The following is a 72,089-nucleotide window of genomic DNA, read 5'->3' as shown; positions in this document are numbered from 1 at the left end:
AGGAGGCACAATAAGTAAAAGGTATAGCATAAGATTAAAAAAAAAAGACAATGAATGGCATGAAGGAGCTTCACATTAGAGGCACCTGAGCTTAAAATAAATTAATTTGAATTGATTTCCTTAAAAGGTATGCGTTAAGTGTTGAGTAGGTCTCTAGGGGTTCATTATTTTAAATTACTTATTTTAATTTATTAGTTACAAAGATTTACTAAATAAAATGTATTGTAATTCTATTCCCCCTTTTATATATTATATACCATATTTAATACCCCTGAATTAGTGTTATCGTATTTTCGATACTGTTCGATTATCATTATATCTACCTATTTCTTACGCACTGATTTTTATTCAATTAAACGTAGACTAAACGAGGGGACAACTTATATGAAAATAAAGTTGTCACGTCATGTAGCCTAATTTAAGCGATTTAATTTGTTTTGTTTTTTTTCTTTATATTACGATTCTTAGTTCCATTTGAACTACCAGACACACCCTTCGTAACTTTTTAAAGTTTCCAAAGTTCACAAAGGTGTCTCTCGCATTTCAGCTGGTATTAATTCTCGTTGCAGATGTTCGTCTACTTAAAATACAAATATACAATCTACCTCTGAACTGATACATTACGAGCGGTGGGCTGTATTTTTATAATCAAGTTGACTATATCGTTTTGGTCGCCCTGTCTACTTCGCGTGCGATTTCTTTTTTTTTTCTGATGACCTAGACTTTATATGTATATGCAAAAATAATAATATTAAATTAGTTCACATGCCGCGAAAATCTATTTTTGTTTTAGAAATGTTTTATTAACGTGCCATACCCCTGTTTTCTTACGGCATAGTCGGAGATACATTTGGTTAATTTGACATCTGCTTTTGGGTCGTGATCGTATGCGTTTTGGAACAAATGAATCTATGCGTTTCTTCTAAATTTAATAACCGTCTTATCTTTTGCACATGCCCTATATCTATTTCAAAAATTATTTCCTTCGAATGTAATTTCTCTGAAATTAATGTAAAATTTTGGTTAAAATATTTGTCATAGCATGTGATATTAATTATTGGGTAGCTATCGATTCTTAATCTTTTCAAAATTGTTCTGTCTGAGTGCCTGTTCCATAAAACAAGTACGCTCGTATTATTAGTAGAAATATTTTCTTCTTTTTTTTTTTATACTATCTTTGTCTACTTATTCTGTACTTCGTCTAATGAGTGAGCAATTTGGTGTACATCGTCCAATTTATGTGAGTCATGTTTTATTTTTCTGTTCGGGAAGCTTATATCTCCTATCGTGCTTGGAATGTGTATGGACAGTTTACCTACCTCTATTTTCGGTATGAAATTAATGTAATACTTTGATTTCATATCCCTCGTAGGGTTCAATATTATGTTTTCCGCGTATGCTCTGCAATCCTGATTTAACCTGATCAACCCTTGTCTTTTTAATTTTACTATATATGGTTCTTTAACTTTTTGGCATGCTATTGTTAGTGTTTCGTTGTTTGTTGTGATAATCCATGTGTTAGCGTATTTTAATTTATGAAATATATTTTTCGTTAATACTATTATTCCTGTTTGTGGTAATTAATCCGGATTTTTAAATAATGAAATTTCGCAAGGCTGATTTTTTAATTTGTATTGTATAGGTTGAAATTCTGGACGAATTGTAAATATTTCTGTTTCTGTGCAGTGAAGTAATTGTGAACGTTGTGTATTGTCTACGGTTTTTAGTAATGCCTACGTATTGGTATTCTGGTTTTAAGATAATACTATGTTTGTTATCTATAGATCCATTTTTTCTTGTTGTGACATGATGTGGTATAGGTAAAATTTTATATAAAGTTAATTCTAATTCTGTAATTAATGGAATTCTTATTAAAAATACGATTTGGTTTCCACTATAAAATACGGCCATTTTTATAATTTTTGTTAATTCATATATTTCGCTTGGGTTGGTTTCCATAGGTAAATTTAAATTTATTAGTCATTTTAGTTTAATTTGTGTTAAATGTTTTGCGAGTTCGCGCGGCGTGAGTAGGATCGAGTGGATTACCCCCCCCCCCCCCCCCTTGCGGCTGTGATAATCACGCTTAATGAACTGGTTTCGAAAGAGGAGCGTTTAAATACAGGAATGCACCGCTCATAGTGCGCATGCGCAATATGGTATCGTCTGCATAACATAGATATTAGATAACATGTTGATTATTGATTATCAGTGATTTAAGCGGCAAACTAAAATTTTGAATAAATACGATATTATGGTGTGGTATTCAAAACTTACCAATTCTTACCCAAACAGGTTTTAGCTATCTTTATGATGCTATTTTATTTAAGGTCACTGGTAAAACACATTTTACCTGACACAGTAACACGCTTATGACATAGGAATTTAGAGTATTTAGACATGTTCTATTTCCAACACATTGATTGAAGTAAGATAATAAAAACGTAATAGGTGGGAATTTCTGAATATGATATACTAAAATTCCATTTATATTAGTTAGTGTAAAACTTTTTTGTACTTTACGATATATTATATCTTTTTACAAATATTACTATTGACTAAAACTATTATATTTCTATATTATTAAAAAATGTTGTACCTACCATAGACTAAATGTACCAAATTGTATCAGTATAACTCAGTTAAAACTTAAAATATACTAAATTCGCAAATTGCAATATTAATAATTTTATTTAAGTTCAATAGGTATAATATCACATTATCAGTTATCACTGAGTTATCAGTTACTATAGTTATGCGGACGATACCATATTGCGCATGCGCACTATGAGCGGTGCATTCCTGTATTTAAACGCTCCTTTCGAAAGCGAACTGACTTAACAGTGCTGTAAAAATGTTATGTACTCTGTTTGATAAGTTTAAGGTTTCTATTGTGTGTGTGTTATTGGCTAGCTCTTTAATTTTGTTCTTGAGTAATTCCTGCGTGTCTCTTAGTTCCGTATAATATTTCTTTATCTCGGTGGCGGCACAGTCTATACTTTTTATTGACGTTTTTACTACTGTAGTTTGTGAACCGAGTATATGCATCATTCTTTCGTTAGTTTTTTCTGTTTCGTCAATTTGGTTAGTTGGCTCTTTAGTACAGTCGTCGTCACATACCTCGGGTTCTATCATCTGGCCGTTGGCGGATGCTGAATATGTTGCTAACAATTATAATATTGCTCTCCCAGGGTCTTGTGCACTACGCTGACATCATCCATTTGTGTGTTATCCTAGTACATTAGATATTCGTATATTCTAACTATGTGTAGGAGCGGAGTAGAGGCGTCCCGTACGTAGCAATGTATTGATTTTACAATGACGTGTTTACAATGAAGAAGAAGAATTAAAAATAAAAAGTCGAACAAGGAATGTTTGGGTACATCCAGCTTGGCAGAAACGCACTTTTGAAGGCGAATTCGTCACATTGTTATACAAAGAGCTTGTCGAATTTTATCAATACTTTAGAATGACTATTTATACAGCTTTAACAATCTAACATCGATTAGGTGTTACACTGAGGTAAGAACCGTGATTAATTAAAAATATTTATTAAAATGATAATAATATATAATATTAGTTAGGTAACTACTAAACAACGAATATTTGTTAAATATTTCATTAGAATGAAAGCGCATTTAATATTATACTTTAATAACAATAAATTGTTTAAACGTATAGTAACAGTGCGTATAATATATCAATAATAATAATTGTATATTGGCCGTATATTGGCCGTATATTGGCCGTAGCGTATTCATCGAATAATAATAATAGCAGTACTGTAGTAGTAGTCGCGATTCGTCGTATTCGTCGAAATAATAGTAATAGCAGAGCATGGCCCTGAGCGTCCAGTGGCCGTACCGATGGGGAGGCACGACGGACAGGTGCCACGGGTCTAGAGGGATGGATGGCCCTTCAAAAAATGTGGCGAAGCAAAAAAACAGATCACCATTATTATAGAATACAATTTTAGCTTTTGATAAAACAAAGTTCTAGTAAAATTAAATCACTTTAAAATAAAATTAATTTAATAACTAGAAAAATGACCGACACGCTTATATAGGTAGATTATAGATTAATTATATTTTTACGTGCAGCGTTTGCCCGTATACGCGCGGCGTCTGCGATATTAGTATTATAGATATAAAAATATAATAATTATTCTGGAACAGAAATATCATGGAAACGGACTCTATATTTAGAGCTGTATAACATCGAGTGACTTGAGTCAAGTCTAGGAAATCGTATTGAAGTCTGTCGATTACTCGATTCGTTATCCGTTATCCAGCTAATACCTAAACAATTTATTATACAGCCCGGCCGAAACAGCCGTCGTTTTTCGATATTATTTTGTCATTTACAGTTATTCTGTTGTCAGTCGTCAGTCGTCACCCGTGGATCGAAATAAATATTGTAAATTGTCAAAGCAATTTTCATAAAATCAAATATTTTGTTATTGCTTTATTTATATTATTTAAAAAAAATGAGATACTTACATTAAATTATAATGTGTAATAAAAAGTGAACATATTATTATTCATAGTAAATATGTTTTTAATTATTTATTACCTATTATAGCAGGGGTGGATCTAGATATAAATTGTGTAAGTAAGTGCATGCTCTTCATATAACAAATTATAATATTTATTTTATAATTAAAATATTCCTGGCATTATTTTGAGAGTAAAAACATTTTTTATATGAGTTTTAAAATGTTGTTGTATGCGGATCATCAGCGACCCAAAAGCTTGAATTATTTAAACCATTAAGTTGAAGTCAATTTCAACAGTGAATTAAATAATAGTGTATTTTCAGTAGTTATAAAATGTACAAAAGTCGTATATATGTGTGTATTATGGCTGAGTGATGTGAAAATGCTCTTTTATTTAATACCTACTTAGATTATATTTTGTATATTGTAAAAGGTCACTATTCACAACTATTAAGAGTGATTTATGTCTATACATTGTGAATATAATATGCAATTATATTATAGATTTGTTAAACAACTCATAAATTATATGTAAATATGTTGCATATTTTTTTTGTTACATACACTAAACCAACTTTTAAAAATGTTCACTTGGAAGTTGACGACTATAAACTTTTAGATATAATAAACAATTTATTTTTATTTTGCATGGAAACGAAATATTTCATGAAATATTAAAACCCTATGACTATACACCAAAAAATTTGAAAAATGTTTGATTTATTTTGAGCTATTTACGGACAATTTCAAATTTTAATTATATCAATATATAATATTAATAAAATTGTATTTGTTGGGCTAAAAAGGCTAATTAATAGGTAATGATTATTATATTATAAATTATAATAATATAAAATATAATATAATATACGTGGATGTACCAAGTACTAATTAATCGTAATATTGGTCATAGTTTTCGTGGAAGAAATGTGCGTGTTGTGTATAGCTTATCTGCTTATTGCATATTAGCTTCAAGCTTATATAACGCCCCTATGGGCTATGGCCCATCATTATAATATTATATTTAAATAGGTACCCTTATTGGCGTACCTACCTATTCTTATAATATAGTTATAATGGTTGCATGCAGTGGCGCCGACTTGTATTTCATTTGGTGGGGCAAAGTTTAAAATTACTTACCACCATCACCTACATGATTCAACTATCACAAAGCCGCTCGCTATTTAACCTGTTACGTTCTGATCAATTATTAATACTTACATAGAACAACTAGTTAGTAGTTACTAATAGACACATTATACCTATTGGTATACTAATTACCTCTAAGATTTACAAACTAAAGTGTCAATACTTTCAATGTATACACCCTGACACCCATCCACACAAGACCCATTCACCTGACACCCACCACTCACCTAATAAAATACTGGGGCGAATCGCTCCATAAAAGTACGCGTTCGGCGCCACTGGTTGCATGTACTGTGTGATCAAAAGTAAAAATTCTCAGTAGTTTTCAAAAGCACTGGAAAAAACTAAAATAAATTAAGGAAAAACGGTAATTTTTACGCAAAATCGATAATAGCCGTAGAATGAAGTACATGACATTTTCACTGAATGTTTTACCTTAGCATTGTATTTGCATTTTCCTTACACGATACAATTTTCAAAATGTTCAATTTTTTCTATAAATATCAATAAAATGTTGTTAGTTAAAAACATAATACAAGGCTCCTATTATAATGTTACAATAGCAGTTGAAAAATATTAAAAATACATAAGTCACTTTTTTATAAGCATTTAAAGTTCGTATTTTGACGCAATACGTAAAAATGACGAAAACGTGGGAATTATTTTAAATTATAAATTCGTAAAAATTGTTTTTTTTAAATCTAAGATTTGAAAACTTAATACAAGATTGCTCATCACTCATAAGTTTGTCTTCCTTTATCAACAAAAATGTCTACAAGAAAGTCGAATTAAATTGTTGTGAGTGTTTGAAGTATAGATACTTGATTTTAGCAAAGTTTTTGTGACTATTAAATTTCAGTTACACTGATTAGGGGGTTGTGGGGGGGGGGGGGGCTTTGCCCTCCACGGTGTATTTCAACACTTTGGTTTTCTAGGACTCTAGCCCCTGTAACTATTCAATCCTAGTTACGCCAAAGACAACAGCGTTATACAATATACAATACGTGATAATAGATACCGTATGACGGTACACAGGACCACAGTAAGTTGCTTACAATTGAACGTATATATTATTATTGGCGGCGTCATCTTGATAAGGGTCATCATAAGGTGTATATCACCATTAAAAAAAATCAAGTCGTAGGTCACAATTTTTTTTTATAAGCGTAGAAAGTTCAAATTTTTAAAATTGAAAACATTTGAAATGAGTTTGTAGTTGAAAATTCATAAAGCTTTAAGTATTTATACCTAAGGTTTGAAAATTTGGTGCAAGGTTCTCCGTAAATGTTTCTTCAAATATCAGTAAACAAAATTCTACAGGACTAAAACATACCTACAATTTTTTTAAATTTTTCGTTAATTTTTTTTTGCTATTTATATAGGCATTTGAAATATTCTAGTTTTTTTTGTATTTTTTAGATTCTGAGTGAACGATATGAATGTATTGATTTTACAATGTGTGTGTGTTTTTTTTTTTGTTGCGTCCGTCATCACCTTTTAGGACAGTAAAAATAATAAGACTTTCTTCAACAGTATCTTTTCTGATGGGAAAGTGAATCTAGTTGGTACTTAAACATTTTTTGATTTGTTTTGAATTATTTATGAACATTTTCACTTTCCAATTTTATAAGTTTTTTAAAAATCCTTTGTTACAGATTTTATTTATAAGCATTTAAAGTTCAAATCTTGACAAAATAAGGAAAAATCACGAAAATTAGCAAATTATTTTAAGTTGAGAATTCATAAAATTTTTCTTTTTAAATCTAAGATTTGAAAATGTAATACAAGATTATCCATAAGTTACAAACAAAAAAAAATGTCTACAAAAAATTCAAAGAAAATTTTTATGAGCATTTGAAATTCATATTTTTCTTATGTTGTAGTAGGAAAAAACGTACGACTGTAAATACTTGAAAATTTCACTGAATGTTTATATTAGTATTTTCTATACACGATAAATTTTTGAAAATAATTTGACTCTTTTTGAGCTGTTTACGGACATTGTCAGTTTTAAATTTTTTTTATTTTTTTTTTTTGATTAATATCATTAAAATTTTATTTGTTGGGTAAAAAAAAATGAAAATTTAATGCAAGGCTCCTGATATAATGTTACAATAGCTGTTAAAAAATATTAAAAATGCATAAGCACAACTTTTTTTAGTAAGCGTTTAAAGTTCAAATTTTGACAAAATTTTTCAAATTTCATATTTAATAATTATTTTGTAGTTAAAAATTTATAAAATGTTTAACTTTATAGCTAAGGATTGAAAATTCAAAACAAGCCTCCACGTAAATAGGTTATATATAAATAACTTTATTCACAATAATATCATCAAATATACTTGGTAATATCATATAGGCTGATTGACCGTTTTCGCTTAGAATCGTTTTTCTTATACAATGATATTATATTATTGAATTCAAATTTAACACCATCCATTACAGTTACCCACTTGTAACCTACTATACAGCAGACTGACACCCGCTTACCCACCTTTTTTTGAATATAAATGCCGATAGTAATTTGAAAATTCAAATTTAAAATTTAACTAAAGATAGTCCACAAGTTTTGCTTACAATAATTATAAAAAAATTCGAGCGAAAGTCAATTAAAACATTTTTACGATAGTAAACATTTTTTTAATTCATGCGTAAAATAAGATATAAAATAAATAAACTCCACCCCCACTATACAGTAGAGCGAGTTTCTAATTTGTGTATTAATATATAAATAAGTACCTACAAAAATGTATTCAATAAAATAAAATAAAAATTACAACAGTTGTTATTTTTGTTTATTTTATTTATATAGTATATTATTACCTTTTTTTTGCCTTCATATAGTTAATTAATTCCAACAAAGGTGGAAAAGTGTAAGGGATGCAAAAATTAGATCAGTGGCAAACAAAAAACTATTAATGTCCATAAAAAAGTAAAAGTTGTGTTTTTATTTTTTATTATATACATATATTTAAAAGTTATATTATTTTTTTAAACCATTCTTGAATACTTGTGTAATGTGTATATTAAAAGCATTTGTATATGATATTTATTTACACATTTATTTGTTTTGTCCTATTATTAGGTATTTTTTTTTTGCTATTTTTCATTAAAAACATTTTACTATGTATAAAGAAGTAAAAGTTGTATTTTTATTTATATATATTTATATATATTTAAAAAAGTTATATTGTTTTTTTAAACACATTTATGTATTCTATGGTTTTTTTTTAGTAAAATGTATTGGCAAAATGATAAAGTATAGTATATAAAATGGTATAGTTATAACAAATTATTATACTTAGGAAATCAATTAAATTACCTTATTTGTAACATTTCCTTGGGCATTTACTGTACACGGGAAAAAAATACTGAAATTTTGTAGTTAAATAAAATAAATTACTATAGTTAATGTTTTCCAAATAACTAAATTAAAAAGTACAGGGTACTATCTAAATACCTATGTTTAAATGACTATAGACATTGTACAAATAACTATAAATTATAATAAAAAGAGTACCAAAGTGTATATAGTACATAACACTATATTTTTAGTCTGGATAATTATAAAATCATAGTTTTAATAAATTTGACTAACATTACAGCTATTTATTTCCCTATAGAAATTGAAAATAGACACTTAGGGTTAAGGGTTGCACTTTTAAAGCATTTGTTATATAAGTATTAAGTAGGTATTTACTATCGTAATTATTTAATTTAATTTAATTTAAGTACAAAACTATTGAATTTTAATTATTTATATAGACAACAGACATATAGCTAAAATGTTAACAATATAAACGTACCTTAATGTCACACATAATCGTTCTGTAGGTGAAATTGATGGACGACCACTATTTGATACTTTTATTCCACTTTCTAATTTTGAGAGAAGTTCGTCAAATGACTTGAACTTGATAGACATCCGTGTAACGATTATCGTCATCGACATCGTACATTACTCCTGGCGGTAGATAGTTATGACAGAGTCTACAGTGAGGTAGTCGATAGTCTATAATCGGCAGCGGCGGTTGATAGTTTGATGGTCAAGAATGAAGAGACGAAGAATCCTAGAGGTCGATAGTGAAAGTCGAGAACTGACAACGACCTAAAGAGGACATGCGGACGACCAGCTCAACCCACATTAGATATCGGCACTCACGACACACCATGGCCCGATTGGTAACCCTGAGTTATAGTTAATAAGTATTACCTAATAAATAATAATATAATAATACATTCAAGTTTAATAATAGATGCATATATATATACGTTGAGTACTTTACTTCACATAAGGTAACCCTGATCCCTAGTAATAATATCACACACCGAGGTCGAGACTCCAAGACCTCGTTAATACCACAGAACGACACCGTAAGAGTGGTAAGAGCGATAGGTGAATTGATAGGGTGTATTATATCGAAAAAATGACTACGGGAATAACTCTCAAATTTTGTAGAATTGTCAGATTTTGATGAGGGCACTTTCCTTTTCCGCACGGGAACAAACTACCTGAGTGGGGGTACCATACCACCTGTGACAAACCAGTGGGATTGGGCGAGAGGCGCCAGCTCACGGCGGGCGAAGCACACGCGGACCTCCGTGGGCGCGCTGGCGCTTCTAGCACGAACCTGACTGAGAGCACACGGGCCCGACCAACTCGTGTGCGAATACGTGCAAGGTGGAAGTCTGGCTGGGGGGCACCCACCGACAAGCACTCAAACCCGAGCATTCGGTACGGACACGGCACCCGGCAAAAGAAAACCGTATCACTCAAAAAAGGTCGCACCGCGACAGAGTAAGAACTGTCCCGGTGCCGATGCTAGTGGGAAAAGAGTCGTTGTGAGTAATCTGGATAATGGATCCTTCAATCTCATCCCTAACCTAACCTAACGAGGACAGCCCCACTGAAAACCCGACATTGCTAACGCCCGAACGGTATCAGTGCCCGTCAAGCTATGTGGCGTGCGTCCGACCAACGCGCGCGTGTACCTCGCGTGCTCGCGCTCGCCGGCCGCGCGTTTGCGACACATGTGGATGGCCTCCCGGGGGCTGTCGGGAGTAGCGCTTTAGTAGAAGGGGAGGAATTTGACTGGGTCGAATCCAGCGCTCGCCGACGCGGATCAGCGAGAGCAACGATCTACCTCATACGAAAGTAGCCGGCGGGGGAACGCCGGCCTGGCGCCAGGGCGCCCCGACGTAACCCGTCGGAGGGACGCGACCGCGTTATTAAGGCGTGAAGTAGCCGCCCTCGAGAAAAATGGATAAAGGTGTAACAACCCTCGGGGGAATGGTCTTATACTCCCCGTCACACAGTGGTTTACAATAGACATAATAATATATACCATATGCAATGCACGTATATGTTTCGAGAATTGTCGCCATAAAAAAATCGTCATAATATCGAAAAATGACCAGACGAAAGAATGCGAAACTCTTCAAGATGCTTTCCATAATATGTGTGCCTACTGCAATATTACAGGCACGTTTTTAAATTATACAAAAAACACTCGTAAAACGTGCGAGGCCATATTTTCCCAATACCGGGATGTACCTATAAATTGTTTAATGTAATGCGTATAATATATTATTATAAACTGTAGTAATAATATAATAGATAGCCTACATATAATGGACGAACAACCAAAAACAGACGGGTGAACGAGACACACACGCTACGTGGGTAATGTGTATATGTTAAGGTGAATGTCAATTTTTTCTTAGAAGTAGACATTCACTGGTGAATGTTGACATTTTGTAAAAAAAGATGATAACACCTAATGATAAAATAATTTTTACAAATTAATTCATCACTCAAAGAGTTAATAATTAACCATAAATTATTTTATTTTATATCATAAAAATTATTTGTTGCAACAAGATAAACTATTATGACATTTTGAATTACATGAAATGCCTGGGATCTACAACTACACTTCTTCGATACACAGTTTGCCTTACAATTGCATCTCAAATACAACTGTCCATCTGTTTGAGACATTGGAATCGAAGCTTTCCTTAAGGAAACGGATTGGTCAGTATCTTTACACGTTTGCACATCGACGAAATCAACTCGACATCGACAGATGAGTCCACGATATATAATCCTTTTTCTTTCCTTTGACGTTGAACACACAAGCTCAAAAATAGCTTCGTGTGAGAGAGAGAGAGAGAGATATCCATATAGATATAGTGGGTACAGGCAGACAGACAGATACCGTAACGTTAAATGCATCTCTGATAATATTATATAGTTCGTTAAACATCGTTCGATTAAATAATACGCACTATAGGTATAACATTAGTATACGTTTCTTCTACCAGGGCTTGAAACCGTAAATATTATTTTCCGATTTCGATTTCGGTTTCGGTTATCAGTATTTATTTTTTTCGATTTTTATTTCGATTTCGGATATTGGTATTTATTTTTTCTGATTTCATTTTTGATTTTGAATACTGGTTTTGATTACCGGTATTAGTTTGTTTCGATTTTGTTTTCGGTTTCGGTTTTCAAATCTTACAATATTATTATATTATTAAAATGACCAGGGCTTAAAACCGAAAATATATTTTCCGATTTCGATTACGGTTTTGGACATCAGTATTTATTTTTTCCGATTTTGATTTCGGTTTTGGATATCGGAATTTATTTTTTCTGATTTCGTTTTTGGTTTTCAACACCGGTTTTGAATTTTTCCGATTTTAATATCGGTTGTGGTTTTTTTTCGATTTTGTTTTTGGTTTTGGTATTGATTTTGGTTTTTAACGGTTTTAACCAGTATTCAAAATCGGTTTCAAGCCCTTGTTTCCACTCAAACATATAATATGCCCTTCACCTATTATGTGAACAATATCATGTCTATAAATATTCACAGTCTTTACGTATGGCACGATATACCACACACCAATTATTGAACGTCTATACTCCAATGCTAACGAAAAATTTCTAACATTCATCAAAACTCAATATTGTGAATGTAAACATTCACCAATACTCAATTGTGAATATTGACATTCACCGGGAACTGTTGGTAATTTTTTCATATTCATTCAAAATGTCGTCATTCTATAGGTAATATCAATATAATGTGTAGATATATAATATTATTATAAATTTATCATGGGCTACCTACTTCCGGAATACGAATTCCCCGATGACGGTTATAATAGCCACCTAAATCGTCATGTTTCCAATAGTAAAATATAGTAAGTAGGGAGCGGATGTTTATGCATTTATTATTTTAATAACATCTAAATTAATACGGAGTAAGATAGAAATTTGTTTCATCACATAAAGAATTCAAATTTACCAATTTAATTTTGCATATTTTTGCATATTTGTCCGATGCTTTTAGTGCATATTTGAGGTTTTTCGTAATATACTAATATATAACGGACTCAACACGCGTAATTAATAGTTCAAAATGTACCGCCGGCGGCGGAAACTTGTTTCAAATATTACAAAAAAATTACCTTTTTATGAGGAAATGTGTTCTGCGCTTTTACGTACGAATATCCCATTGAAAAAATTAACAATAAAGCCTTTCGTGAATTTTTAAGCAAATTTGTAAAGCATGATATTCCAGACGAATCCACATTAAGAAAAAATTATGTGGATGAAATTTATAATAAAACAATTCAGAAAATCCGTGACTAAATAAACAATGATAGATTTTGGATAAGCATTGATTAAATGACTGGCGGTGTACTGCCAATGTCATTATCGGGACATTAGAGATAAATGAACCAGGACAAATATTTCTTTTTGCATAGTTAGTACTTGGTTTCTAATATCTACCCATGTATATTATTTTCAGATGAATAAACAACCAACAGTTCTTTTTAAAGTTTTAATTTTAATAATAATTATTTTATACCTATATTTTTTAAATTTTTAATTAACAAAATAAGTTTTAAATAAACATTTTATTGATGCATATATAAATAAATTCTAAGCATATTTTTATACTTTTTAGAGCTTAATTGCATGCATATTTTAAAATTTTTTGGAGCATAAACATCCGCTCCCTAATAATAAGTCATACGTCATAACAAATACGAAACATGTAGGCATGTATTTAATGCCCAGTGTTGGGTAGTAACGTAACGCAAATTACAAATTACTGTAACGTAATTACTTTTGTCAGTAACACAGCAGTAATTTTATTACATTTTACTTAAAGCAACGCAACTGTAACAAAATTACTTTTTTAAAGTAATTTCTATGAAATAACGCACTAACGCGTTGTTTTCTACGTTATTAAAATAATAGTTTTGAATGTATTACAAAGACATGTCGTTGGGATATTTCAGAAAAATTAAAAATCAATTATATTTATTTTCGATTCCGATAACAATTCAGGAATAAAAGTAATCACTCTATCAGCAGATAGAAAAAAGTTCGGTTTAAAAATAAAATTTAATTAAAATTAATTATGATTAATGACTTACTGATTGCACATTTGTACATAATAGGTCTATTATCTCTAGGTTTATGATTGTAAAATATATACATAATAATTGAATCATATGAATTGAATATCGTTCAAAGAAAATTATAACTGTTTATACAATGATAAAAAAAAGTAACATTATTTGTAACGCACTACTTAATTAATGAAAAAATAATATAATATGATAAAAATAATTTTAGGTACCTAACGCAATTGTAATTTAAATAAAAATTTCAATGATTTGCCTGGAAAAACGATACTAAAGATTGGCACTTAGGTGGGTACTTTTTATTGATTTTTTTTTTTTGTATTATACTATATATACTTTTACATCGCAGCTGTCGACAATTAATAAATAAATTTAAGATAATAAGGATCGATAGGGAATACAAATAAGTTCCTCACACGGTCCCAGTGTCGTACCCCTTAACCAAATCATAGTTCGGTATTACTTATAAAAACCTATACTTATAAAAAAAATAATAATATACGTGATCGCAAAACGTTTCCAATTCTATACTATTAATACTTTTCAAATCACAATAAAATAAATAAAATTGTTGATCGATAAATGTTAAGAACAAATATTTCATTTTCTTAACATTTGGTTTTCAAACGACTCTAGAACATAAACGTGGCTTTATGCCCAAACTTTTTTTTCCAGTAAATTGTTATGAATTTTTAACTATACCTCAAATAATTTGCAATTTTTTTCGATTATAACAAATTTTAAAAAATTTAAACAAATTGTGACTATATAATATTTTTAATTGTTCATTTGCTGTAATGACTAATTAATAAAAATTATGTATACATCATGTATTAAATGATAATGCTTTTTACTCAAGAATAAAATTATGTTTGATTATATATACGAAAAAACTAAAACGTCAAAAATGACAATTAATATCCAAAAACCAGCACAAAAAGAGACAAAATAATTTGACATTATACCTATCATCATGTCTAGTGAATGGAGATATTGGTGAAAATTGAATATCTCTATAGTTAATCATTTTCATAAAACGTCAGAAAAATAAACTTTTGAGGCGTCAAAGTACTAACTAGTTACAATTTTCTACCAAAAACCTCCCACGTAATTAGAGTTTAAAACGTTTTTTCTAGGTACAATAAAATGTGTTTTCAGAAATAAAAATATAAAAAATACACACACATGACATGTACATAAAACTAATTCAAAAGTGTAGTAACCATTTCTAATAAAACATTTTAGCCTATTGTCAATATTAAAAGGTATTAACTATAGAAACTTGAAACATTCCACTGTATTACTTAACTTATCATTTTCTATACACAATATTTTTAAAATATTTCGACTAATTTTAAAGTATTTGTAAGCATTTTGCAGTTTTTGATTTTTTTCTATAAATATTAATAAAAAGTTGTATGATTGGTCAAAAAGCTTAACATTTATAATACAAATTTCCTTATAAGTTGTATACTTTAAAACCCTATATTATGTAGGTACTGTGTACTTGTGTAGGTATACTTTATATATATGTATATTTAAACATGCATAGATTAATTTATTCAATTTTCGTAAAATAAGTTTAATTGTTGTTATTTGAGTTAAGCTTCATGACCTAAGGGTAAAATCCACCCAGTGACCCTCTTATAAATTAGATAATATGTAAACGAAAATAACAATTTTAGTTATTATTTTGTAATTATAAAAAATCTTAATATAGTAGCCTTAATATTGTAGCCTATAGGAATTTGAAACTTTTCACCATTACGTTTTTACGTACTTTATTATTTTCCATAAACGATAAAATATTCAAAATATTTTAATAAATTTTAAGCCATTTAGGTATACCACGCCATCAGATTTCTAAATTCTAAATGAACCTTATATAAACAATTAATGTATATCTTTAGAAATATAGGATGCCATGCAGTTTCCTAGTTTAAATCATTTAATTCAATTTAAGCACATCCATTGTACAATACGGTGAGCACAATGAGTAACTAAAAATCTACCATTATACAACAAAACGACTTCCTCATTTTCTATATTTACACTGAAATGAACAGAAAAATATTCTGCTCCGGGATTAAAATAAAAAATGTAGGTTTACTGTCATCCAAAAAACTAAAAACCTCAAAAACTTCAGAATTTTTGTAATGTTATTTGTTATAAACTTGTAACTGTTATTTTAAAGCAGTTTTTTTGTCCATGTGTAGATACATATAAATATTACTTAACCCTCCACCAATAGGCAATAATAGTACCAGGTTTTCATTTCCGTCCATGCATTATGTGCGTACTATAAGACAGAGAAAACCGGAGTGCGTGTGTGGTATTCTATTAAGGGGTATGAATAGCATTGAAAAATTCTATGAAAATGTACTTTCGTATTTCCAATAATATGGTATATTGAGCGGTTTGAGAGTAAATACACCCATTATCAATATTGTAGAAGAAAAGTTAATTTATTCCTGTTCAAAAGTCAATTTTAAATATTTTAATTACTAAACTCCATAATTTAAATTGAAAAAGTAAAATATCACAAGTTTTTAGAGTTAAATAGGTATTGAACTTTGAAAATAAAAAATCGAAAATCGACTCCTATACAAGCCTAGATAAACTTCTTCTCTTCAATTTGTATAATAAGTGTTCATACTGTAATGTCACTCAGTAAGCTATATTATTGGAAATACAAAACTAAGTTTCAGTGTTTCACACAAATTCACATTTGTAATAATAAATAGCGTGTAAAATGCCGTGTTACTGACATGTGCGTGTACGTACGGGTGCGCTTCGCTATTTATTTACACTCAGTCACTCACACTAATGATCACTTAATACGCACAGATTTACACAGCCTTCAAGGGATGGCAACCTTCAATAATTTATGTTAATAATTTGTCTTTTACTAAATATTTCTAATAGAGATAAAATATTGTTTTGATAAATGATATAATAATCAAGTAGAATATGTGGTTGACCTTTGAAATTTATTTTAAAATTATTTTCCCAGCTTCAACTTGCTGACGAAAATATGATTGGTAGGTACCTAATATGATATTATAGTATAATTTTTTTGGTAAACTCGACATTGACGATGTTGAATCTAATTTACAGATGGAAGTCATAGAATTGTAAAACAACGATATTCTTAAAATGCTTTTAAAGAAAGTAATGACCTAAAAATATTTTATTTAAGTATTTCTGAAATAGATTTTAAAGGCATCAAAAGTTTTGCTAAAAAAATGATTACTGCTTTCGGTAGCACATATATTTGTGAGCAGACATTCTCAATACTTAAATTTCGAAAAAATAAATATTGTTCACGGTTAAGCGATGAACACTTGAATGCCGTTTTAAGGATATCAACATCCAATATAAAAGCGGATATAAACGAATTGGCAGGAAAAATTAAACCTCAAAAATCACACTAGTAACTTAATATTTGTATACTAAAATGCATTCAAGAATTAATTAATAATTATTTTTAAACTTCTAAATTTTCTCTACTAATGTATTTAATTAAAAATTAGTTAATAAGGACAACCGCAATGTTGAACTCATAATATGTATGTTGCTATCTGTAAATATATTAGTATTATATGTTAAAATTATATTTTTAATATTTTAATTTTGTATGCGGCCCTCCATAAAAAACTGAAACAAATTATGGCCCGTGTAGGTAAAAAGGTTGCCGACCCCTGATCGATCGGTCATCGGCGTGTTGGAAATAGAACACGTCGTCGTTCTAGCAGAATAAATTCGTATAATATTATAGGTATCACGCATGCGATAGACAAAGACGACAAACCATCTCAACACAAACATCGCTTTATCGTCAGTTTAGTGTGCGCAGTCCACACAGCGGCGGTGAATCTTCCGCCTCCACCTATGACTACTCTGCTCCGTGAACACTCCGCGCCCAGAACACGTCGTCACTCGTCAGTCGTCACACGTTAGTCCTCGTCAGCAGTACGGAGGGGTGCCTCATTCCCGCCTCGTCGTCACTTGCTTACTACAGAGTACAGAACTACAGACCGTCAACAACAGTTTCGTTTTTGCCGTTCGACGTTATAAGTACCAATATCGAAAATCCTTATGCCGTTCGGGCTCTCGTCGTAAACCGTCGGCGCCGCGTCACCATCATCGTTGTTGCAGAAATGATCAGTCGCTTTCTAGTTTCGACCGCAGCAATTCGTGTTAGACACCTTCCACCCGCCATCGCGTGATCTGTTAGTCCTGAAAAATGTCTAAGGTCTCTAACTACGTCAAGGCACTCAACGGCAGCGCTGACGTCGTTGCGGCTGACGACGAGCTCAAGGAACAATTTTCCAAGGTAACTTACAAACGACGACGCTGCCTGTACCTACCTACTCGAATGTCGTACATTATATTTTATTTAATATTAGGTATAAGGTATTTGTGTTGTGCCTTACTGGCTTTTCTCCCAACGATATGGTACCCAAGCGATAGATTATCTTTGTCACTTGTTGTCATACCTGCCGACGTCTTCCCCGTGGAGGCTTAAGATTTCAACATTTGAATGGTACCAGCGCGTACACAAAAAAATATAGGGAGGGGGGGGGGTGTTAGGTTGTACATTTTTGTACATGATAAATACATAATATACATTTTCGTATATAATCTAACCTAACAAGAAGTTTACATAATTTCAATTAGAGTACTATTTATTTCTCATAAAAACGTCATTATTAAAAAAAAAATTTAAATAATCTTTAAAAATATGTATTTTTATAATATAAACTCTAATTTTCGAGGTAGTCTTGCAAATATGTTGATGACTTCGCCAATATCAATGTCATAATTTCTATAAATATTCATGAACGCTAATCCTGTCAGTCGGTCTTGTCCAATACTATTTCTTAAATAGGTTTTCAGTCTCCGCAATGTTGAAAATGAACGCTCTGCAGTAACAGTCGTTACAGGCAAAGTAGCTTATATTGTTAAAAGACACTTTATATTCTGATAGAAATCGCTAGACATTTGACTTAAAGTAGTTAATGAACATTTTGGATGATCATCATCAGATACATTTTGCCACTGTGTTTGCCAGATTTTAATCTCGGTATCAAAATGAGGTAATAATGGTTTGTAAAACAGTGCACATTCCGTAAATTTGTTTAAATATGCAGTATTTTGAGTTATGTACTTAGGAATTAATGATTGTAAAGTGGACATTACACGATGATGTTTGGGAAAACTTTCTTCTAGTTGAAGAATAAAATGATCCAATAATGGAAAAAAAATAGTACGTTTATAGTATTGTTCTGGTGAATCGGCTGGCGTGTTATCTCGAAAAGTTTTCTGACCTGAGCAAGCTTTGTCAAACTTACACTTAAACTCGCGAACGCCAAATACACGTTTAAGGTCAAAGACGACAAGACGAGTGTCAAACATATACTAAATTGACAAAATACATTTCAGATTTTATATTATATTACTATTACCATTTAGTATAAAATATATGCAACCACAAATATTCACATTCAAATATTGTGATGCTAGAGTTGACATGAATGTGATTATTAATATTTTATGATCTGAAATGTCCAATTTATGATAAGTTATCAAACTGATTGTAACTACTTTATAATTACGTGTAATTATAAATTAATTTTGTTTCAAATTACATTACTCAGGATGGAGGGGTATTCATATCTTAACTGTATAGTGTATAGACTATAACTGATAAAATAAAATAAAGTTCTATTTAGAATAATTATTTATATTTTTTAATTTACGTGTTCACTGTACAGATAAAATAATGAAATGTTATCTTCCTTTCGTATGAGTCATTTAATAATACATCAACACCAAATTTGTAATAAGTAGTTAATAATTAAATTTATTAGATAAATATAAAATATTTATCTATAAAAATGAGTTATGGCTAGGGCTCCAATTTCAATTCAAAATGCAATTTTTGTAGGTACTCTAAAAAATGGATTACAAGGACAACTTTTGATTCATATAACATAAAATTATAAAATAATAAAATAAAACTCAAAATAAAATTTACCCAGGAAGGATTGGTTATACTAAACACAAATTTGCTATGTTGCGTTTGGACCACAGACAATATTTGTTACATTATGTTATTGAATAACTTAAGATGACATTATCTCCCATATGTGTTATCTCCGTCTTACTAACACATAGGTAACATACCAAATTTTACGTTTAGATGAGTCCGTTTTACTGTTATTTTCAATATTAGAGCGAATCGACCTTTAATCAAATTTAAAGGTAAAAACCCAGGGCCCCACAATAGGTTTATTTTTGATATTTAATTATAAAGCAAATTATAAGCATTTTAAAGATTTACATTGTTTTAAATGTCTAACCTTTAAATTTGATAATAATATGTCAATTTCAGCTTAATCCAGGACTTACAAACGTTATCATAACGTTATGTTTGACGAAAAACGATTGTAATTTGTAAACGTAATTTTAACAGAAAGCGATAAAAAAAATATATAACAAACTATATTATAAACCATTAAACAAAACATAACGCAAAACGAAATATTTTTAAATCTATTTATTTAAAAGGTCTATTGGTTTTGTAGAAACATTTATTTCATGCAAACAATCTAAAAATCGATTATATTATATTCCGTATCTGGGCCATTACCCACATTAGTTATTATTTTTAAATTTAATAGGTATTTACACAATTTTAAATAACTATAAACGCAAAACTTGTATAACGTTTTAGTTCTAAATAACAATAATCACAAAACTTAGATAACGTTTTAATTCAATATAAAGATAAACGCAAAACTTGGATAATGTTTTAATTCAGAATTAAAATAAACGCAAACATTGTGTAACGTTTTAATTGTAAATAACATAAAACAGAATTTTTTTCAAATACAAGACCTGGCTTAAACACTAATAGAATCTATTAGAATTTATTAGAGAGCCTTGATATATAAGAAAGTGGCCAACTGGTATAATCCCCTCGATCATAATAGATATTAATAGTCCAAACAATTGCCTGGTAATTTTAAATTTAAAAGGCATATACAAGTAAATTCAATGTTGAACAGTCAGTGATTTGTACTCATTTACCCATAACTGGTGTAGTTGTGTAACCCATATAACCAGCTAAATCCTAAAAATCACTGTATCTCTTCATCTTTATTTAAGAATAAAAAAGAAACACTGACTTAATTCTTATAGATTTAACTCAATTTAAGAAATAAAATACTAAATAATTTAAAATGTTATCATATTTATTAACATCAATAAACCTTGCATATTTTCTTTACAGAGTAAAAGTTATTAACTTCATGTCTATATATTTATTTTGATATATATATATTATCTACCATTTTACAAATGATCTAAGATCAATATTAATATTGTTATTACTCTCGATGGGCAATATTACTTAATAATTTGGGATCCTATTCCTATTAATTTTCATAATTTTATTTTCCTATGAACCCACCCCCCAGCTAAATGTTTATATGTATGGCAGCTGCCATACATAAACATGGACTTCGGCGCCACTGTGATATTACTAAGTATATTTGATGATATTAAGATGAATAAAGTAATTTATAATATACAACCTATTTACGTGGAATCTTGTTTTAAATTTTCAATCCTTTTATAACTAAAAAAGTTGAACATTTTATACATTTTTAACTACAAAATAATTATGAAATTTTAAATTTGATAAATTTTGTCAAAATTCGAACTTTAAATGCTTATAAAAAAAATTTGTACTTATGTATTTTTAATATTTTTCAACTGCATTGTAACATTTTAAAGATATTTTTTTGTTGATAAAGGTAGATAAACTTATAAGGATGCTTGTATTACATTTTAAATCTTATATTTAAATAGTTAAATTTTTATGAATTTCTAACTCAAAATAATTTGCACATGATTTTTACGTTTTTTGTCAAAATCTGAACTTTAAATGCTTATCAAAAAAAATTGTGACAAGGTATTTTTAATATTTTTCACTGTCATTGTAACAATATATTAGAAGTCTTGTACTAAATTTTCTAACTTTTTGACCCAACGAATACAATTTCATTGATATTTATAGAGAAAAAACCTAAAAAAATTGGAAACTGAAAATGTCCGTAAACCGCTCAAAACAAGTCAAAAATGCTAAAAATATTTTGAAAAGCTTATCGTGTATAAAAAATGCTAATATTCATTGAAAGTTTCTGTGTCTACGGTCATTTGTTTTTGAGTTACACCAAAAACCAAAATCGATTTTGTCAATAACCATTTTTCCTTAATTTTTCTTTTGTTTTTGATGCTGCTTTTGAAAACTACTGGGGAATTTTTACTTTTACCCCTTCAAAATCCAATCTAGATTCATTTTCCTATTAGAAAAGATACTGTTGAAGAAAATCTAAGCATTTTAACTATCCTAAAAGGCAAGAATGGGAATTAACGAGTTAATAAGTTAAAAGTTAAGATATTTTTAACTTATTAATTTAACTTACTAGTTGGTTGTTTTAATTAACTTAACTTTAACCTAACTCATTTGTATCTACGTTAACTTAAAATCAACTTATATTTTTTTTTAATAATCCCAATTAAGTTAATTTTGAATTTTCATATTATCCAAATATTATTTATACAAGTAGTTATAAGTTCGTAAAATATAATACTATTAGAAAAAAAGATACATTTACGAAAAATGTCGTATTTATTTTTATAGATAAAAACTAATAATGTCGTATTAACTAATTAGGTACTAATTAATAATAATATACGTAGGGGTAACAATGTACCATGTTTATTTAAACTCCCACGTTATAAAGACATCAATATATACGAGCCCTTGAAGCCCCTACTTACTAAGTACTCATTAGTTATTACTTATTATTTATAAATATTTTATAGGTACCTACAATTATTATTGTTTGATATTCATGAATGATAAATTTTGACTATTTCGATTTGTACATTATTGAAGTGAATCTTCTATACGCGCGCTGGGAGTAAATTTTCAAGGCCGCGACACACGAGCCATAAGACGAAAATCCGTCACGATTTATAATACAAGGCTATATATTTGTAATATGTATAGGTATATAGTTCACGATCTCCGCTTTATGCCGTGCTTTGCCCCGTGCTTTGCTAAAGCCGCGAAACTGCTATCCAGGTGTTCACCATCGACAGGAGGTGTCTCGTCATCATGGTGCAAGTTTGATCGGCGGAGATGGGGCGTAATGTAAAGTGCTTATCTGTACACGTCGACGTGTGCCTGTATATATATATCTCATCCCATTTTACCTGGTTCACTTACATAACCAGTAGCACTTTATTTTTATCGGTCTACCGCCGCGCCGCTGACTATCTGTATAATATTAATGTTCTATTTTTGGGTGCGTATCGTTCCACCACAGCTGTTCGGTCGTTCCCCATATTATTTTGTTTAGTAAATTCTGATAGTATCAACGTTCTACGTACATCATCATTATTATCGTATTGCATATTTATTTAGTTTATTCCTGATCATGCTCATATAGCCCATCAGTCAGCCAATCAGATTTTGTTTTGTTCGCCTGGTATACTGTCTGACGACAATTTTTCCGTCCACGTATAGATCCACGCGCGTGCAATTTAGTTTTTTATTAATGTTTTATTTTTGCAACAATGATTTTTTTGTACTTTATACGTAGTCGAGTCCCGGTTGGTAGACTGACCAAAAATTAATGATCCATGTTAGGCCCGTACACACACCGACGGTTAGTTATAAATTTGCCATACGTTGTAGCCCGCGGTGATTATCGTCACCCACAATGTAGGTTGTCGCACACCGGTGCCGTCGTTTGTACGTCCCGTGCACGTATGGGGGTCGTCAGGAGTATTTGTGCCTACTTAGTAGGAGCGTAAAATGATTACTTGGCGTGGTACCTAACACTATATCCATTTTATTTTATTAATGGTTATCGAGTTGTGGTTTCAGTCTCGACGATTGTCGCGTTTTCGTATTATTCCGTACTAACGACTCTGTTTGTTGTCGTTCAACACGAATAATTATTTTTGTATTCTCCTAGTACTGTATGAGTACAACTATTATTCGTGTAGTATTGAGTTATTTTCGTACTCTTTAGTTATTATTTTTTATTATACTATTCATTTGAATTATGCACATACATTCTAATATATCCCGCGCCACGGTGATTTTCAAAATTTTATTACCAAACAAACTAGTGTGTTGTTCATGTGTCGTCCCGGCGTTACCGGTGATCTTTTTCATTGATAGATTTATTTCCTGACTTATTTTGCTATCGACATATTTGTCCTAGGATACTCATTCTCGTTTTACATATTGTTTTTTTCTTAATTAATCTTTTGTCGTAAGACAATTAGATACTTATTTATTTATTTTTCTCGCTGTTCGGCAGTCGTATTAATATTGTTTTTTTTTGTCCTCAATATAATTTGTTGACCGTTTTCTGTAACGTTTCGAACGTCTCGTTGTGGGTTTTCTGTTTTTTTTTTGGAATCTCATCAGTCGTAGCATCTATATTGGTTGACCTGTTCGTGGATGGACAGTGCCGGGAAAAGAAACACCAAGCCACCAGTCCGATTAATCGATCAAATTCTCCAACCAGAAATTTTAACCCCGTCCGGATCCAACATGCCTCCTGTTGTCACAACGTCTATTGATACTGGAACCACTGAGACTGTAAAGATGATCTCTAGTCAATCCACATCCAAGCCGAGCCCCCCCCCCCCCCCATCAAACGATTCAGAATATGTTTAAGCAGTTACTGGCAAGTCAACGGTCCAATGAAGCCGGAATCCGGGCCATGAGGGAGGATATGACTGCGCGGTGGGATGAATGTTTGGAGAGGTGGCAGTCAATTGATACACGAACCACAAAATTAGAAGATGACATGGCCCGTTCTGAACATCAAACGGTTAAACTGAACGAAACTATCGGACGCAACACCAACCGTATAATATCGCTGGAGGACGATGTTCTCTAATCCCCACCCCTCCGAGCTACGATGATTTCCGAATATTATTCCGTCAACGTTTTTGGTCCGATGCGACTCAACGTAAGACTCGCAACAAGGCGTTTCGGCCATTTCAATACACGAGATACGATGGTCTCGCAACGCACGCCATGCAATGGATTGCCGGGGCAAAGTATCTGTCACCATCCATTGACCCAATTGATTTGGTTTCGACAATAATACAACACTATCCGATTCCCCTTAGTATGGCCCTACGAGGACGTGGACCACGTGATACAAACGAATTGTTAGCTGTTTTGACTGAATTCGAAGAGTCCACATCGTTCTGCGAGCCACGTCAGGATGATCACCGACCACATCACAACAATATTCAACCCAATCAACAAAACAAACGGAGGGCACAGGACAACCGACAAGGCTATCGCGGAGGGTACAATTGAGGGTAGCCACCGAGGAATCAGTCTGCTACTACCGCCGCCCCGCCCATTCATCAATTAAATGTGTCGGGAAACGAGGAAGCTTCTCGCCAGTGATTGCAGCACGTGACGAGAGCCAAAACCCATCTGTCTGCAACCAACCATTTTCGTCTCCCATTAAATTTCCTGAACGCACTGTCAAACGTCCTGAGCTTCACGTCGAAATTTTCGGAATAAGTACGTCTGCACTGTTGGATTCTGGTGCGTCCATATCTGCGGTCTCCAAACAATTTTTCGCGACCCTGAAGAGTCAAACTAACACCGCATCGAAACTGTCTACGCTTCCCGTAACGGGGGTCACTATTTCCACCGCCATCCAAGGTCGAAGTAAGAAGATCACCCGGCAAGTGTATGTACCACTAAGTGTGTTTGGACATGAAGCTCCAGGGATTTTTCTGGTTATTCCCAATCTGTCCACTGAAATGATTCTCGGCGATGACTGGCTTATCCAATACGGTGTCGTTTTGAATTATGTAACCCACCAGGTCGAGTTCCCGAAATGGAACACCGTTTCGCCATTCCGACCAGAGATCGGAGATATCACATCTACCCAGACAACCCAGATCATCGTACATCATTTACTAGACCGACTTATGCCTACTGCAATGGAACACTGCATATCTGACATTTCTTTCGTAAAGCAAGTCTCTACGCTGACATCCGTTCCGTGTGACCCATTGGACTGTGTCGATCATACACAACCAGTTACCGATCCACTTGCAAAACTATGGCCCGAGTGTATAGTAAATTTCCACGAAGTACCGGATAAGGAACGATCAAAACTCATAAGTCTACTGGACCAATATCATAGCATTTTTGATGATCGACCTGAGCTAAACAAATTATACAGTTGCTGTTTTGAAGTATCAGAAGATGTACCTTTCAAAGTGAAACCATACCCAATACCATTCTCCCGTAGACCTGCTGTTGAAAAGGAACTCCAACGAATGCTTTCATGGGGGGTTGTCGAACGATGTTCCTCCCCTTACTGCAACCCGATTGTATGTGTAGCGAAAGCGGATGGATCAGTTCGTTTATGTCTCGATGCCCGACGCGTGAATCGGTTAATTTTACCGATGCGCGATACGTCCCCTCCACTTGACCAACTTTTAGCTCGGTTCGGGGAGAAAAGAATTTTCTCCAGTCTGGATTTTAGTGCCGGATATTGGCAAGTGCCGTTACATCCCACAGTACGTAAATTCACAGCGTTTGTTTTTGAAGGGTGGACTTATCAGTTCTGCGTCGTACCTTTTGGTCTAAACATTTCGAATACAGCATTCGGCAAAGCATTAGAGGCTGTGCTAAACATTAAAATCAATGGGACAGATAACAACCAAGGCTATCTGCACATATATGTCGACGACGTTTTAATTTCATCCATCTCGTTTGACGATCATCTTGTACGCCTCGCCGCTTTGTTTAAGAGAATATCCATGTCAGGAATGACATTGAAATTGTCTAAGTGTGAGTTTCTCCGACAAAAGATCAAGTTCCTCGGACACATTTTGACTCCACTTGAAATGTCTATGGATCCGTTAAAGCTTCAAGCTATTCGTGAGTTTCCCCAACCTCGGAATAAAAAAGAGCTACAATTATTTATAGGTTTTTGTAATTTCTATCGAAAATTTTCGTGTCACCATGCCTCAATTATAAGCCCGCTTATTGAACTCATCTAAAAAGATTGTACTTGGCGTTTTGGGTATGAAGAGCTGAAGCTATTTAATGCGGTCCATGAATCATTCACAGAACAATATCTGTCACACCCACATTTCGACCAGAGGTTTTACCTTCAGACTGATGCGAGTAAAGTTGGACTCGGTGCTGAGCTGTTTCAAATCTCTCCAAAAGGAGACCGACGTACCATATCTTTTGCTAGCCGCACGTTAAACACCGCTGAGCGTAATTACTCCATAACAGAATTGGAATTGTTATCTATAGTCTTTGCTTGTGAGAAGTTTCGGGTATTCATCCTAGGATACCCAGTCACTGTCCTGACTGATCATCAAGCCTTAACTTTTTTATTCCAATGTCACCTGCGAAACGCTCGATTAACTCGATTGGCGTTACACCTTCAAGAGTTCAATCTACAAGTAAAACACATCCCCGGCTCAGATAATGTTATTGATGCTCTATCCAGAAGTTCTGCCGGACGAGAGGAGGCGGAGAAGGTGATATCCAGTTGTCCATGTGTTTTAACAATCACGTAAAAAAAAGGTTCAAGCCGAGTTTGAACGTCAAATATCGTCTTTCAAATCAATTTGCTTGTCCCAGAAGGGAGGACCCTAACCTCGATAGACTTCAACAGTTGCTAAAAGACCCCCAGAGTCAGCAGACCCCGTATCTCGAACACTATAGCTTAGTAGAGGGGGTACTGTTTTATCGACGACACAAGTCTACTGATCAATGGCTGGTTTACATCCCCATCAACAGGGTAGACGAACTGATCACTCAGGTGCATCGTCATTTTGGCTATGTCGGACCAAAGAAGTGCATACTCGCCATACGTGATTTCTGTTTTTTCAAAAGCTTTCAGTCACGTATCCGAGAAGTAGTCCGAAGTTGTGTGTTGTGTCAGAAGACTAAAGCGTCTACAGTCCGTATAGAAAGGGAAATGCGATCTGTTCTGGCCGATGTCCCACTCGGGCGAGTATTAGTCGATCTATATGGCCCTCTCCCTCCGGGTTGGAACCAAGTCCGATATATTTTTGCCGTACTAGATAACTTCTCCCGATTTGTCCGTCTATACCCAGTGAAGAAGGCCACCGCTGTCGCGGTAACCAATCGTATGATTGATGATTATATATCCACATACGGTAAACCCCGATGCCTCGTATCCGATCATGGTGTACAGTTCCGGAGCAACGTGTGGCAGAATTGGTTGTTAGCCCTCGCCCCTCGGTGTACCGCCAACAATGACGTCTGTGTACCATCCCCAGTCCAATCTAGCTGAGAGAGTAATGAGAGAACTCGGACGCATGTTCCGGGCGTACTGCCACGAAAACCATACAGAGTGGCCACGGTACGTATCGTACATTGAATGGGTGTTAAACAACACAGTCCATGAGTCAACAGGCCACACCCCACAAGAGCTTTTTCTTTCCGTCAAACAATATAACCCATTCGCAAATGTCGTTTCGTTTCCTCTTCGTCTTCCTCTAGCACAGAGAACTAAACTGACCATGGCCCGAGAGATCCAGCTCACACATTCCGAAAGAAGAAAACACCGCCATGACAAGCAGGGCGTACCCCTATCATTTGTCATCGGTACCCGCGCGTTGGTGAAAACGCATCGCCTAAGTTCCTCCGTCGACAAATGTATACAGAAATTCTTCTTGCTATACGAAGAGCCCTACGTGATCACCAGCCGTCGTCAAGATAATGCATATACTCTGGCAGATCCAAACACCAACAGAACTATTGGGACTTACAATATTATTCACCTCCGTCCGTTCTACGAACCGATCAGTTCACCATTGCAGCAGGCTGAAGTCATTGTTAGCACTCAGGTATCATAAGAACGGATCGAACACATCTTCCGTATGAAATTCCCGTCAATTATTATTACTGATTATTATTTAAGTTTGCGTTCAAACATCGTCATCCATGAAAGCTCTCTCCGATGTAGCGAACTTTCATGGGGGGGTTTCTGTGAGGTCCAACGCAAACCAATATTATTATAATTTATAATTGTACTAGAAGGTGCCGTAGGAGCGCGACATGTGACGAGATAGATAAGGCATACTATCCCGCGCGCCTCAGTCTCCGCCGATCAAATACTGCACCACCGTTCCGGCAGTCGCACACACGCTCCCCCTCCTAGTACCCACGGCTCAGAGTACCGGCCACTCATGTTAGCTGTACGTATGTGACCCCCTCCCTCACATATCGTTTTTCCGTGCCACCCAAGATCGCAAAGTACTGACCGACATCAGCAAAAGCCACCACCAACTTGTTTCCCGTCTCAGCTCCCGGTACCATGAGCGAGTAGCAAGCGTTAAGTACCTAACCGAAGGGCGGCACAGGACACACATTATTTTACTGGTAACGTTTTTGGTACATCATTATTATTATTCTCACCGTGGTCGGTACTTTTAGGGTATTATTATTACTATGCTATTATATTATTATTACTATACTATTATATTATTATTATTATACTTATGTATTCTGGTACATTATTGTTGTCCTCCCGCCAGGGGCGTAGCCAGTAGGTAGGCCTATCCAGATTTTCTCTAGAAAAATACCAATAATATTAAAAATAATATATTCAGACACTTATACACGTTTTTACAACAGTATAAATGTATAATATTATTATAACACTATAATAATTTGTCTGTATCAAGACGGCGACATCATTAAAATGTCATAAGGACTATCGCACTAATCGATAGACGATACTTAAAAATAATATTGAAAAATAGGTAATCGATAAAATCGTTGCTTACAAAATTCTCGAGATAAAGTTTTGTTGGAAATTTAGTTTCACGATTAAACTCATAAACATTTTAAGCATTTACCTAGTATCTACCTATAATTATTAGTATTGAGCGATTCGCAATCCCGAATGGTTGATGTCGTTACAGTGTACATTTAATAAATAATATGAAACGGTTTTTGATTCCTAACAAACTTAAATCAAATGATGTCACTGAAAATGTTTCAAGTGTTTTGGATCCATCGAAAATTTATTTTCCTTGTACATCTACTACGGTAGTTGAATCAATAAAACCAGATTCGAAACAAACAAATTCCGATGAACTTTTAAAATTGAACGTTCTTGATTTAAGTTCAACTTGTGACGAAAGTGCCGTACAACCTGTTATTAATTTTCCTCGTACAGTTATTTCCGGAAAACATCGATGTTTTCAGAGCAGTTGGTATAGTAAATATCCATGGTTGGAATATTCAATTACGCTAAATGCTGTTTTTTGTTATTACTGTCGTCATTTTCCTCCTCACCTAACGGTTTCTCAATCTCATACTGAAAAAGATGCTTTAATTAATCGTGGATATTCCGATTGGAAATATATTTGTAACCTGACAAAAAAAACATGAAAATACTAGTTCTCACAAAAATGTTGTAATAAAATACAACTCATGGCTGTCAACGAAAAAAAACCGGCTCAGTTTCATCTCAAATTAACCAACAAGTTAAGGACCAAATTATAAATAATAGAGAAACATTAACAAGTATAATACGATGCATTTTGTATTGTTCTCGACAAGACATCGGAATACGAGAACATAAAAAAATCAATTCTACCGAAGATAATCCAAATTGGCCTTGTCATGACGTAAACGAATGTAATTTTTTAGAAATGATTAAATTACTTTCATTAGAAAATGAAAATTTTAAAACTAATTTTAAATTATTACCAAAAAATATTAAATATACGTCATCTGATATACAAAATGATTTAATTAAAGCTGCATCGAATCTTACATTACGTAAAATAGTAAAAGAAGTTAATCTCGGGAGCAACATTTTTAGTTGATGAGGCTAGAGATGAATCGAAAATTGAACAAATGAGCGTTTGTATAAGATATGTATACGATTCAAAAATAAAAGAAAGATATTTAGGATTCATTGAATTAAATTAATTAAATGCCCAAGCGTTGTGTAACGGGTTGATATAATTTTTAAATAACACGGGTTTAGACATTGGTAAATGTGTTAGTCAATCATATGATGGTGCTTCAGTTGTTATGTCGGGAGAATTTTCAAGTGTTCAAACAAAAATAAGAACTTTAGCAAAAAATCCATGCCCATGTATACATTGCCATACTCACAGGCTAAATCTAGTTCTTGTTAATGTTACACAAAATGTTCAAGAAGTAGGCGAAATAATAGGCTTATTAGAAGCTGTTTTTTGCATTTCAATCAGTATCTACTCTTCGTCATCATGCTTTTTTCAAGAAACAAATTTCAAAATCCCACAGCACTGTGTTACTAGATGGGTGTCTCAAAATATAAAAGTATACGATTTTTCAAAACTCATTTTGGTAGTATTTTAAAAGTTTTTAATACATTTAAAGAAAGTTCTAAAAAACGAGAGGCTGCAGAGGCAAAGGGATTGATTTTACAGTTTGCCAAGTTTGAAGTTATTGTAAGTTACAAGTTTACGAGTATATAAATTAATATTTATAATTGTATTTTGTAAAAATATTAGTATTTAGGTACTTAAATAAAAATTGAATCTTTTGAAACTATATGCTTATTTTTTGGTTCAATTTGTTTTAATTTTTAAGTAATTAATTATTCATTTATTTATAAGAATAATCATTGAAAACTGAAATAATAGTAAGCTAATAAAAAAAATCAGGAAAAGTCCCCATTACCGTCGGCAAGTAAAGTTTTATAGTGGGCCTACCCAAAAAAAAAATCCTAGCTACGCCCCTGCCTCCCGCCGGTAAACCGCTCCGTCGGAGCCGTGTGGTGAGTAATGTTTATATTTTATTTGGTAAAATGCATTATTATTATAAAAATGCATTCTTATTATTATTTTTATAATTTACTTTGACCGAGTTTTATGCCTTCGGCTTTCTCGGCACCAACTTAAATCCTGAATTTGTTCAAATTAACTTATATATATATATATATTTTCCCCAAATTGAAGTGTTATTATTTCACCGTCGGTCACCTTTCCTATTACTGGGTCAAATGTATTAATAATCTACTTACGTAGAATCTTCTTTTAAATTTTCAATCATTTGTAATGAAAGAAGAACAATTTATAAATTTTTATTTACAAAATCATTTTTAAATTTTAAATTTTATAAATTTTGTCGAAATTTGAACTATAAATACTTTAAAAAAAAAATTGTGAATATGTATTTTTAATATTTTTCATCTGTCATTGTAACAATGTATTAGAAATCTCGTATTAAATATTCAAGCTTTTTGAACAAATAAAATTTAATTCACATTTTTAGAAAATAAAACTAAAACAATTGGAATTTGAAAATATCTGTAAACCGCTTAAAACAAGTCAAAATATTTTGTCGTGTATAAAAAAATAATATAATACAAATATTCAGTGAAATTTCCATGTATCTACGGTTATTTGTTTTAGATTTACGCCAACCAAAATCCAATTTTGCGTAAAAATTAATGTTTTTTCTCATTGTTTGTTTTGTTTTTCCCTGCTCTTGATCTCTAACCTAACCTATAACATTTCAAATTCCATACAAAACTTTTCAATTACCTACATAAAATATGTTAACATTTTTTTAATATCTAATTACTTCTCTACTATTTTCAAATATGTTTAATTTTATAATTAAATAAAAAACAGTTTGTATTGAATAAAAGAATTTATTTTTTTTAGATTAATAAAAATGGAGATGGAACTGTTGACCTTTCAGAACTACAACAGGCCCTAGATTTATGTGGTTTCAAGTTACCTGCATGGAAAGTTCGAAAAATTATTGAAGATTATGATGGTAAAAGAACTGAAACAAAAGAAAAACTTGTATTTTCAGAATTTAAAAAGGTTGAATATTTTACATACTTATCTAACATCTAAACAAACTCAAAGTTATAAACATTTAACATAATATACTTTTTAGCTATGTTCAGACTTAAAAGCAGGAGAAGTTGCTAGCTCATTTAAACAAGTTGTTTCTAAAAAAGAAAACTTAGAAACTTTAGGTGGTATGTCTGATGCATCAAATGAAGGAACAACACATTCTGTACGTTTAGAAGAACAGCTTGCATTTTCTGATTGGATCAATACTAGCTTGAGTAATGATCCTGACCTTAAGCATTTACTTCCAATAGAAAGTAAAGGGAAAAATTTGTATGAAAAGGTCATAGATGGAATATTGCTCTGGTAAACAGATTTTAAACTTAAAACCAACAATTATTGTATTATTTATGTTGGTAATTTTGTATGTATAATTATACATAATATATCATAATTGTTTAAAATCTTTTTTTTAGCAAAGTTATTAATCATTCTTGTCCTGATACAATTGACGAAAGGGCAATTAATAAAGAAACAAATAAAAGCAACCTTACTGTTTACAAAAAATTAGAAAATTTAACACTAGCACTAGTTTCTAGTCAATGTAATATTGTGAATATTGGCGCTCATGATCTTGCTAAAGGAAAACCACATTTAGTCCTTGGTTTACTCTGGCAAATTATTAGAGTAAATATATTTTTGTCAGTAAAACAATTAAAAAAACCTAATTTAATTTTATAATTTAATTTAAATTATTTAGAAAGGATTGTTTAATCAAATTACTCTTGAAAACTGTCCTGGGTTAGCTACATTGTTACAAGATGGAGAAAAAATTGAAGAGCTTATAAAACTGTCACCAGAAGCTATACTTCTTGGATGGGTTAACTACCATTTGAATCGTTCTGGAGTCTCAAGGTAGGTATAAAATGATATTTAGTTTTATTAAGTAAAGATAATTGTAAAATATTTTGCTAATTTCAGACAATGCCATAATTTTCAAAATGATATAACTGATTCAGAAATATACACATACCTTATGAAGCAAATTGCACCACTTGATTCGGATGTTGATATGTCTGCGTTAATGGTAATTACTAATTATGAATAACTTTTACATTTTTGTTTCCTGAGGATCTAGGAATAAATAAAAGTAAATGTGTGTAAGAAACATAATATTCTTTTATTGATCAATATTTAAAATAATTAAAATTGAACACAATAATGTTGTATTTTATTATTTTAGCTTTGACCTTTGACTAATCAAATATTATTATAATTGAAATATTTCTTATTGATTTTAGTAATTGATAGTTTATTTTTTAAATGTTATTCAATAAATATATATTTTGGTTTTTATAAGTATGTTTTTAATAGTGCTCCTTATTTCATGTGTAGGTACTTGCTTTTCACGTTTTCACGTGAAATTAATGTTTAATTTTTAAGACCTATTACTTAAAATTGTCCGTGAATTTATAATATTACTCACGTATTTACGTCTTTACTTACTTATTTTTCTATTTTTATTCGTAGGTTAAAGATGATTTTACTCATATTAATAATTTAGATTAATTTAATAATCAATAACATAAAGTATAACTACTTAGGTCAAGTAATATAATATCTGACCACCTTCTAAAAGTCATTAGTTAACAATTATTTCTTTTTGTAAAATAATAAATGTTTTTATATAAATAATATAAATGCTCAGTTAATATCAATTAAAAATTATTCTTAGAATAACGAATTCACGTGAATATGATTCTGATAGTGTGTTAGCATTTATTAATTCACATTTTTTATAAATATTAATCATACGTGTTCACGATACCCGTGTACACTTATGTTTGTATTCACTAAAAGTAAGACCCCTAGTTATTAACTATGTTTTATTTTTGATTAATTAACCAACATTTTCATCGAGTATATAAATCTTTGGATAGTTAAATTACATTTATTGTCTATAAAGGAATCGGATTTGAACAAAAGAGCAGGTATAATGTTGCAGCAAGCAGCTAAGTTAGGTTGTCGAAGTTTTGTTACACCCGTTGATGTCGTGAATGGTGTATACAAATTAAATCTTGCATTTGTTGCTAATTTGTTTAACAATCATCCAGGATTAGACAAACCCGAAGGAGAAATTTCAAGATTAGAATCAATTGAAGAAACAAGAGAAGAAAAAAGTTAGTTTTTATTTTTTTAATGAGATTTATATTTGAAACTCAGGTTTATATACTAGGTGATTCATTTAACATAGGACACTTATTATTCAAAAAGTATTATTTTTTTGAAAATATTTTTTTAAACGGTTTCAAGTGGTTACAAAATAACGGGTTTATTAAAAAATTATATTTTTATCCTTATAAATTGTCTAAGTTTCTTACTTTTTTGAATAACAACACACAGTTTTAGTTTCATCTTCAAAAGCAGAATATTTTTCCGAGTATTCTGATACTTTATGGGTTTTAAGTATTTAAAATTTAGAAGAATAGAGTAGTGGACCAACATTTTGCAGGGTCCTCGCCTGGGTCCTGTTTCATGATTTGTAAAGATTTCGAACCCCCATCCGACTGCATAGACTGCAAAAGAATATAATTCCGGCCCCTACTAATAACTCATAAGCTACTCTTCCTAATTTTGATTTTCATGTATCTAAATACTGAGAAAAATATTCTGCTTTGAAATGTGAAATTAAAACTGTATGTTGTTCTTGTCATTCAAAAAAGTAAAAAACTTCAAAAATGTTAAGGATAAAAATATTTAAAAATCTAGGTATATATATTTTTTTAAATTTTGTTTTTAGAGACTAGAAATAAAGTATTTTTTTTTTAACATTTATTCTTTTTGAAATGATGAGTAAAACGGTTATAATGATAGCAAAATCACCCGGTATATGTTGATTAGTTTTTTTATTTCATTTTCGTATGTGTAATGAATTCTCTAATTTTTGATTATAGCATACAGAAATTGGATGAATTCTATGGGTGTTGCACCTCATGTTAATTGGCTTTATTCAGATTTGGCAGATGGTCTCATAATTTTTCAATTGTATGATATTATTAAACCAGGAATTGTTAATTGGTCCAAAGTACACAGGTAAAAAAATTATAATTTGAACTTCGCTTGAAATCTTAAAATTAAACCAATAAATTGTTATACATTTCAAATTCACATAAGAGGAAGTTAGCACAATAAGTTTATTCTCTGTGAATCATGCATAACATGGCAAATTTGCATTGGACTAAACCGTTCTTGTTATTTTAGAGTGAATTGACCTATTATCTAACTCAAAGTTAAACACATTTTTTGTGTTTATTGGCTTTTTTATAATATTTCAATTTTGATGAAAGTTATGAGTGTAAAACTGTAAAATATTACAGTCAAAAAGTGCTAATATATCGCTGAAAATGTTTAATATCTTAATAATACCAATATACAAATACAAATTATGTTATTAACTTAAGTTTTGATAATAGATTAATTCAACCTTAATATTAAAGCTAACGATACAGTTCTCAGTAATTACGTTCTGCTGAACGTTAATTTGATGTGAAATGTCAGAGAGAAAACAAATTGTGTAATGACATCCTTTGTTTTTGTACAATTATAATATAGTATGAGTAATTCAAATATCAATATGTTTATAATGTAGAAAATTTTCTAAACTGCGAACATTTATGGAAAAATTGGAAAATTGCAACTATGCTGTTGAGTTGGGTCGTCAATTAAAGTTTTCATTAGTTGGTATTGCTGGACAAGATTTAAATAATGGAAATGCAACACTTACATTAGGTGAGCAAAATAAATAATTTTTGGTACAGTAAAAAATAGAAATGGGTCAAAGTTATTAACATTGTGACATATTTAATATTTTTTGCGATTATACCATAATTTTAATTGTTTAGGGTAACGTCATTTATATTAAAATACATAGATAAGCCATTGCTGTTGTTAATATTGGAAACAGCTAATTGCATTCGACTGCTTTCAATATTAACAATACTATGCCTTATCTGTTTATTATTTTCAATGGTAACGGTAATGTATATCTGCCGAGATCGATATAATTAATAAAATAATTGTTCACCGTTTTTGATTTAAAATTTAACTATTTAATATGGAGCATAACTATAAGCTAATGATTAAACAATTTTGTCTGTTTTATTTTATAGCTTTAATTTTGCAATTAATGCGTGCATATACTTTATCAGTCTTAACTCAACTTGCTAAATTTGGAAGTCCGACGATTGAAAAAGAAATTGTTACCTGGGTGAACAACAAGTTACAAAATGCCAATAAATCTTTAACTTTAAGAGGATTCCAAGATCATGCATTAGCTGATGGGCGAATTATTATTGATTTAATTGATGCAATAAAACCAGGCACCATCAATTATAATGCAGTTAAAGAGGGTGGTGATGCCGAGGTAATATTATTAATAAAATAAATTATCAAAATAATAATAACAATTATCAAAAATTGCTTTTGAATATTTGAATATTTGATTAGTAACTAAATTGAATTATTTTTTTAGGATAATTTAGCTAATGCTAAGTATGCAATATCAATGGCCAGAAAGACGGGTGCCAGAGTGTATGCTTTACCAGAAGATATTACTGAAGTGAAACCAAAAATGGTAATGACTCTCTTTGCGTGTCTTATGGCTATAGATTATGTTCCTTACATGACCGTAACTGGAAAATCAGACTCGTAACCAAATTATGTATTATTATTCTTAGAAATTTTCAATTCCAGTTTAGATCATATATACATAAATGTGAGTCAGCTAATTATTCTGAGTCAATGATTAAAGCCAATTTTACAATTTTCTTATTTTTGTAAGTTCATGAATTTGTAATAAACCTATTAATAATAATAATTGTTACATAAATGTTATTTTATACGGATTTTTTTTTAATCGTTCGAATGGTCAAACCTAATACTCTAGTTGTTCCGCCATAAATACGTAATTATATTACAATTATCTAAGTCTGTATTACAGAAAGATGTTGACCTAGATATTGTGTAAGTGTGTGTGACTTGTGCGTTTTCGGTATTATATTACTTTGATATTTTTCTCTTTAAGAGGAATTTGGTTGTAAAAACTGTTTCGCGTGGGACAACTTTTATCGTATCATATTTATAATATAATAAACAAAAGTGTACAACACATAGAAAAGAATTTTATCTATGTCGTAGTATTTTTATTATTTGGTTAACATAAATATACGATTAAAGTTATCGGTTTGAGAACATTACGTTTCTTGTGTTTTTCAATTAATTATTAAAACTTATTGGGTAGTGCTAACACTTGACGCTATGACGCAGATGACGTTCTTCCTTATAGGGATGTAAAATGTTGGTAGTTTTTATGTTAATATTGAGGGAGTAAATTTGTTCCGCGAAAAATAGTTTTTAACATGTGAAATTATTGTAAAATAATTTTTCTTATTTAATTATTATCGAATTATTCCCTGATGGCGCAAAACGCAGCTACCCCCACTCCATTGAAGCACTCGCGTTTCTCGTTATCGGATCGCGACTAATATAAACTGTGACAAAAATAAAAATTTCCGATAATCAGAAATCGATAGACATAATACTATATTGAATAATGAATAATATCGTTATTTTTAACACCGACTGATCTATAGATCAAAACTCTCACCTAGTTCCAGATTATCTAGAAAGTTCAAATTTGGCATGCATATAGATAATTAGGTGATACATAAGGGCGTCCGCAGGAATTTGTCAAGGGGAGGGCAAAATATTTTCTTTTAAATTTTTTGTCTCACTATCCTATTAGTTATAAAGTATTTTTGTGGAATGACGTTTTCTTTTATATAGACAAGGAATGTAAAAATATTTATGAATTATTATTATTAGATAGTTAGTTAAAACTTAATCTTACAGCATTCATTTTAATTAGTTGTTATGTAATTTTAAATTATCAAGTACATTTTTATTAAAAAAATAAAATGTTACCGATGATTTTATAATTTTAGATAAATTAGAAAATTAAATATTTTTAGCTTATTCAGTCATTGATACCACAAACTTGAACAGTTGAAACTATTGTGTAGGTATGCCATATGCGAACATTTAATTTTTTATCAAAAAAGTAAAAACTGCAGTATTGCACATGGTCCCACCACTACATCTAATAATCTATAAAAGCAACGTTCTTAGTTCTGACGTTCATAATCGAGTGTAATAAAAATCACTCTGTAATAAAAAAAAAATAATGTTTTTAATTTTAACTTAAAAAAATTTTATTTTGCGATATTTTACTTTACATGATTGAGGTTAGGATTACGATGCACTTTGCATTGTTTTCCAAATCTAGCAATACTTGTTGTATAACATACCGACATTGAATTTTTTGCATCTAAAGATTTTTGGAGGATTTTGAAGTTTTTTAAATTTAAATTTAAAATTTGCACATGTTTTTACATGGTTTTTATAATAAATATTTGATCTAAAGTCTAAACTTATGGATATAGTAAAAAAAAAATATAAACTTTCAGATTAAATAAGTAGGTTGTTCAAATTCAAATTACAAGTTCTATCTGTAAAACTGTTATACAATCATTGAAAAGTTTAAAATGTATATTATAATTCATACCGAATTTATATCTTTAATATTAAAAAAAATAATAATTTAGTGCACTATTTACAATATTGTTTGGGCATTTTTAAGTTTTTTTAGAACATTAAAATCATCAATTATAATTGATAATGATCAACCCAGAGAAAGCCAATGGGGGCAACTGCCCCTACTTGCCCCCCTTGATCAGTAACACACTTTACTTACAGGTTACAAGGTATAAAAATAAAATTCAACTCTAGATCACGACATAATATAGTATATACATATTATAGCAGTTAACAGGTTAATAGAAAGGCCAATATTATTGTAAAATAAAGTTTCATCATCTGGATTTCTGAAGACGGAAGTCATTGCGTGTAGCGTAACATTGTTTTTTTTTTTAACACTGAAATAAAACGGCCAATTTGTAAATCTGGTTTATCAAAAAATATTGATTGTAAAAATTTTTATTTAAATCATATTATGTACTTAGTTTATTTTTTTTACAATATTTTGAAATCTCATTGTTTTTGTCAAGTAGAGTTGATCCAGTCGTACCTAATAAAAAGAGTTTTAAATTCAAAAAGTACAAACAATATTTTATGAGCATTTTTTAAGTAAGTATACTTGTTAAAATGTAAATATTTTTTTGAAAAGTTATTTTTTCAAATTAATGAGTTGCTCCAAAAAAAAATTTAGTTTTAAAAAATAAAAATAAAAAAATCGGCTAAGTGGATGTTGTTCTGCTGTACAATAGGTTACAAATGGGTAAATGTATAAAGGATTGTTTAAACTTGAATTCAATGATAATATAATATAATTTTATAAGAAAAACGATTCTGAGCGAAGACGGTTCGTCAGTCTGGATATTTTATATTATTTGTAATTATTTATAGGTATGTGTTGTGAGTTTTGATGGTATTCTTAAATATAGGTAATGTTTTCTATAACATTTAATACTAAAAAGTTTTCTATAAGCGATAAGAATTACTACTTGAAATCGACTTTCCCACAAGTTTGAAATTATCCTCTAAATTCCTAAAAATGACATATTAAAAATAAGTATTTAAAAATTATCGTATTTTAATTTTTGGAGAAGTTAAGATCAAAAAATTAAAATATGACAAAGTCGATTTCAAGTAGACTTGACGACAAATTTAAATCTGTTTTTAGAATTCTTATCGTTTCATTAGATCAATTGGTATGTTTGGCAAAGAACCAGTCTAAAATCCTATGTCACGTGTGTGTTAGACAAAATCAAAAAATCACGGTATCGAATACCCTTAAATATAAAATCCATAAATTAGAACCGCAAAGTTCACAATAAAAATAATTTCGAAATATATCTTCACGCGTGCTTGACGCTTGTCCTTACATATGAAGATTATATTATTATTAAATTCTTTCGAATACTTTCGATAAAAATTCTGGTATACCATTTCCAAAGGATTTATAAATATTAATAATACACCAGCAATATCATGTGACCTGCATTGGTTTTATTTCACACAAATCAACAATAAGTATATTATAATAAATTAATAACATAAATCACATAGTCGTAGTTTTTCAGAAACTTGAAAAGCGAGGTACTCGGTATAAGTATTATAATGAAATATGAATGTATTACAAACAACAATACTGGTATAGGTATATACTTATGATTTATAGACTTCTAGTTTAAACATTGTTCAATAAAGTAGGTAGGTAGGTATAAACTTATAAAACTTATCCGCCACCTACCTACTAAGTACTAATTATTACCAAGCAACATGCAGTAAGTAATTAATCCAATCAACTTTATTTGTTAGTTTGTTATGTAGTTATAATAATTTGGTTATCAATTATCAAACTAAATTTATGCAAGTTCATACAATCATACATAAATAAAATAAAACAAGTATTAATTTCAATTTTTGAAAAAATTAAATTCTTTATTAATATTTAGGTATTATTAAAACTTTAAATTAGGTACAGAAATGATAAATTATTATTAGCATTAAGAAATCAGACTATTTATTATTTAGTATACCTTAGTAGGTATAACTTAAGAGCTAACATAAGAATAGTAAGTTAGGTAATTTTAGATATAAGGCAGGTACTCATATCTTTTTTTATAATTCATGAAGTAGAGTTATAGCGATAGATTTTCTACCTATGGGTATATATTATAAACATTTATTTTTTAAACAGTCCAAGTCAATTAATTTTGAAGAATTATGATTATTATTGTTAATATAAAATTATTTAATTAAGCAAGATGGAATGGGATCTTGATACATAATACAATAATTTAATGGAGTTACAATAATATGTATTTATATTTATGTATTTTTATTTATATTAAATTTTGGTATGTCTCGATGATTACACAATAGCTCCCTAATAGGTTGTAGTTTTTTTATAGTTTCTATTTTTAGATTTTTACGATGATTATCTCACAACGACGAGATGTCAAGATGTCACTGGGATATCGCATTCGACAATTGCATTATATCTAGTTGATAGATCGATACGACTGCGCATACAATAACACCCATAGTCGTCGAATAGTAATTTCTATTTGTTATTTCAAATTTAAATCGCATAGAAAACACTTTGTGACATCTCAGAGAATATAATTCTAAACACTTTTTTTTTATAACATCTATTTAAAATTACATAGTAGTAGTTATGCGATGTCACATTTGAGACTTAAAAATACAATCTCTGAGATATCGAAATCACCTTCATGCACACAGGGTGAAAATCGAAAATATTTCACAAAATGGTCACTTTTTCATGAACTGGTCACTACATAGGTAATTTATTTCACAATCTGGTCGTTCACTTTGTGTATTGGAATACAAAATTCATTACACACGTCAAGTTTGATTACCCATATATATTATTATTTATTTAAAGCATTTATTAAGTATACTTATTTATGACTTCTACAATACCATAGGTATAGATTATATTACAAAGATAAATTTAATTTATACTATTACCTATGAGTAGTATGATTATGTATGTTCTGGAGCACCTCCCCCTTAAATTTTACATGTAAAAGCATAGGCACCTCTGTATAGGCAATTCGAAGTACACGCACCTCCCAAACTTGTATTAATTAGTCAATATAGGCAACCTGCGACACATATAAACTCGTCACTCGCCACCCGATCCGACACGTGACCGACACATATTTTACGACTTCCCCTTCAATTACATTGCCTCCCCTTTTATTTACACTTTAAACAATTTATATGATATTCAGATGTACATTTGTATCGACTATATCGAACACTTATCCGACATATATTTTACCCCTTCCCCTTGAAATACATTACCTCCCCTTAAAAAAAATATGTATAATATTCAGATGTACATTTGTATCGACTATATCGAACACTTGTCTAACATATATTTTACCCCTTCCCCTTCAAATACATTACCTCCCCTTAAAAAAAAAAATGTATAATATTCTGATGTAGGTACATTTGTATCGACTATATCGAACACTTGTCTAACATATATTTTACTCCTTCCCCTTCAAATACAACACCTCCCCTTAAAAAAAAATATGTATAATATTCAGATGTACATTTGTATCGACTATATCGAACACTTATCCGACATATATTTTACCCCTTCCCCTTCAAATACATTACCTTCCCTTAAAAAAAATATGTATAATATTCAGATGTACATTTGTATCGACTATATCGAACACTTGTCTAACATATATTTTACCCCTTCCCCTTCAAATACATTACCTCCCCTTAAAAAAAAAAATGTATAATATTCTGATATAGGTACATTTGTATCGACTATATCGAACACTTATCCGACATATATTTTACCCCTTCCCCTTCAAATACATTACCTCCCCTTAAAAAAAATATGTATAAAATATTCTGATGTACCTACATTTGTATCATACATACACATACAAACTATAATATACTATTAAACACCATACAGTAGGTACTCATCAGTTTTCATTCTGAACTTATATAATAATATACACAAACACACATACAAATACATACATACATACATACATACATACATACGAACATACATTATGCTCATAATATAATATAAGGTACCTACAACATCACACATACCTATTTACAAATATTAACCATAATATTATATACTTATTACTTATACGTATCAATAAAACGCATAGGTATATTTATACATATAAATATGATATAACCATACACATACAGTAATACATAAACACCATACAGTACTTATCAGTTTTCATTCTGAACTTATATAATAATATTTACAACACACACACACACAGACATAAACTTGTAAAAATATTTATTTTCAAAATATACACGTCGGAATATGATAGGTACATTCGCTTGCATTCACACATTCCTCTCCCCTACAACATACAGAAATATTAATTATAATATATAGTAAAAAAAAAAAAAAAAAAACAAAAATAAAATTAAAGGTCATGATCCATTATGACTCTTTACTTCATCCTCCACAGAGTGTAGATAAAGTTATCTTTAATTTTATTTTTGTTTTTTTTTTTTTTTTACTAGAGATGGCAAGATATATCCTAACTTGTGATGGTAATATACGTGTGTATTACATTATTTGTGAAGTAAATAGGTGAACGGGTATGGTTTCAGCATAAATACCCTCATGTATTTAGCGATAATTGGAGACAAATATATGATTTCTATGTTACATTGATGGAAAATCATAAAAATATAGTGGTCTTGACCGACGTGGTATAGATTTGTGTATTTCGAGACAGGTATAGTGATGAAAATCAGTGAAGATTGTAATGAGAGTATAGGTATATTATATTATATAGCTGACGAGTGAGGCTCTATGAATACAGTTTTTATGATGTTTAAATAAAAATAATAACTTTTAGCAAAAGTATCTATGAAAATACCGATTTTTACAGGTAATGTATTAGTTATATATACCTATTTTTACAGTGAGAATATGATAATTGAACACATTTTTATTGAATTTATGAAATGTTTACATGTTTTAACATAATATAATGTATGAGTCATAAAACTTGAAATATATCTAATGCGACATGATTGATGGAATGATTTGCAGACTATAGTTATATGTAATTACTAAGATTTTCGATATTTTAGACATGTCCTTGACATAGAAATTATATTTGTATAAGATTTTATCGACATTAATATTACCTAATATAATAATTTGGGAGAAATTAAGGTATTTTTATCAATTTTCACTAGAAAAAAAATATATATATATATTTCCAAGATTGTGAAGGTAATATACAAGCGATTTCATGATTATTTTACAAAGTAAGCATATCGAATACCTAATACATGAAAAGTATCAGTGATAAGCATCCATGTAGTATAGATATAACTGTATAAATAATAATAAACTCCTATTATTTTGTATAAAATAAATGCTGGGCCATCTGTGTAAGATATGCGTTAAAAATAATTGAAATATATATGGTTTACTATATGATATCATAAGTGAAAGATTATCACAGCTTGATGTAGGTACATTTTATTTTGTTTTTGCTAATATGTGATGAAAATAACTATATAATATTATCTTTCTTATTATCGAATACCATGGAATTTAAATATGATTTTGTAGGTATTATATTGCATTTAATTGTAGTATTAGTATGCACAGCGACATTGTGATATATTTCATGTATCTACTGTAAATATATAATAATTTATATGTTTAAGAATTCAGGTATTAAATAAAATAGGTATATATCGAAAGTATTTTATATAAATTATTATTTGAAATAATCAATCGCGTCTATATGTATGCACGAATGTTGTTTAAGTAAATATGTATGCAAATGTATGTACGTGTGTATGTGTGTGTATGTATGTATGTATGTATGTATTAACTATTATATTATAGTGCAACGATATGTTTCGGATGTTGAGACTTGTAATAATGACTCGTTATAGTGATGGTCATGCATTTAGATACATTTAATAACTAAACTGTATATATGCCTTTGATGGTAATAAATTAGACATGGGTATGATATTTTTTATAATATTACATATTATTTAATGAAATTATGATATTTTTGCCCATTTTTTACTAAAATATTGTGATGTTTCCATAATATTCCAATTTTGATATTTTTACTTATTTTAGCAAGATTTCTGTATTTACACACAGACAGCTATGTTTTTTTTTTTTTTTTTATCAATATCAGTACATTTTAATGTATATTCACATTGTTGAGTATATTTTTAGGTTCCTGCATAAATTCTACCTACGTATTTAACGAAAAAATGAGTAAATTATAATATATGATGAGGTACTATATTGCATTTAATTGTTGTATATTGGATATCGTTGTATCAGTGTGCACGGCGACGTTGTGATATATCTCATGTACTTATCTAATGTAAATATATAATAATTAATATATGTTAAAGAATCCAGGTATTGAATAAATTATATACCGAAAATATTTTATGTGAATTATTATTTGAAATAATCGAGTCTATATGTATGTATGTATATATGTATGCGTGCATGAATACTGTTTAAATATATAAGAATATCAAATATGTAAGGATATAGGTATACAAGTGTGTGCTTACTATGTGAGTAATATATGTGTATGCCTATATGTAGATGACTTATTGATGTGTACCTATATATATATGAATGTTTATATGTATATATAGTTATGTTAACTATAAAATATGTTTAGGCGTTTGTAATATCGAATATGTAGGTATATATGATTTAATGTGGGTTTTCATAATATCATACTAGGTATCGCGTATTCATGTAGGTAACTATAGAACTAAGTGATGGGTCGATAATAGTTTTTAGTATTATTTTTTTTTTACTTATTAATATATATATATTATAATTCTCACTACACTTGACGAATAATAATAACAATAATAACATTTAAAGAGATTTATTTTTTCTCGTATATACCTATAATCCATGTATGTATATATAAGCTATGATTTTAGTCTAATGTAATTTCATACAATATTTCAATGTATGTATAATTGATTAAAAATATAAGTATCTGCAATATTATTCAGGATAGGTTAGCCTGATAGTATTGTGTATATAAAGATACAATAACAAGAATGTTCCCACATGTATGCACATTGTAGCATGAGCCTGTATGGAAAATGACTAATAATATGAAAATTTTTAATTGTTAAATTGATAAAGATGTTGGTATGATAGGTACTACAGATGTGACGTTAATTATTGTATATTTCTAAATTTAGGTCATAAACCGCATAAAGTATCTGCTGAAATGAGAGATATTGTTAATAGTTCTTAATTTTCCGATATTATAACTTATACAATAATATATGGCGCCATGGCGGTGGTTTTATAATATGCCTGTGTGTATGCACACGGTAAAATAAAAATATTATACAAGTGATATGACTGTTGTACGTATGTGCTGATAAAATATACGCATCGGTCACTTGAGTGATATGTAAGTTGTTGATGTGCAAGCACACGTGCGTTTTGTCATATGTAAGCGTGAAAAAATATGTTTTGCTCGAGTCGGGAGGGTTTCGTTGGTGGTGACTGTAACTGGTAATAGTGTGTGTTTTTCCCGTGTACATGCATGAATTAATATATATATATATATGTCGGTCAGGTTATTGATAATATGTAAGTTGTTGTATGCGCGTTCGTGTATGTGTTTTCTTATGCACAGGTATGAAAAATATAGAACACGAGATCAGAGGATCAAGGGATCAAGAATAAGTGATAGGTAATGATTAAGGATTAGTGATCAAGAGGGGTATATGTGTAATAATAATATGGTAGGTGTGATACATAATGTAAAAAATAAATATTACACAAGTGATATGGTTTTTACATGTATGTTTTTCTCATTCGTTCTTAAAATATATCAATTGTTGATTAACAATAGTTAAGGTTTTATTAGCATACAAACATGTAGATGCATGACTAGTCTTGATGAATGTTGTTTTTCTCAGATGTATTACATAACAATTGATCAAGACGTTGTTTGATACATAATGTATCCGTTGGTTCGAAAGTATAAAGGAGATATGAAAATTAATATACCGTTGGATATATAATATGGATGAGGCATCATATAAGTTTTTATATATTATTACCTAGAAGATGACGAAATACCGAGAAATATATGTTACTCAGATAATAATACAATTTTATAATCCATTTAATGGATAAGTAAGAACCTTGTAAATATTTATTGTAAACCTTAATATTATTTTAATAATTGAAAATACTTTTTATATATCGTGTCTTTTTGTTTCATATAAATTATTTAATTTCCTATAAATATTAGAATAATCTACGTCTCACATTGCGTAGGTGCTGGTGCGGGGTGTTTGGCGAATGTTGATTGAGATGGCTGTGGTGTAACCTTATGTAGCATTATTACCAATAAATAAAAAAACTTTGTATCGTGATCGGGGAGACGAGCAGTTAAATATAATATATTCAGGGAGAATCGTAGGATCCTATAGATATAAATACCATAGGTTAGGGGCAGATATGTAAATATCAGAATCTTAAATAATATATTTAAATTACTAGGATTCCATTGCAGTTATAATTATGGTTTATTGTCTACTAAGCACTGACAATTAATAATAATAATACTCGCAAATATAATATACCTAAGCTATGTTCTATTATAATATGTGACTGTATCGTAGTCATACATAGTCGTAGTGTGTATTGAGATATGAGGTGTATAGTGAACTGCTTTACTAATCCATGGTGTGTGTTGGTCATAGCCCTTGCAATTATGTGTGTGTGTTTTAATATTAATGTATCGATCAGCAGTTAATCGTACATAAGGTAGAGTTCGTATTATATACATAAGTGTTATAAAACATATAAATATGTTATATTATTATATTTATAATTGTTACAACTTGTTTTTAAATATCACAGTTGTTTTTATTTTACACAAAAATTAAAATATTAAAATGAAAAGTAAGTATAAAAGCATATTTGTGTTTAATTCAAATATATTAGATTAAATGTTGTATTATTTCAAACATTAAAATAAATGTAGTAGGTATATAAACGGTGAAGTCGAAATAGGATAGTATAATTTTTGCATTTAGTGACCAAACTACATACTCAAAGACGACGTCTAAGACCCTCAGAGTCGATATCCTCTATTCTCCTTAGTCAGTTTACCTACTAGTTACACAAATTCATAATAATAATATTGTGTGTCATAAATATATAATTTTGTGTATGTTGTCGAGTAATCTTTTGAGCTGTATAAAATAGTTGGATCTATGTATTTTAATAGGAATTACAATTTTGTAGCAGTAATTGACGAGGGATGGCGGGGGTGAAAATACTTTCTAGGGTGGATAGATTGGAATGTTTAAATGCATCTACGTAATTGCGACTATGTTTTTTGTAAGTATGACTTTTGTGTCTTAATATATTGATATGTACCTAAGCTGTATAATATGTTTGGTTGTGTGTGTGTTTGTGATGTTGTATGTGTGAATATATTGTAATAACGTAAAATAGGATAACTTATAAATAATTATAAATATACGGCTCCTGCCGATAGTTATATTAAAATAGTATAAGTTAGCTATTGTAAAATTACGCTATTACCTTCCTCCAGGTGTTCGGAGGGCTCTCGAGATCGTGTATTCGAGAATTATATCAAATACACCGTACAATATGATTTTATGGAAAAAAAGCACATAGAACGTATTGATTGCAATCCACATAAAATATTATATCATATGCCTTACCTGATTCGCAGTTGTTCGTAGACAGTATTGTGAGAGTTTTAGGTTTTAGATAAAATAAAGTACTACTTCAAATACACAGATTGAATTAACGAACGCACTGATTATTGCTTGCATAAGAAGTCCAGTTGTCGCTCGTTGAAATCGGGTTTCTTTGGTACTTGAGAGGTAGTTACTTGGTGGCTGGTGCTCATGCACTGATTTAAGGGACGGACGCGAGGATGCTGACCAGAGAGTGGTGGGTGGCTTTTTCACTAAATTATCGTGGGCCTGGGAACTAGATTATTCTTTGGCGTCAGCATAAAATAAAGTCACACACATCCTACGTAATATTGTTATGAGTGCGTGTCAATATCTTAGTTGTCGTTATCAATGGTTTTATTTGATGCGACCGATTTCTACAAGCGACAGTCTGGCTGTTGTTTATTAATATGTAAAATTTTAGTTTATTATAATGGTGTGTGAGCATATCATTACATCCACCCTGCACTTTTTTGTGTTGTGCCCTCACAACACCACTCGTGGGTGAGAGTGAGAGCAATACAAATATTTAAGTAGAGGAGAGATTAAGTTAGAAAAAGTTGAAAGTTGAAAAATTAAAAGTTGAAAGTTGAAAGTTGAAAGTTGAAAAAAGTTATACAATTTAATCTGGACATTTATATATATATATATATATAAAGAAAACAAATTTTACTATACAATCTAAAAGGGGCAATGTAAGTAATATTAATGTTTACATAATACATTGGAAAACAAAAATTTAGGAAGATAGAACTGAAGCTGAAAGTTCGTATTCCCCGCATTCTATTGATGTGTTTCTATTCTTATATATTTTATATTTAAGTTCCTTATCTGGTGTTGTAATGATAGCTATACAGTTTTTTTTTTTTTTTTAATTTTAATATTTGTGTACAATATTTTGTCATGTTGACATGTTATGAATTTTACATATTTTGGTTCTTTAACCTATATATTCTACATAGTTTTAACTTTTAACTAATCTAATTATAAATTTTTTATATTTACTTTGTTTACAATGTATTTAGTTCATAGACATTTTTTTTTTGTTTCTATGATAACTTAAAAGTTAAACAAAGTTAATTTTTTTTTATATATATATTTTTTTTTTGGTATTTCTTATGCTTAACATTTATTTTCTTATTAGTACTAGCTTAAAATAAAGTTAATCATTTTACATTTTTTTTTTTTTTTAAACTTTTTTTTTTTACATTTATTTTGTTTTCATGCTTATGCTGACTTAAATAAATTATAAAAATTTTACACATTCTTTGTACTTGACTTGCTTTAACATTTTTTTTTTATATCTTATACTAACTTAAATTAGGTTAATCATTTTACATTTTTTTTTTTTTAAACTTTTTTTTTTACATTTGTTTTCATGCTTATGCTGACCTTAATAAATTATAAAAATTTTACACATTCTTTGTACTTGACTTGCTTTAACATTTTTTTTTTTTTATATCTTATACTAACTTAAATTAGGTTAATCATTTTACATTTTTTTTTTTTTAAACTTTTTTTTTTTACATTTGTTTTCATGCTTATGCTGACTTAAATAAATTATAAAAAATTTTACACATTCTTTGTACTTGACTTGCTTTAACATTTTCTTTTATATCTTATACTAACTTAAATTAGGTTAATCATTTTACATTTTTTTTTTTTTTAACTTTTTTTTTTTTACATTTGTTTTCAAGCTTATGCTGACTTAAATTAGGTTTTAATGCTTATGTAAGTAACTTAAGGTATGTTATTTGTATTTGTTATTATTATTCTGTAACTCTTGTACAATAGTTATATAATAGTTATATAGGTAGTCTTAATAATTCGTGATTTTTTTTTTTTTAAAGTTATGTTAGTAAAACAAAACATTTATTTGGGGTTTTTATTATTAGTCCTGTAGGAGGTTGATAGTATGATTGAGTCTCCCATAAGATTTGGTATTAATATTTTTTTTGTTTTCATAATACATAGTTTGGATACTTGTCAGGGTAGTATTTTTATTGTTAATTGGTTTATTTTACAAGTGTTGTGTGATTTGTGAATTAAAGATTAAGGTTTTTTGTATTTTTAAGAGTGTTGGTTTGTTTGACCTTTTATTATTTATTTTTTTTTGTTTGTATATCAATCGGTTTGTTAGGGTATTTTCTTAATTCTTTATTTCTTTTTGTATGATTTTCGATCGAAGTTATTTGTATTTTGTTTATTTTAATCGTTGTGTTTTTACCATCGTTTATCGTATCTTTAAGTTTTATATTGTGTATCAATGAAGCGAGTGTCTGTATTTCTTGTATGTGAATTTTATTATATTGTTGGGAATTTTATTGGACATTTTTGTTTTAACGGTATACAATCCACGATTCCCATCGTCGAGGACGTTTTCTCCTGGTTTGAATATAGGACATATTATATTATTGGCTTGATTTTTAGGTTGTATCATGTGTTTTATTTTTGTTTCATTTTTATTATTATCATTAAAAAATGTATAAATGTTATTTATTATGTTAATGTCTTCTTTTGATTTCCAATTGTATGTTATTTTTTGTTCATCTTTATAGTATATATGTATTTTAATGTTAGTATTTTGAAATTCGGAGTATATTAATTGTCTTATTATAGACCAATTTAATTTGTCTATTCGTGAAACTAAGGTGCAGGGTATTGCAATTTTTGAAATATTTAGTTTTGTAGCTTCAAGTTTTAGATTGTGAATTGAAGATTTTAGATCCTTATATTTGGGCTTGTGATAGTGTAAATTTCTTGTTATTAAGTGAAATATAGTTTTATAGTTATTGATTATAGGTATTGTGTCCCCCACATTTATTTCTTGTAATGCAAGTTGTGGTTTAGTATCACCGTATACTTTAGATAATAAATTTGTTATCCCCTTATTCATTTTGAGATCTGCAGATATACAGTGTGCTATAGCGAAGTTATCTGGGCAATTAAATATGCTACCTGTTAATTCTATAATATTGTTGGTATTATCTATACTATTGAGCGCGTTTATATTATTGTTGATTTTTAATTGGATATTTATATTATTATTTAAAATAATGTTACTGTCTTTGAAATTGATCAGGGCATTATTTTTGATCAAAAAGTCATTTCCAAGTAAGATTGCGCTGCTTAATTTTTTTACTACGTGAGCGTCAATATTGAAATAGTTATTGTCGATTTTGATTTTAATTTTGGTTATACCTACCACGCATAGTAGTTCATTATCTGGTCCTGATAGCTGTAGCGTGCTCGGCGTTATTGTATAATTACTAGGTAGTAGTTCTTGTCTAATACAACATATGTTTGCCCCCGTGTCAATTGTTATTGGTAAGGTAATATTATTAAATTGACCTTCAATATAGATAGCATCGGGTGTACAGTTAATTTTATTTATATTTTGTTTCCGTATTTCTGTATTTAAAGATGAGCAATTATCAGAAGAATTTAACCTTGTATTTAATTTTTTTGGCTTGTTAGTTGAACTTGAACGACAAGTGATCGCGGAATGTCCAAATTTATTGCATAATTGACATATTATATTAGTTTTGTTTTTAAAGTAACATTCATATTCAGTGTGGTTATTCTTCGAGCATATCGAGCATTGTTTTGTGTGTGCTGAATTATTATTATTATTGATATAATTACTGTTATTTTCGTTATATCTCAAAATTGGGTCGTATTTAGTAAAATTGTTTTGATAATTATTATCATTGTTTATCTGAGATAGTTTTAACTGACCTATAGTTTCTTTTAAATTTTCTATTTCCTCTCGTAATTTACTATTTTCGTTGGTTTTTAGTTTGTAGTTTGTATTTATTTGCTGGATTTTATTTTCAATTATCTCTGTTTCAATTTCATATAAGTTTTTATCTATACTATCTGCTGTCATAAACTCTATAAGTTCATATTTGCGAACGTTATTTTTAAGTTCATCAAGTGTTTTATTTCCTAATATTCCTATACATCTCAATATTGTGGGTTTTAAGCCTTTCATTATACTTCGTACCATTTCTCCTTGTGACATATCTTTGTCAATTCGCCTACACAATGACTCTACTTCATTAATGTAAGACACACTTTGTTCATCCGGTTTCTGTTTGCGTTTTTCAAGCATTATTCGAAGCATATGAGTTTGGGCAATGGGTTCAAATTCTAGTCTAAATTTTTTTTCTAGATCGGACCAATTAATGTTTTCAACGGTATCCATTATATTGTCATAAAATATGAGAGCAGTGCCTTCTAAAAATACGGGGATATATAGACTTTTTTCAGATTCGGACCATCCGTTAATAAGTGCAGCTCTTTGATAATTTTTTAAGAAAGAATCGACGTTTTCAAAATTATTTCCCGTGAATTTTCCGGGTTCAAAGTAAGGGTTTTTATTGTCTCCCATTTTTAATTACCTATTTGTATTATTTAAAAAAAATAGTTTTATAATAAATAATGTACCATTATTTAATTGTAATATTTTTGCAACTAATTTAATAGATTTAATTAATATATTTATTACTAAATAAGTAATTTTTTTATTTTAATGAATATAAATTAATTGGTTTTGTTTTTATAATAAATGATGATACCTATGTTAAATCGTAAGTCGTAAATTAGTATGTTTTATTAATAAATAAATCACTTTTTGTTATTATTGTTTTTCTAAGTTTTATTTTTAATATTTTTTTGTATTAATAATATAATTTTTTTATTAATTCTTAAAATTAATATTAAAATATTATAATCTTATACAACGAATATAATTTTGTAAAATGTATTTGATCAATTCTCAGTTTATTTATCTGAATAAACTGAACTTGTGTTGGGCGCCACTTTGTAATAACGTAAAATTAGATAAAATAAAAATACAAATATAAATACGACTCCTGTCGATAGTTATATTAGAATAGTAAAAGTTAGCTATTGTAAAATTACGCTATTACCTTCCTCCAGGTGTTCGGAGGGCTCTCGAGATCGTGTATTCGAGAATTATATCAAATACACCGTACAATATGATTTTATGGAAAAAAAGCACATAGAACGTATTGATTGCAATCCACATAAAATATTATATCATATGCCTTACCTGATTCGCAGTTGTTCGTAGACAGTATTGTGAGAGTTTTAGGTTTTAGATAAAATAAAGTACTACTTCAAATACACAGATTGAATTAACGAACGCACTGATTATTGCTTGCATAAGAAGTCCAGTTGTCGCTCGTTGAAATCGGGTTTCTTTGGTACTTGAGAGGTAGTTACTTGGTGGCTGGTGCTCATGCACTGATTTAAGGGACGGACGCGAGGATGCTGACCAGAGAGTGGTGGGTGGCTTTTTCACTAAATTATCGTGGGCCTGGGAACTAGATTATTCTTTGGCGTCAGCATAAAATAAAGTCACACACATCCTACGTAATATTGTTATGAGTGCGTGTCAATATCTTAGTTGTCGTTATCAATGGTTTTATTTGATGCGACCGATTTCTACAAGCGACAGTCTGGCTGTTGTTTATTAATATGTAAAATTTTAGTTTATTATAATGGTGTGTGAGCATATCATTACAATATGTACATAAACTAAATATATATGAATACTGCATATTATACTTTAATTTTATAATATGTTTGGGTGTTTGTGATACCTGATGAATGTGTGTATGTATGTATATAATATGCGACTATGTAAGTATCTAAATATGTATGAACTATCCTATGGGTATAATAGTGTATGTGTGTTGTGCTAGAGAAATGTGTGAATGAAACTCATCATAATCTGTAAACGATTAAACGATTGACATATATATATATTATAATTAATATTTCTGTATGTTGTAGGGGAGAGGAATGTGTGAATGCAAGCGAATGTACCTATCATATTCCGACGTGTATATTTTGAAAATAAATATTTTTACAAGTTTATGTCTGTGTGTGTGTGTGTGTGTGTGTGTGTGTGTGTGTTTGAGATTTATCCCCATGTATAACGAAGGACTGGGCGGCTTGTTTGTATACTATATGGTATACTGGGATCGTGTGTGTGTGTGTGTGTGTGATGTGATATGAAAGTATGTATCTATGCATGCATGCGTGTATGTATGATAAGGTATATAATATATATGTTGAGCTTGTGTGTGTGTTGTAAATATTATTATATAAGTTCAGAATGAAAACTGATAAGTACTGTATGGTGTTTATGTATTACTGTATGTGTATGGTTATATCATATTTATATGTATAAATATACCTATGCGTTTTATTGATACGTATAAGTAATAAGTATATAATATTATGGTTAATATTTGTAAATAGGTATGTGTGATGTTGTAGGTACCTTATATTATATTATGAGCATAATGTATGTTCGTATGTATGTATGTATGTATGTATGTATGTATTTGTATGTGTGTTTGTGTATATTATTATATAAGTTCAGAATGAAAACTGATGAGTACCTACTGTATGGTGTTTAATAGTATATTATAGTTTGTATGTGTATGTATGATACAAATGTAGGTACATCAGAATATTTTATACATATTTTTTTTAAGGGGAGGTAATGTATTTGAAGGGGAAGGGGTAAAATATATGTCGGATAAGTGTTCGATATAGTCGATACAAATGTACATCTGAATATTATACATATTTTTTTTTAAGGGGAGGTGTTGTATTTGAAGGGGAAGGGGTAAAATATATGTTAGACAAGTGTTCGATATAGTCGATACAAATGTACCTATATCAGAATATTATACATTTTTTTTTTAAGGGGTGGTAATGTATTTGAAGGGGAAGGGGTAAAATATATGTTAGACAAGTGTTCGATATAGTCGATACAAATGTACATCTGAATATTATACATATTTTTTTTAAGGGGAGGTAATGTATTTGAAGGGGAAGGGGTAAAATATATGTCGGATAAGTGTTCGATATAGTCGATACAAATGTACATCTGAATATCATATAAATTGTTTAAAGTGTAAATAAAAGGGGAGGCAATGTAATTGAAGGGGAAGTCGTAAAATATGTGTCGGTCACGTGTCGGATCGGGTGGCGAGTGACGAGTTTATATGTGTCGCAGGTTGCCTATATTGACTAATTAATACAAGTTTGGGAGGTGCGTGTACTTCGAATTGCCTATACAGAGGTGCCTATGCTTTTACATGTAAAATTTAAGGGGGAGGTGCTCCAGAACATACATAATCATACTACTCCTATGCATAGTATATTTATAACTATTTACATCATATTAATATATTGTTCATATTATAATCAATTTTTAGATTCTGAGCGGAGCGATAAATGTATTGATTTTACAATGATGTGTGTTTTTTATTTTTTTACTTTCTTGATTTTTAATCAAGTAAGTAGGGTAATTGAAATAAAAAAGTCTGAATTTTGAAAACTTCAAGTATTTGTGTGGAAAATAATAAATATGTACCTCAGTAATGATGAGCAAGTGGGTAATTTAGCTAGCTTTAATATAAAATATTAATGAGTGTGGGGGCCGGGAGCGTACAATAATAATACGAGCGCCTGGACACCAACTTAGGGTCTTTACACCATTGACACTTAATTCCTAGAAATATGGAGGACAAGCTGGGTGTGTAATGGTGTAATAGCTCGAACAGTAGTGGTCGGGATCGCCTAGCAATGCTGCCCTCCTAAGCCAAAAGGCAGTAAGCAACAATGTAGTAGTTTTGAGAAAAATAACTTTTTCCGAATCACCTTGTTATTTTTATAAAATTATCAAAATAAAATAAAAATAATGAGTGTCTTTGTACTTACGAATGATGTGTAAACATCTTAGCTGTAGTACGACTTTGATAAGGGAAAATAATGTCATGGTTTGAGTGGGAATTTGTATAATAAGGTAACAATAATCATACAAGATCGCGTTCTCATTAAAATGTATATTTCTTCAATATCTTTTATACATGTAATTATTGGTTTATGGTAGCTGAAATAAGATATATAAATTTCTGATTGTATAACTTTTAAAAATCGCGAGAACACACCGTCTAGTGTGATTGGGGATTAAATGAATGGATGTTATGATGGCGTGGTATGATAAATGTCTGGACGGAAAAACGTCGCTTTCCAACGGTTCAACCGTCATCGAAAACTAAACTTTCAGTGCAGGTGTGACAAAAAATATAATCACAGCAGGTGCCGATCCTATGGCTGTATAATATAAAACGGCGATGCGCCACAATTTGAGCTAACAATTAAAACAATATAAAGAGGCCCTTCTGGCACTCACAGTAATGTGAATTTTGGTTTTTTGGGTAACTTTAAAACAAATTAATATATGTATATACATGAAATTTTCACTGATTGTTTATATTTGCATTTTCTGTACACGATACAATTTTCAAAATATTTTGATTTGTTTTGAACTGTTTATGAACATTTTCTGTTTCCAATTTTATTAGATTTTTTTCTATGAATGTCAATAAAACTTTATTTGTAGGGTAAAAAAGCTTGAAATTTTAATACAAAGCTCCTACTATATTGTTACAATATTGATGTTTGAAAAATATTAAAAACCCTAAGACACAGTTTTTATTTGTAAGCATTTAAATTTCAAATCTTGACAAAATACCGAAAAATTTTGAAAACTTAGCAAACTATTTTAAGTTGAGAATTCATAAAAAATGTTCTTTTTAAATCTAAGATTTGAAAATGTAATACAAGATTCCTAATAAATTTGTCTACCATTATCAAAAAAAAAAATGTCTACAAGAAAGTCAAATTACATTTTTATGAGCGTTTGAAATTCATATTTTTACAATATCGGATATTTACTCGATTTCTCATGTGGCGGTTTTGATATTTTATTGTTATTCAAAAACGAATTATTGTAGATACATGAAAATTTTACTGAATGTTTATAATTTCATTTTCTATACACCATAAAATTTTGAAAATATTTTGACTCTTTTTGAGTTGTTTACGGACATTGTCAGTTTTCAATATTTTAGTTTTTTTTTCTTTAAAAATCAATAAAAATTTGTTTTTTGGGTAAAAAAGCGTAAAAATTTAATGCAAGGCTCTAAAAATTAAAAAATGTTCAACATTTATATCTAAGGATTGAGAATTTAAAACAAGGTTCCACATACATAGGTTATATTATATAATTTACTTTATTCACAATAATATCATCAAATTTACTTGGTAATATCATAGGCTATCTGACCGTCTTCGCTCAGAATCGTTTTTCTTATACAATGATATTATATTATTGAATTCAAATTTAACACCATCCATTACAGTGACCCACTTGTAACCTACTGTACAGCAGAGCTACAACCACTTGCCCCCTTTATTTTCTATGTATGTCAATAAAACATTATTTGTTGGGTAAAAAAGCTTGAAAATGTATTACAGGCTCCTACTATATTGTTACAATGACATTTAAATAGTATTAAAAATCCTTAGTCACAGTTTTTTTTATAAGTATTTAAAGCTTAAATCTTGAGAAAATACTGAAAAATCACAAAAATTAGCAAATTATTTTTAATTGAGAATTCATAAAACACCCACTTGCCCGCCTTTTTATAGTTGAAATAAATGCATTAATGAAATTGGCTGGACAAAAATAATAATACCTCATTCATGTGGTTAACCTATCCATAACCAAGGTATTGCAAAAAGTTTTCTTATAGCAGAAAATTTGCTATTTGCTTCTTTTCACAAATCTTTAGAAAAAAAAAATAGGTACCTTTGCATTATTGAGTATCTAATACATAAGGTATTAAAATTATTATGCTTTAAGAAAATATTTAAAATTGTCTTATCTCATTGATATAATATAATGAATTTACTCTTCAGTCTTTGATAAATTGAGAGCCTATACAAAAATATCAACTATACACAACTTCCGTGCCTTATTAATTATTATACAATAAATTATTAAGTGGTAAAAAAAAAAATAAATTTTTATCCTTTAACAAAATATGTATGCTGCACAACCATGAAAATACTGGAAAATACTGGTTATGGATGGCTGGTATAGACTTATTACTTAACGCCTAGTATTATTTCAAATGAAAAACCTAAATTAATGTACCTTAAAAATGACTTCAGTTAACCATATTTTTTTTATATAAATTCAATTATAGAGTTTTTTATGCTACATTTTTATTTATTTATTTAAAACTGAAAAATACAAGAAAACAATTTGGCATCAATTACAGTCTAAATATTAAACTAAATTTAATATAATATGGTAGGTTATAGGAATAATAAACCTACCTATTGTTGTTATTGAAATAAAATATAAATAGTTTACCAGTTAGAAAAAATTATTTTGGTTTGAAAGTTGGGGACAAGGTTTGATTTGTACCTAGCGTTCATAGACGTCGAACACGTGAATAGGACTCAATCACCTATTGAAATTATATATTTCTTATTTTAAAACATTTTATATTTATGGTCTCAGAATAAATATATATAAAATACTATATTATTAAGGTATAGAAATATATCCGCCACTATACATATAAAATATTACCTAATATTAATGTTCATAATATCAAAAATATTGAAATTCCCCAAAATACTTTTATCTTGTAAATTATATTAATGTAAAAATTTAAATTGTAAGTGTAAACCTTATAATATATATGCACATAGTTTAAATAATTTGTTTTTGAGTGCCTATTTAGTTATATTTTTCTCTTGGGCATCCATTGATAAACTTTACTGACTTTAATGATATTAAATTGGTATTACTGTTTTATTGAATGATTGCATTCTATGAAAAATTGCTTTACTAATAAAACTTAAGTCTAGGAGAATCTCATATAGTTTTCTGTCTGTAACAGAGTCTTCACTGTTAAGCAACTAAAGAAATCAATGAAATAGCCACGTATTTTTAGCGTTGTAACCCCTTCATAGCTCATCCATATTTATGCAAAAAATAAATCTACAAAGTGGTTCAAATATGAAAAATATGATTCATATTTGATAAAATTATTGTGACGAATGACGACTACAATGGAAAGTGTGTGAACCCCAACAAGTTATATTTAAATTTAAAAGTACCCTCCTAAAAATAATCCTGGCTACTGATGGGTATTCTCTTAACCTCAGAATAGTTTTTTATATCAAATTTTCTTACCAAGTTATTGTTGACATATTACTGAGGTTTTTTTTTTTGTTCTATAACAATTATTTATTTGAAAATTATGAAAACAATTATTATAGGGATATCTTCATATTTTCAAATAAAGTATGTTATATTTGAAATTATATTATCAGTCGTTGATTATAAAATAATGTTTATGTAATAATCATTCCACTTGATATTGTATTTACATCAGTTTTCAAATAAAAAAATGAATACATCTGTAACTTAAAACACTTTTTGTTGAGAAACCATAACATTCACTTATCTTTAACAAATATTCCACTCTATGATAGAGGTTAAAAATACTAATCTAAACTATGATTCATTCTTGAGTTTGTACAATGCACATAATGTTCCCCTGCAAGTTGTGACATTTTACTTGATGATTGTTCCAGTCTTTACTTTGACAAAACGTAGAGCAATATGATGTGCGACGACATAATGAATATTTTGTAAATGTATTTCTATTGCAGTTGGCACACTACAGAAAAAAAAAATTGTATTGCAAAGAATAATATACAACCAAGTATGTGTGTTCTACCTTTTTAACATCTGGTATAACATCATTATTTGGCTGTAATCCTGCCGCAAAACTTGAAACTGTCTCCACGTCAAAATCATTCCTATGAGAAATAAATTAACACCAGATTAAAATCAAAGACGTGACAAATATTATAAATTAATAATTACCTATTTTCTATAGAATTCTCATTGGCCCTCTTAAGTTCTGCTAACAACTCCTGTTTTTCCGTATTCCATTTGTACTTAGCAACACGCATAGAGTTACGAAAATGGTGAACCATTTTAATCATTCTCGATGACATCTTAATTCCGAATGAAATATAAATATTAATGATACTAATTCTACATTACATTTATATATAATTGATTTAGTAAGGAACAGACTTTTATAAGAAAAGTTTAAATGTTTTACTAATTCAATAAAAGCACTAAAAAAATATACATACATACATTTATAAAACCATAATTTTCATAGGGTAAACAATTTTAAGATTTTAACAGATACTAGCTGATCCCGTGCACTCTGTACCCGTTAAATGTACAAACTGTATATGACTCAAACTTTCTTCAATGACTTATTTAATATTAGGTGTATGATGTTCTAGATTCATCTTAACTTTTTGTTGCCCGGAATAAAAATTCTTATTCGTAGTAGTATATTATTAGGTAGGCGATCTACCTGCGGTAGATCGCGGACCCCGTGCTGTAAGTGTATGATTTAACTCTAAAGTATCAAAGTTATACCAAGTTTGTCATTTTTACTTAATTCCACCTACTGTGGATTAACCACTGATACATATAAAATCAAAACACAGCGTACAAAAAAATTAAATGCATTGAATGAATAACTGATTTCACGGCAATCAATAATTATTGTTTTAATAGCTTTAAAACCCATGGCAACCATTTATAAGCAAAAATTTCCACCGCAAATCTCTAAATCCCCGTTTGAGCACATCCCCTGGTGAACCTATGGGGATGATTTAAGAATCTAAACCATTCAAGGTGTCACCCAAACGCATACAAAAAATTCATTCAAATCGGTCCGGCCGTTCTTGAGTTTTAGCGAGACTAACGAACAGCAATTCATTTATATATATATAGATTTTCTCTTAATTTATTAGGTAATTTAATGCCTAGAAGAGAAAGATAACTTGACCTCTATAATAAGAATGAAAGAACAAAAAATAAAAAACATTTACATACACATTTTTCTTTACATTTGAATTATGATTGTATTTTTTTTTTTAGTTTTTAGTAATTTTTAATTTATAACTAATAAAATGAATCCAGAAAGTTATAAGTATGATAACTGTGAAATTTTAATAGCCCCATACAATTATGTTTTTTGTACACATTTAAAAGAAATATTATATTTATTTTATTTTTCTCGATAAGAATATTTATTTAAATTATAATCTGTTCCCCCTAATCACGAGTTAATTGAAATATAATTGAAAAAAACTTACATTTTCTAACTTTTTAAACATATCTTCTATTGAATCATTTAATTGAACAATTTCAGCTTGAGAAATATCACCCGTCTGTTGAAGTATGGATTCTTTATCTTTTATATCGATATCAACATTGTCTAATGATATACCTATACTGCTATCACAACTATCTTCATCATTCATACAATCTTAAATTTTTTTCTTTTTTGAATGACTAGACGAATGTTTTTTGGTACATATTTGTTTGTATGGAGTAAACAGTTGTATGGGGCCAGTCTAAAACAACATATACAACCATCATAAACATCTTACGAAAAATACCAATGATCTAGAATAATATTATACTTACAGCAGCTTTGTCATCACAACAGACTGCACATGTACAACTCATAGCATGTGGTAATAAAACTCCATCGTATACTAATGTTTGCAAACTACGGCCACCAAATTGTATACTTTTTTTCCAGTCCTTACTAGAAGCCCTCCCAGAAAGGGTTTCAAACTCACTAGGTGTGTACCATTGGTTTCCAAAATTAATACATTTGCCTCGGCAGCCAGAACCAAATTTTTTTTATGTAGCTCTGCGTTGGTGGTCTACAGACATAAGACATGATGAAAAATTAAGACAATAACTCTAGTATGTAGGTAATAGGTATATTAAAATATATCCTTACTTTGCATCGTACGGGTAATACTGACAACTTGGCAGCTTCGGCATATGAATAACAAGGTGCTGTATTTGAGGATGATACACCTTGATCAGTCTCTTCTTTGTGAACATTATTAGTGGTCGAGTTATCTGGTCCAAGTACAATATGAGCAGTTTTGAAAGTGACATCCTTAATAGATTAAATTGTATTAGTAAATGTTCAGTAGTGAATACCAAGGAGTTTTAAAATTTAAATTACTTTGGCTCGAACTACAGTTTGCCAGGTATCACCATCAACTTGAGTGTGTGTATCACAATTTAAACAACTGTTATCCACGCACAAGAGAGGTTTGAAATCATTTGATTCCGAAAGCTGAAATCAAAAATACAAGTTCAATAACTTAAGTCATGGTTAATACAATTTTACACTACATCAATCACTATAACAGCAAAGATAAAAAAAATATTTAATATATTTATAAGTTTATAACATGTACATGTATATTATTATGATAAATTGCCTAAATTTAGACAGGTTCCCAAGCTCAGATAGATCTAGCAAGTTGCCGAGTTTACGCCACTGGGCCAGACTATATTTTGGTAGATCTTGTATATAACTTACTTATTTTAACCCAATTTAACAGGTTTTGGCTAGTAAAAGTTCTAAAACTTTGTGGCTTGATACTTAGCCTATCCAACACTGCTGGTGCCTAAACTTTAAAGGTAATAATCCCCTATTAAGTTCATCTATAATAATGTGATAATAAAAAAAGTAATTTTAACACAGATTATATTCATATAACAATCTGTGATTTTATCAATTGGTCGATAGGAAATACTGTCAGGTTGCCATACGTCACGGTTTGTCCGGAGTACTAGTTTTCAGTATGGCATCCCGGTGTCCCCATAATGTATTTGAGACAGCGAATTGTCCTGGAATGAGACTTCAATATTTTATGTTTGTATTATATTAAATACTTTTGGTTAAAATAGTTTGCCTAAGTACCAAACAACTCTGACTAATCTGCCGATGGAGAACACATCAGCCACAGATTAATAATTTTATAATTAAAAAAATGTTTTTCTTTGTCAAATACATATGTTAACCCTAGAAAAAGGTTCCAAAAATTATACTGTGTCTCGACGGTATTACTAACTACACTAGTACACAACAGTACATAATATTACAAAATATTCTCAAAACTTATGAATGTTGAATACTCTTAATGCAATTGAAAACCCGTGCAGTAATAAATACCTAAAAACTGTTTAGTGATAGATTATGGTCCAAGTGAAAAATTATTATCAGCGCATAGTTCTGTGAGTCCAAAGACTTGTAGTTTTTTTGATAATAGGTAGGTAAGTCGTGGGTGATCTACGTTAAAGTGAAAGTAGGTACTTGAAGTAGATTTTATTGCTTAAATGTGTTAGCAAAAGAAGTTGGGTACATCAGCTTTAATCTGTTTAATAATAAAACTGTAATATATCTATTATAATATGAAAGAGGGGGTCTTTAATATCAATAAATGGTGGGTAGGTCAAACAATTGTTGGTTGTCTCGCACATAATGTAAGTCGACGCCGCCGCTGAATATCTTAATACGTGTTTGGAATGGATGTCTAAACCAAAGAGCATCCGCAGGATAAAATCCCACTCGTAGCAATATTAAAATCCAATGGACAAAACATATTTATGTAATATTATGTTTTGCAACGGACCAATTGGCCACCTTCCCGTGGGCGCCCTTGAACTAAACCTTTTAACGATAAATAATAATTACCTACCTAACGGGAAAAAAAAGGAGAAAATATTATAATATACAACAATCGCGTCGTGACGGCATAAAAATTATAAGAAATACAAAACGTTGTCGGTGGTACGTCAGAGCCCGTCAACGTTGTCTATCACATACCTGCAACGAGTCGGCGGTAATAACGTTTAACGTGCCAGCGCCTGACACGTTAATGAGCTGCCCAGCGCGTATGGAATTGGAGGACACTTGTACTTGAGACGACGGCGGCGGCGACGACTACGACTTCGGTGGCCCCCGTACCTCGGCGAACTTTTCCGAATGACGCTGCCGACCACCACTGCCGTCACGTTCGTCCACCGTGGCCGCTTGCTGTCGAAGTTGTTGTTGTTGCTGCTGCTGCTGGTGCTGGTGGTGCCGACGGTGCTGTTGTTGTTGGTCGAAAGCGTAACCGCCGCCGCTGTCGATCACGCACGTAATATTATAATAAAATATATTTTCTCGATCTGTGACAACGCAAGATAATAGTCGCGTGATATTTGTCGTTTTACTGCCAATGTCGGTGACGAATAGTCGTTCGTTTTTTCACGTCCGGTTCGTAGAACACGTACCACGTACTACGCGCGTGCAAAACCGAACGCCGAGCCACCGAGGTTGATAAGAAACACCCGCGAGTCGCGACGACTCCGCTCGACGATCCGTGCACAGCTGATTATCGATGTATCCGTCGCACTATCTAGTATCTACATATTATCAAATACTATCTACGACACAAGGTGTATCAATACACCTTGCTACGACAATAATAAAGGACAGCTGCAGCTTATCAGTTCCCCCCGAAAAATTGTAGTCGTAGTTGTCGTTATTTACCCCTTAAAAATAAATATTAAAATACCTATTATAATATTATAAAAAAAAAACGTTTACTGCGTTAGTTTCAATATTTCATCTAAAAATACAAATCGTGGTTCTATAATTTATTCTAAATAGTGCAATCCTTTTTTAATATAACAATATTAAATAATTTTTTAAGGAGTAAAATTAGGCAATTTTAAAAAACATTATAACATGAAATAATTAATTATGTGTTGATCACCAAGGCCAATAATTCTTCTCTGTATTTGTCAATTGCATCCATGTTCGCAAAGATCACACCAACACTCCTTCCATCGACGATGTAATAATAATTACAAATTGAATACAATAAAATTATTGTGTGGTATTAGGGAAAGTATTCACAACTACAAACACCATGGTTATGGTACCTATAACTTTATTTTTTGAAACTGAATAATAATTAATTATGCAATTTGCAGTGTCAGTAACTAAAAAAAAAACATTTTTCCTATTTCAATGTTAAAATTAACATAACAAACAATTTGGTTACTATATTTCATATTGATATTAATATTAAATTAGTGAATAATTCTCATTTCACAGTCAAGTAACATTTACCTACTATGAGAAATCATGTGTAAATCAAACAAATTATACTTAAGTTATTACACTATAATGTACTGACATGGGAGAATTATGTCAAATGCATATTCATTTATAGTAGATTGTTATTTATATTAATTTATTTTATAAACGGACAATGTCCTTTTATAGCAATATTTTACTATTTGATAATAAATAGAGATTAAATACCTACAATTCATGCAGGAAAAATAAAAACACAAATAAATGTGTCCATAAAATATTAGAAAATATTCTAATACAATCATAAATATCTACCCAGAGTACATAAATTACTAAACACTTATGTAAGTAATATGTACATTTTTGATCGGTACTTATTATTTAAAATTGAATAAATGAATATAAGATTTACTAACAAAAGGCGACTGTAGAGACTGTATGACTAAGAAACAAAATTTTTACCACATAAAAAAGAGAACCTCGGCTGTGCAGTAACGTATATATTTTTTTGATATCGGAACAAAAACAGTTATTCAAGTTTGAATAACACACACAATAATGGGTTTTGAAAGCATAAGAACTTCTTTCGTATAAGTGATATTACAAAAATAAAAACGGTATTGCACAGCTAAAGTTTTCCTTTTTATGTGGTAAAAATTTCGTTTCTTAGTAGTAAATTATGATCGTAGCTTTCTCAGTTCTTTCCTGAACAAAACAGTTTTTTCCGTGTTTCAAATAATTTGTAAGACGGAGACAACACACGCGGGTGACGACTGACGGGTGTGGGTCCTCTTAAAGAAATGAAGATACTAAAGAAATACGTATGAACTGTTTGTAACGTAGTTACATTTTAGATAGAAAACTAAAGCAATTACATTACAATTTTATTAGAATACCGAATAAAGTAACTAATTCACTTACATTTCTATGTAACGAGTGAAGTAACTTAAGACGACGATATTTGTTGTCTCCATCTTACAAGTGCGTAACATGGCAAATTTACGCTCAGCAGATCACGTTACAAATATACGTATCATATTTCAGTTATTACAGGCCTGTAATTTCGATTATTGAATATGATTAATATAATAGTAATTATAAATAGTAATAATAATTATTTTTATTTTTCACATTTACTTATTGATATTTACTTTTTTTCTAATGGTTCCACTAAAATGTATTTGTAATCTATAATATTGGTTGGAAAATAAACTTCGTTTCTCCCGGGTGTCCCATGACACCACTCATTTTAATTTTAAAGCAGGTTGAGAGTATTTTAAAATTGTAAATTGTTTGTACATTTTTAAATACCTTTTCATAACTTGTGCTTTAAAATTAAAATGTAAAAAAACCTATAAGGTTCACTAGATAATACTCTTACTTCTAAATCCGTGGACCGCGTACGCAATAACTTATAACTTAGCTAAGCAAGTAAAGCCCGTTCGGTTTTTGGCATTGTTTCATTTATTAGGTCTTTTATTAGGTAATTTTTAATTTGTATTGCTTAATTCGATATTTTTAATAATTTCTGTTAGTTAAAGCTTTTTACATAGTATTACACTTTATGAATTATTGTAGTAGTATTTATTTTCGTTACGACGTTACCTATATGGCTATATCATAAAATATACCTACATAGTAATAGGTATAGATACTCATTGTAGGCTGAAAAACCATGTCTTTTGTCCACCCAAAATTATTTTTCGTAGGTAGAAATATGTAATTGTTTATCATAGCGATCAAATTTAAAACATCTATTACAGTATTAAGTATTAACAGTAACGAGGTAGTAAAGTATTAAAATACGGAGTTTAGTGCGATCTGTAGAATTTTTTCGCCGATTAAGAGGACATTACACTGCGGACAATTGTTGTCTCCGTCTTATTATGAGCGCTTAACATAGCAAATTTTAGTAAATTGTTTGTACATCTTAAAATACTCATAACTTGCTTTAAAATTAAAATATAATAAAAAGTCTGTGTGATTGCCTATATAATATTCTTGCTTATAAATTTGATGATTCAAACTCAATTCATTCGTATCTTTAAAACAACAGATCTGCTAAGCGTAAAATTCGCTATGTTCCACACTTGTAAGACGGAGACAACAAATGTCCGTGTAACGTCCTCTTAATCGGCGAAAATATTCTTTCTAGAGCCCGGAATTTTCAAATATGATGCATATATGCATACGAAAAGTGGCTAAATATGTAATTATATGCATTAATTCGTACAGTATATTTAGCCCTATACCAAGCAATAAGACAATATGGACTATTAATATAGGGAGGTCTCTTAGCTAATGCACTGAAACTATTATTAATACATCGAAGACAAATAGTTCGTATATGTTTATTGTTTACATTAATCCACTCTCGAAGGTTCAACTTTTACTAATTTCACATTATTTAATGTTTTACCAGTGGACCTACTGTCTAATCTTATGGATGTTAAATAACTCAAATAACTGGTTAAATCTAAATAAAAGAGAAACAGTAGCTTATGATGCTTAAGTTGATTATTTTAAAAAATCATTTGGTCAAAAATTCGCAGACTACCTACCTTGGTTCAACCTATTTTAATTCTATGCCTTTTATTACAAAAAAAAACATTGACTGTAAATATTCTAATGCCAAAACATTAGTTATAAAACGGTTGTTAATGTCTCTAGATCAATAATTATTTGTATCTGTAAATGAAAATTCTCTTCTCTCTTTCAAATCTAATCTATAATGTACTGTATTATATTGTTCATAATTAGTATATAACCATCTATAATTAAATAGTAAATTTACATATATTATAAAAATAGTTAACTCTCTACCTTCAACACAAGCTATGCTTACGGAAGGTAGATAATTTTTATTCAATTGTAATTGTATAAATCCTTATAAATAAAAAAAAATGCATTATAGGTATGTATATTAAACTTAATAAAATATGTTTAAGGGGATGGAGTGGCCGAGCGGACTAAGGCGTCGGCTGCGACCCGAGTTCGATACCTTGGCCGTGGGCGGCATTTTTCTTCGGGCAAGTCACAGTGTCCGGAGAACAAGTGCCGCCAAGCCCCCCCCCACCCAGGGCACGGCAGAAACCTACGGGTGTCCCATTAGAAATTCTGCCAAAACACACACACACGTGTACCAACCTACCCAATATAAAAAACCTACAGTGCCCTCCCCCACACCCAATGGCCTATGTTGCCGAGGGTTACGAGTTACAATAAAAAAAAAAAAAAGTTTAAAAAAATAAAACACTATTTTTACACCAAGAATAGTAATAATCATAAACTAACTAACTACTAAATTTTTTTTCATGAACAAAAATACTCAAATAATTAAAAATGTAACAAACTTTAAATAGATTAAAATATTTTAATCAATATTATAAAATATTCAAAGAAAAAATTAAAATTAAAATTAAAATTAACTAAAATTCACTGTAAATACCTATAATTGCAAATCATTTAAAATAACACATCTAAGACTCTCAGAAAACCTAAAATAAACTTTCAAAATAATTTAAAATCAAAAATTAACAATCTTAACTTTTAAATTTGTCATTAAAATATTTAAAATAATTGAAGTAGAAAACAACTTTTAATATAATAAAATATGAAAATGCAATATTTTATAATTTACATAATTAAACAAACTTAAATCAACTGTTTATATTGTATATAGTTTTAAATAACTTTTGAACTCTCTGGAAACATAATATATTGACAAACAAAATTTAAAAAAACTAAAATCCTCTGCAATTTTTCCAAATAATTTAAACTGCTGTATATCAGCACGTACCCATTATAAAAATTTTACAAATCTGTATAAAAACTTATATAGGTACCTACGTGTTCTTATGTCGAAGTAAGTATAATATTACACAAGTATAGGTACAATAGGTAACTTCATATGTTATATACTTATAGTATTATTCGATTCATTTCAATCGTATAAAGATACATATTTTTTGTAAAATGTAAAAAAGAAAATATTCAATAAACTCGATATATCAAGACATATTAACGAAATAAGTAAGTATCTTAAACATAGAAAGAGCTCGCAGTGAAGATCTGCGAAGTAAGAAAATAGATTTTAGACTCTGCTAATCAAAAAACAGAAAAAAATTTTTAAGTATTTTTAAAAACATAAATATGTAATTATTTTTACAATATCAACCATTTTATATCCAGTGTAAATATGCATTTTTCAGTTTAAAGGAAAATTAAATGGTGGCAGGTAATTAAAATCTACACGCATAAGTTCAGTTTTCATGAAAATATTTTGTATAATCGGGGACCTTATTAATTTGTTTTGCACGCCGGACCTATAAACATTATTTGCGGCACTGGACGAAATATGTAGGTACCTAATAGGTAATTAATGTTTATTCAGATTTTTACAAAATTAACATTGTTGTCGTTTCATATAATTCGTCAATGATCAAGTATATTTTGATTGTAGCACATTTTGGTACCATTATTCTCGAATCAACAATATAATTTTATTTGCTTACACATTTTGGTGTGAGTATTTGTACCTAATATACTGTAAGTACCAAAAATAAAAAGTATGTTAATGCAGTTATAATATTTAATTTAATAAAATTGTAGGTAATCATTTTTAAATATTCACAGATTTTTTATCCCTATAGTGTCTGTTGACTCCTGACAAAAACCGTACTAAAAACCTGACTAAAAACCTGTACAGTTAATATATATATATATATATAAAGTTATTACATGGTTCTAACAAGTATAAGTGCTGTTATCAACTTGAATACTAATTTGTTATAATCTATCCTAAGTCCTATTTATACCCATGTATAAAAAATACATAGGTAATATCGAAATTCCTAAAATTGCCAAGTTCAATTAAAATAAATGATACACAATATACATGGTTTATTAAAATAAGAACAAAATTGTATATATTATACTTATTACAAACATTTTGTAAGTGATCTGAAAAAAAATCATCAATATTAGTAAATGGAATGAAACTCGTTGACGCTGATCGTATGGATCTAAACAATTTGATAATTTATTATTGGTATTGGTTAAGTACCTTTTAGGCATCCGGAGCACAATACATTTTAAGTGTTCGTCTAGTGCAGGGCAGTGTACAGCATTCATCGACGATTAGCGGTAATCGTAATCGTCTCCGTTGTCCGATTGAAATCTGTTCCTCTCAAGCTATAAATGATAAATGTGCATGTCAATATAACAGTGTTAGAGATACGAAAGGCTAAAACAAATGCATATTGTACTTGGGTATTATAGGGCTATATTCATTATCCTAGAATATATAACTGTAGCAGAAAAAATGAGGCTGTTATAATTTTATGAAAAAGAAAATGTGAACACGCGTGCTCTCACAGATAAATTTGGAATAGGGAGAACTGAATCCACCGATTTAATAAATAATAGAGATACCAGAGATACGGTATTTAAACTTTGGAAATCCGATGGTAATGAATTGAAAACTATAAAACGTAGTAAAACCAAATAAACTTATAATATCAATGATGTGGTGTAAAAATGGTTTTGCAAATTATTGTGTATATAATATATTTGGTATTTTTTTATAAGCTCTATATAGTGGTCATCTGTAAGTATTGCACTTCTTTATTTCCGATTCCTTCAGTGATTTCACATTGACATTTTATTGTAATATAAAAATATAAGAATATTAATTTTTCTTCTAAATTTGAATTCACAATCGTTGTACATGCAGATAAAAAAAGTGTAATTAACACGAGATCATAATAATGAGAAGTAAA

At 30.0% G+C, this 72,089-nt stretch overlaps 1 protein-coding gene and 1 pseudogene across 1 annotated transcript; one reads left to right on the top strand and one right to left on the bottom strand.

The window, feature by feature from the left end:
• Positions 1–18,332: 18,332 nt before the first annotated feature.
• Positions 18,333–37,730, top strand: LOC132936055 (plastin-3-like). The gene is made up of 11 exons (XM_061002722.1): positions 18,333–18,422; positions 32,882–33,046; positions 33,123–33,385; positions 33,496–33,706; positions 33,780–33,934; positions 34,001–34,106; positions 34,986–35,199; positions 35,974–36,112; positions 36,669–36,808; positions 37,189–37,442; positions 37,551–37,730. The coding sequence occupies exons 1-11, from the start codon at positions 18,333–18,335 to the stop codon at positions 37,728–37,730; spliced, it is 1,917 nt and encodes a 638-aa protein (XP_060858705.1).
• A 22,882-nt stretch (positions 37,731–60,612) lies between these two features.
• On the bottom strand, positions 60,613–65,469 carry LOC132939106 (deformed epidermal autoregulatory factor 1-like; annotated as a pseudogene).
• Between the last annotated feature and the right edge of the window lie 6,620 nt (positions 65,470–72,089).

The sequence above is a fragment of the Metopolophium dirhodum genome, chromosome 1, assembly GCF_019925205.1.
Source record: "Metopolophium dirhodum isolate CAU chromosome 1, ASM1992520v1, whole genome shotgun sequence".
Classification (NCBI taxonomy): Eukaryota; Metazoa; Arthropoda; class Insecta; order Hemiptera; family Aphididae; genus Metopolophium; species Metopolophium dirhodum.
Note: the sequence above shows the minus strand (reverse complement) of the source record. Positions and strands in the feature narration are given on the sequence as shown.

Excerpts from the sequence above, each read along its gene's own strand:
- LOC132936055 (XM_061002722.1), top strand. The coding sequence starts at position 18,333 with ATGTCTAAGGTCTCTAACTACGTCAAGGCACTCAACGGCAGCGCTGAC. Across the intron at positions 33,707-33,779 it reads TACTCTGGCAAATTATTAGA|AAAGGATTGTTTAATCAAAT; the intron begins GTAAATATATTT and ends TAAATTATTTAG. Across the intron at positions 33,935-34,000 it reads AATCGTTCTGGAGTCTCAAG|ACAATGCCATAATTTTCAAA; the intron begins GTAGGTATAAAA and ends TGCTAATTTCAG.